The sequence below is a fragment of the Melopsittacus undulatus genome, chromosome 4, assembly GCF_012275295.1.
Source record: "Melopsittacus undulatus isolate bMelUnd1 chromosome 4, bMelUnd1.mat.Z, whole genome shotgun sequence".
Lineage (NCBI taxonomy): Eukaryota > Metazoa > Chordata > Aves > Psittaciformes > Psittaculidae > Melopsittacus > Melopsittacus undulatus.
Genome location: NC_047530.1, coordinates 85878722 through 85950048, shown reverse-complemented (window position 1 = coordinate 85950048; position 71327 = coordinate 85878722). Strand labels below are relative to the sequence as shown.

The following is a 71327-nucleotide window of genomic DNA, read 5'->3' as shown; positions in this document are numbered from 1 at the left end:
TCAGAAAAAAAAAGTACCCAAACAAGAGGCATGAACAAAACCACATTCCAGAAATATAGGTGATACATTACCAGAAGATTGGAAAGGAACCAACTGCATCAAGTAATTCTGCACGGTTTTCATTAGTCTTTCTAATATTAAAATCTTTTGAACCATAAGTTTGTGATTCATGATATAACAGGAAGAACATGGTCATCCTATATGCAAGCTAAAAAAAATTATGGATATTCCTATATAGCCATATCCAATCCTCTTGGTTCATTTCATCTATTCCTTTCTACACTAATTGTCTTCATGAAGTTTTTCTTAGAACCTCTTTTATCTGGCAATTTATTTTCAAGTGATGAGGGGCTAAGGTTTCTGTGCCGATTAGCAATTCAGTCAAATCTATCTTATTTTTTTAATTTTGGTTTTATTTCATCTTCTCAATTTCATCTGCCTTTGATTCCATGAAACAATCCAGTTTACTTTGAAGAATTTTTTTCTTATTACTAATACAATGGCTCATTAGATTAATCTCTGCTTAAAATTCATGTCCCTTTCTCTCACCTTGGAGAGACAATCACTGAATAGCGACTCTCTTTGATGTGTGTTTACTGGCTGCTGAAGGTCACTTTCTGAAAAACCCATTTCCTTCCCCAAAGGCCAAAAGGTCCAGTTCTTCTCGTTTATAGCTTGTCGGTTTAGGTTTGAGGCTTTGGTTTGTTGTTTTGTTTTTTTTTTTTTTTAATCAAAGAACATTTAGAAATGCTTGCTGGAGTTCAGTGTTTGTTATTCAAACTGTGTGTGCCAATGTGTCTTGACAAAGCAGCTGCGCTCTAAAAATGATGGCATTTCTAACCCCCTATGCTGGAAAAGGAAATTTCTGTCCAGGCTCCAAAGATCTCTAGTGACATTAAAAGAGATTCTCATGAAGTGGAAGGAAAACACCATTTAAAGCTGTAATTTTTGTTCTTAAGAAATTATGCATATTTAACCAAATGACTTTGAATTTGTGCCACCTAAGTAGAAAAACAAACAGTTTTTTGAGAACTTGAGGATTATTTTACATGAGAATTTAATTTGTTTAAATTGAAATGAATATGGATAAGGATATTTGAATAGGTTCAGTGTATTTGTCAGTCACAATTGCCAAGCAAGGATTAATCTTGGTGATTAGTAAGGGTAGTGATAAAAATATGCTTGTACCCAATATGCCTCCTTATTGGCAATTTATGGCTCTTAGAGGACCAGATGTGAAAAGCCATATGCTAATATTCAGCGTAGAAAAATCCTCTGGTTTATGCTGTAAAATGCACCATCATAGGCACTGCTCAGCAGTGAGTGAATGGTAGCCCTGAAAGGCGAGATCTCTTTCAGGTGAAAAGAGCAGTGGCTGCAGAGGAGAAATGGGGGCTTCTGGAATCGCTCCAGGCTTTGCTACTGACTCCTGGCATTGTACAACAGAGATTAAGGAAGAGGAGATCCAATATTTTACCCAAACTAGACTTCAGACTTACTCATATTAGGAATTATTTTCTTTCTGTACAGTAACTAGCATAATGTGGTTCTGCCTCATTACTGGAGGTGCAGCAATGGAGTTACTAAATCAGAATTAAAGAGTGTGTTGTGTGAGAAGTGCATTAAAAGAAAGGGGGAAAAAAAAGAAAAAGACCTGCAGAAATCAATGACTTAAAATGTCTTGTGTTTATATAGGATTTGAGCCTGTGGTCTTCCTGTACTGGGAAAGTTTACATTTTACTGGAATTATGAGTTTTGAATACAGAATTAAGAGTGAAAAAGATTCTTTATTAACTGATCCCTTTAGAGGTGGTAGTATAAGCAAAAAAAAGAAAAAAGTGGCGAGGGAAAAATACACCTTAAACTATTTCACTTATACAGAGGCAAAGCAAACTCCTGCCTTCAGTTAAACCTTCCTCCTTCCAAAACCTTCAGCTTGGCTGAGGGCAGAATTAGATTTAGTTGATTCTGGTACCATTTTCTGTGTGCCAAATATCTTAATCATAACCATTGCTGGTACTGCTAGCCATAATGTCAAGTGAATAAGTATCAAAGCCATCAGCACTTGTTTTCCACCTGATCAGACTAAAGAAAGGGGCTGCAATGGACAGGTTTCTCCTCCTATGAACCAGGCAGTAGTGCTCTGGAGAACTAACAAGATTTCCAGTCTCCAGCCACACCAGCAAAAACAAACTCACCAAGCTGTTATTAAAGGCAAAGGTGTTCTGCAATGTGCTGCTGCAGTTTCCTTAGGATTATTCAGAAGTTTCAAATTAGTGTTGGAGCAAGAGGCGTTGATTGCTGCAGCACTGCTTTTGGGGTTGTGATGGTTGAGTTAAAAAAAGGCGGTTTGTAACAGGGTCCACATGAAGCATGCGTAATTCTGCATGAAGATGGGTGCCCCTTTTTATAGTAAGATAAAGAAAAGTTGCAGGTTATGCTATCAGGAACAATATACAGAGCAACACATGGAGGTATTTTATAGGACTTCAAACTAGGGCAGGTTTGGAGCCTGCCAGCTGGGAAATGCAGGCAGAGTTGGTACGCAACCTTCTGCCAGATTACTGATGTGCCCTGTAACACCTTAGCTTTAATGTACTCCTAAAGAGCTTGTTTTATTTTTCACTAAAAGCTTTGGTAAGGTGAAACTTCAGTAAGAATGGAAAGACTTGCCTCCTGTCTTAGGCTGGTGAGCAGAACATGCTCTGAGCTCTGGTGTGTTTGTAAAGAGCTGTTCTTGTGTTGCTTGAATTTTCCATTGTTGTTTGGTCTGGTAGTTAATTATTAACTGCTGTTCTAATACTGTATTATAAATCCATTAACTGATTTGGTTCTGGCTGTGATATTGACCTGATGAATCGTGTTCCACAGTCCCAGTTTTTAAGGATTAAAGAGTTGATTGAAAAGATTAACAAAATCTTTTTTTTTGTGAATTACAACCACATGCTTGTTCTTTCATTTTACAAGCAAGGGGGAAATCAGAGAGGTTAAAATTTCTTAGTGCTTTGTTTGTAGTATAAATCAGAAATTCTGAAGCCGCCTCCTATGTAGTACAACTAGTCCCTAAAAAAATTATTTATGCTTAGGACAAGATCTGTATGGACACAGAAGTTTTTCTCATGTACTTTAGTAATGTGATCAAAATCAGTGTTTTAAAAGGTCCAGAGTATTGCACCTCAGAAAAGCCTTGCCTCTGAAAGCAGTTTGCAAAAAAAATCTTGCTGTGAATCGTAACTCATTAGGCCCTTAAACATAAAAATATTTGTAAGAATCTAGCTGAAAATTATGAGCTGTCAAAATCTAAATGGTTGAGAGACTTCTAAATTGTCCTATTAAGTAGCTTGGACCAAATTTTTAATGTGGTAGGGATACAGGGAACCATAACTGCATACAGAGGTATAGAGATACTAACATCTCTAGGGATGTTAATTTCTGCCTGCTAAAAATCACTTGACTTTGGAGTTAACAAAGATGTAACTTCCCTTTCATTTGTTACAACACCATGTATGTTGCAGCATTGGCACTAATATAACAGATATGTTTTATTTTTTTACCATATACTCTAGAAGGTCATCTAATTTTAAAGCTTCTGATGACTCCAAATGTAATGATTCTGGAGAGAAAAATCTCTCAAGTTTTAAGTCATTGAATCTTACCAAATAATACAGATGCTACAAGTCACAGATGCTACAAGTTACAGCTGTGAAGCCCTTAGTTTGCAAAACTTATGAAGCATGAATGTCTGAGTTGCCTTGCTAGCAAATACGCTTTATCGGGGGAGCATGGTGCTCTTGGGGGCGTTATTCAGGGTACATTTTTTAAGGTGACTTATAATGACCTTGGTATGGCTGAGACTTTCTACATTTATTTGAAACCCCATTCTTTCTCCTGGCTCAACTCCCAGCTAAACCCAGAGCCTACTTCATAACTAGGCTGACTCGTATCACTTTGGGAAGCCCAAGGGAGATCATTTTTTCAATGGGAGCTGGGGAATCTCTGTTAGCTGGAAGAGGCTCTGGCTTGGTTCCATCTCCAGATGCTCCAGAGATGCACTGTGCTGAGCTGCCTGGGCTCCTGACTGTGTGAAATGGCAGTGTGTAAACGGTGAGTAAAGACAAATTACTCTGGGCAGGGGATGTTGACCTCTTTGCACTTTCATAACATGTCTTTTGCAACTGAAAAGAGCATTCTGGTGTCCTGAGGAATGCCTACCCACGGTAGAACTGAAAACATGTCTGGATGTTGCTAGGCTTGCCTTCAGAATGGGTTGTTCTGGGAAATCAACACAGGCTGGACAGGGCATGGCACCCTGGTGTTTTTTTACCTTAAGGCTTTATTTCCTTGCGGGGTCTTTTCAGAAGCAGCTGTCATCTTGGCGTACTTTGTGTCCCTTCCCAGTCACAGAGGAGAAACAGACGGAAGCTTTCAGCTGCTTCACTTTTTACATATAGTATGTTAAGAAAATAACAGCTTCTGCAACCAAGGCCAGAGGCCAAAACATTTGTTTGCACCATATGTGATCCAAGTGCTAAGCTTTAAGAAATGCCCAACAGCTCCAAGTATGGGTACAGAGTTTGTTGTCTGTACAGTGGGCTAGAGTACCTCTCTTATGAAGATGGGCTGAGAGAGCTGTAGTTGTTCAGCCTGGAGAAGAGAAGGCTCTGGGAAAACCTTTGAACAGATTTCCAGTACCTAAAAGGGGCCCACAAGAGAGCTAGAGAGGGCCTTCTGGCAAGGGCATGTAGTGACAGAACAAAGGGTAATTAATGGTTTTAAACTGAAAAAGTGTAGATTTACATTGGATGTTAGGAAGAATTTCTCCACTATGTGGGTGGTGAGGCACTGGCACAGGTTTCTCAGAGAAGCTGTGGATTCGCCATCCCTGGCAATGTTCAAGGCCAGGTTGGACAGGACTTTGAGCAATCTGGTCTAGTGTGAGGTGTTCTTACCTGTGGCAGGGGGGTTGGAAATAAATGATCGTTAAGGCCCCTTCCAGCCCAAACTGTTCTATGATTCTATAATGACTCTGTGAAAAAGGTGTGGTGAGGTGCTCAGCTGCAGGTAGGAGATGTAAGAAGAGGTGGTGGAGAGCTGGCTGCTGTAGGTGTCTCTTAGCTGTTTACCTCTCCCCAGATAGTCTACAGGGAGCCTTAGCAAACCTGAGCAGCACTTCAGTCTTTCTCTTCTATGTATTTAGATCCAAGTGAGTCAGAACTCTAAATCCTTTCTAATCTTATTTTGTTTTGCTGAAGTTATCAGTTATCCTCATACTCCCTGTATCCTAATTGTAATAGCATTTAAAAAAAAATTAGGAAGGAGGATACACTTTATTTATTGGTTCATTCATTTTGATTTCCCCAAAGTATTACTGGAGGCAATATTTTCCCAAACATAGCTCTTTGGAGTCTACAGAAAAATTAGAAACATAAAAATATCACTAGTGCTCAACTCCCATGGTGGAACAGTCCTTTGCCAAGTGGACTCTGAAAATTAGCCCCATGATCCTGCAGGGTGTTGTGAATCAGCACGCTTGAAAATTTAATTTAGAAGTGCAAGCACTTTTTTCATTTTTCAAGGCCTGCAAAACTGTTTCTAAGGCAATAAGGCAATTCTTGCAGCTTTTGGAGAGTTTGAATTGATCACAGACTTGAGCAATCTTGAAATCCTTTACAGGTCCTCTTGCCAGCTGCTGCTCCCAGAACGGCTGGAGCGACCATCTGTCATTTTTAAGCCTACAAATGTCACATATCAAGGATAAAAACAATCGAGAGAAGGCTGCTAACTCTTCCCAGCTGTACCTGTTGGTTGAGAAACTACTTTTCCCTGTATGTCTGAGCTGTGAACTGTCACCATTGGTGTGCTTGGACTTCCTGCTCCCATTGCTCTTCTGCCTCTCGAAGTCCCAGGTGTGCTCACAGCAGAGCTGCCTGCTCCTCTTCCTAAATTCTTCTCCTCTACTAAGGGAAAAGTAAGGAGCAGAGTAGACATTGAATTTTAATGCTTACTGATGCCACAGGCTCTCTCTAGCTCCAGCTAGGCTATTTCCATTCTGCCCATACTGGGAAGTGCTTGAAGTTGAGGCACTCACACATTAGGTGGTGCTAAACTCTAATAAATGCAGGCAAAGTGATCCCTGGAGCTGTTGCCAGTCTTGCTGCACTTGGCAAGGCTCCACATTCATCTTCATGCTGTTAAATACTGCCCTGCAGCACCGATTGCCAGTTCAGAGGCTTGACAGTTCTCAGTTAAACTTGCCATTAAGTAATTCTAGATAAAAAATTTCCTGACTACTACTTTTTTATCTACAGCCAATATTAAACTTAGGAACCTGAAATTAATGTTCTGATATTTTCCTACTTTTAGGGCTGCTCCAAGGGTGGGAATAGTTGGGGTAATAGATGTCATCTCCAACCTGCCATAACGAAGCAATTCTCTCCCCACTTCCCAGAGAACATAGTTCTTCTGGCTGTTTTACTTACTAAAATGTCATTGGTTACAACCAGAATTGACCTTGAACTCAAGCCCCAGTCAGACAGTGTTGTCCTAAACAAGGTACAGGTTTGAGGGGTCCGTCTTAGAGACAGCTCCTACAACTTCAAAATTAATGTGCAGTTAGGACCTGTATGCACCTACTTTAGTCACTACAAGACTGAAAATGTAGATTCAGCTCCTAACTGAAAATTTTGGAATGGATGGGTTTGAAAATTTATTTATTGAATAGGAATATTAAGATATTTGAATTGACATAGGGGATCCTAGTTAAAGAAGCTTCCAATGAGCAGAATTTACAGCTGTCATCCACAAAACTACTCTGTGTTGACAGTTATATTAACTCTACTTAGCTATCAAAGATCTAGGTTTAAAGTGAGAACAGGTACCTCTCAAGAGACGCCTTGCACTTCCAAGTAATTTCTCTACTACTGCTCCCAAAAGCATTTAATGGGATCTGTAGGTAACACTCAGGTCCCTCTTTGGACCAAAACGTTGTCTCTTCTTGCTTTAAACTTCTCCCAGACACTTGTATAAATCATCATTCTATGTGCAACAAAGAGGTAGAAAACTTGACTGAGGGCCACCTCACAAAGGGCTACCTGCTTGAATCCTCCTAGCTACATCTCTTTTGCATTTAAGATGCAAAACCTGTTTTGTGCCCTGTAGAGCTGGAGACCGTTCTGCAGAGCATGAGAAGAGGAAGATTATCATGGTCTTCCCTGGATACTACTGAGCATGATTCTTTCATGCTCTGCACACGCCACCAGGCTGCGTGAAAAGTAGTGGGAATGCAAGCATGGAGTACACCATACTTGCAGCCACCTATCAAAGTTTGCTGTTAAAACATTTAAGAATCACATTCCTTGCAGTTGTACTGTATGGGCAAAGCTCTGAGTCAGGAGATCGGGACCTTGCAGGATAATCATGGGCAGCATTAGGCATGAAGGCATATAAAATAGGTTAAAAGATGCTTCAAAACAAGCTGCCAAATAATGAATAATCACGGAGAACTTAAATGGGACCTATAGTACAGCTTTTTGTTTCTTAAGGCTAGCTGCCTCTCTTGGACTTCTTTCCTCTTTGAGAATGAAAGGCAGAATCAATAAGCTAGTCAATGAGACCACTGGAAACCACTTTGAAGTTTGTGATGAAAGAGAATTTTCTTTCCTGTTTGAATTGCAGATTCCTTAGCACACAACATGGCTGGTTTATTTCCACCTCAGCAAATACAGTTGAGACATCTAAGTTCCCATCCCACCCCACTGCCCTCCTGAGCACAACTCCACTGAGTGACTTCAATCAGCTGTAGTCTGTACTGCAGACATTGCTTTTCAAAGTAGAAGCTGAAGCTATTGTTTCACCATCCCAGCTCTCTGGAAGTTTTGGCATTTTCAAGGCACTGTACATTGTCTAGCAAGGGAGGAAAAAAAAATTCAAGCAGTCCTAAAATCTTTAGCCTTTTGCTATTTTATTTTAGTGTCCATGGGTCAAGACAGCTGCAATAGCACTATAATCATTAGTGGTAAATAAGTGTTCAGCTGCATGTAAATTAGCACTTGATAGTCCCAAACAGTTAATGAGCTATTCGTCAGAAACAAGTTGGGGGAAAATGCCTAATTCTTAAATATGTACAAGTCTGGTTATGAACCATAGCAGTCTTACTTTAAAATATATAATAGGATTAAGTTGGATCTCTTGACTTTCCAGCTCATACCTGGAAGACAATAACACTTTGATTCTGGCAGCCAGGGGATGTTTGCTCACTGCTTGGCTCCTGCTCTACAGATGCACAGTTTCTCTTCAGCAATTTCAGAACTGTTCAGTGGCACGACACCAATGGAAGTATCTGGTGCAGAGCTATCCAGGAGCTATTGCATTTTAATCTTACAATGAGCAGTGCTTCTCATCCTTTGCTGTCATTGTTAGAGAACTTGTCAGAGACATGGGTGGTCTTTATTAGTGTGCAGTCATGTAATACAAGATTGTCCTTGATCAGGGTAGCTCTCGTGAAAAGTATCCCAGAGGTGGATGGCTTCTGTGCTCTGCATGTTTGCAGCACCTAGCAGTTTCCTTTCCATTGAGGCTCTTTAACACAGCCACTAATTAAATATTTTGCCCCATTCAAAGATGAGACCTGAGGCATTAGGATGGCACATTTCAGCTAGGTTTGAAATTGGCAAAGCAGAATTTAGGTAAACTTCCTTGCCTATCAAAATTACGTTGCTGACACTGGATAGTCTATAATCTCTTCTTGCATCTTACTGCACAATCATTCAGCCTTCAGTTGGTGTGAACTAGTCTTTCAACCCACCAGAGCCTGCTTTCTGCCTGCAATGGTTTGTGCTGCTAATTTAGTGGGACATCAAGGAGACCTGATGACAGCTCCCTGTACAGACATAGGGTCCTTCAACTAATCTCACTTTTAGAGGGGAAATGTAGAATGACAAACTTTGGTGCCTCATCTTACGAATGGCACGATGGATCTAGGATGAACAGTGTTTCAGAGAGGTCCAAGAGAAGACCTCTCCATCTTCCTTCAGCCTCTCCCAAATGCACTCTAAAGAATGTAAGTATGCCCCAGGCTTCAGTTGAAGACTTTCAGTGTTCCTGTCACCACTTCATTGGTCACTGAGCTCCCTGCCAGCCCAGCCATTTCCGAACGAAGATCACCCAACGGAAGTGCTCTGCTAATGCAAGTTGCTTTGAACACTTGTGTTCCTTATGAGTTAAACTAAAGCACCAGGGACTCATCTTCAAGTGAAGGGTGGGGAAGAAAAGGTTAACCAGCTAACTGCAAAACCATTCCCTTTAACTGAAGGCCTGGAGCCACACTGCATATTTTATAGCTTGGGACAGAAAAGTGCACAGTATGTGACACTGATGCAGAGTAAAAATTTCATGAGCTGGCCTCCTAACAGACTTCTTCCTGAGAGGAAGAAGCTGCGGTGGTGGTGGCAGCCTGAGTGTCTGCAAAAGCAAGCCATGAAGTCTCCAGTAACTTTCTTAGAACCTGAGGATCTTCCCCCTTGGGCTTGCATAGCTTTTTGTTAAATAAAACTTCGGCCATTTCCTAGCAGAAGGGAGCAGTGCATCCAGCAGGTGCTGTGCTTGTGGGCATGTGAGCTGGACAGTACTGGTGATATCTGGTGGCATCTCTGAAGGCTGCTATCCTGCCTATCCTGTACTTGTGAAAACATGAATAATTGAACATTCTGTCAGGCTGTGCTCTTATTTTTAGTAGCATTGCTGCAAATGCCCTACGTGCTACAGAGATTGCTCTCTGAAAAAAAATATTGTTTGCAACCTGATTTTAACATGGTTAGCAGAGTTTGCAAACATGGTAATAGCCTTGGAAAAACTGCTTCTGTGAGAGAAAGACCTCTGGTTTAGTCTGAGACTGTTATTTTTCTACCTCTTATGCTATCTCAGCTTTACGGCAGCAGGACAGGTTACAGAAAAGTTTTTGTCACAGCTTGCAGTGAAAACAGATGGTGCAGCAAAGGAGCCAAAAAACAAGGCTAGAAAAAGAGACATTATATATTTCTGTAAAATACTTTGGCCAGTTATTTTAAAAATGTCAGACATCAGGGTATTTTTTCAGCTTCTGGTATCTAATACAGATGTCAGATTTATTTTTTTTAAATAGCTAGATAAATTACTCCACATTCTCCCACAAAATCACTTTGCTATAGTTACAAGTGAACAACAAGAAATCTTTTCCAGCAGCTGATGAAAGTCCCAAGCTTTGTTCATAGTTGCATCACTAGAACATGCTGAAAAATATTTTCCCTAATAATAGCATACTGGTCCTCACCACTCATAAATGAGATGTAAAAGTCAATGCTATGTCTCAGAATGTCACACTGAATAAACTCAGATATTAAGCTGGCCAGAGCACTGAGCTAGCAAGAAGAAATAAGGCTTGGAGCATGGAAAAATAAGGGTTATAATGCTTATACTGCCTGCACAGAGATAAATTTTGTCATTTATTCTGTACAGAATTTGAGTGGGATCTTAATGTGCTCATCTAGAGGTCAACGGTGCTACTGCTGCATGTGTGCATATTTCTGTGACCATTTTGCTATTTGGTCTGGCCCCAGGCAACTCCAATTTCCACTAAAGTTGAGATACTGCTTCATGGCATCCTGGTAAATAGGGGATCTGCCTTCCACGGAGAGCCCCCTGCAAGCTGCCTCAGGCAGGAGGATGTTATTATATGAATCTCCACTTAGTGTCCTCACTTGCTTGCGTTTTGGATTAGCTAGAAAAAGGAAGGGCTCTTGTTTTGGGAAGGAGAGAGGCCAAAAGGCAAGATCAGTGTATACGCATTTTTTACATAAAGAATTAATCTGCAAAATTAAGTCCGAGCTCTGCCCAAGCACCTTGGGGTTGGCAGCATCTCTCCTGATGCCTGTTGGGTTTGAATGGCTTCAGGATGCAACCCACAGTTTTTAAGCATTGTAATCCACATTCAGGAGTTTGGCTGAGGTCCTCTGAAGCCTGTGGAGCATGGCAAACTCTAATATGCAGGGCCTGATACAGAGCTGAAAATCCCTGGGAATCCCTCCTGATCTGAAGAGCTTGGCACTCCCACTGTGGATAAGCAAGTGCAAATACTTTCACACCGTATCTGCTAATGAGTTACTGGACAGACTGTACTAGTCTCATTTTGGGTCCTGATTATGTAAAACACCAATGTGTGCTTCATGTTGAAGGCAGTTCCTCCCTTGTGTGTTTACTGATAACTAACTGGTCAATGGGAAAACTCAAGTAGATCTCTATTTCAGACTGAAGTAGCTGTCTGGGTTTGTTTGGTTTTTTTTTCAGCAGTCCCTGCTAAACTAGTAATAGTGTATCTACCTTTAAACTTCACCTAATTCATTAATAAAATCTTACTTCCTATAAATGCTCAAAGCTGGAAAGAGTAGGGTCTAGGCCAACCAGCTCATTTTTTTACAATCACCTACACATAGAATCATAGAATAGTTAGGGTTGGAAAGGACGTTGAGATCACCTAGTTCCAACCTCCCTGCACATTACAGGCCATTTAATACCATGTGGAATTGCAGAGGAATCTCTTCAAACTTCCCCTTTGCCCTATATTCATATCTGAAATGGTCTCTGTAATGGAATTATTTTAATAAATGTAATTAATTTGTTACTAATTTGATCATTTCAGTATGGTAGCTATAGCTCACTTTAAAGAAATGTCTTTGCAGCATTTATATGATGCAAACAAGGAATGCACAGAACAATGTACTTGCTTCAAAAGTTTTCACTGGCTTAAACAGAGAAAGGGTTAAACCATGTTGCAGATCAGCCCTGGATTTTGGCATCCTAATTGTTTGGGGAATCATTCTTTATTGTCATTGGGACTGTGGAGCCCTGAAAACTTTACTTCTGTAGCTGCTGGAATACAAAAACCTATTTCAAAACTGAATTTATTTGTAAAGGAACAACATTGGATTTCACATGATCTTAATTTTACCAAATTCCCATATTTTAAGGTCAAAAACTGTTTTGGTTTGGTTTGGTTTTTTTCAGATCTTATACAAAGGCATCTTGTCTCTTCACAAAAGCACAAAAGGGACAAAATCCATTCCTTCCACCAGGGATTTGTTCCAGTGATAAACACTGACTTTGTTTTAGGTTACTTTGCCTTATTTCTTTTGTGAAGCTTTTCTAGCTTGAGTTCATAGCAAGCTGACCAAGTACTGCCATTCTGTACGGGAGTAAACTCCAGAGGAAAAAATCTCCTGCTAACGGGGAATATTTGAACACATCAGTTGATGAACTGGTCTTTCACCCAGTAATTCCACTAAAAATTTAGTAGCATAATTAGATTATTACCTCCTTCAGTTCTTATTCCTGTTCCCCAAACTTAATACTCACCAGTCCCAAGTCTTCTAATTATTTTCTAGGTCTTCTAACCTTTGTCCAATTGAGCATTAACTTGTACAATTGTATCTGACATTTAAGTCTATTTAGATCCAGCTTAATTTGATCTTTCTCCTTTGCTACATAATTCTTTATTCATTTTCTTTGTCCAGACAAATCTCAGGACATGGGCCTCTAACCTGATCCTTTTTCTTATGAATTGTTAGGATCCAGCTTGCAGCTATTGGGAGCCAGTTTGCAGAGGTGTTTTTGTGTGCAAAATCAGGACCAAGGCTGAAAAAAAAAGAGCATTTATTTCTCCCGGTGTATGAGAGCAGTTGTAATGCTTGGGCTGTCAGTAGCATATTATGTGTGAAATACCCACTACCTTTAACTGGGTGAATCTCTGACTGCAGAGCCTGTTATTCATGGTATTGGCAATAGGACTGCATCAATAGGCCAATTTTCTGTGTAGCTGTAATTCACAGCTTGTTGCACAAGAGAAAAGCCACTGAGAGAACTTATTCTATTTGGGTGAGTTGTACTGAAGGAATACCACTATTTTAGAAATAATCATTATTGGTTTTGATTTGATGTGGAATACAGTAGAGCCTAAGCTGTATTTTGCAGGGTTACTATAATTACTTTGAAAGCTCAGCATGGAAAAATTTGTAACAGCTCATGTGCTCACTTCAGGAATCATTTCAGTTTTACCCTCACGAACAGTTGTTCATTCATTGCTGATTGCAACAATCTTTTAATCAAGAAAACAGTGTGGATATTTTACTCCAGCTGGTAATAAGGGTTGGGGAAAATGGTGAGATTAATTCTACAAACTGAATTTGAGAACTGAATTTCTTCAAAGTAATGATACTTGCTAAATAGAAAGAAGTGGCTTTAAAGCTTCTTTAAAACAAAAGACAGTGTCAAATTCAGCATTTAAGCAGTGTATTGCAAATGGACTCTGATCCTAGAAGGAGCAATGGGAAGGTTTGTATCACAGGCAGCCTACAGAGGCAGCTTTTTCCCATTGCTCTTTATGTGGCAGCAATAGGCAGGAGCTCTGGTTTGCTTCACCAACAACAAACTATAAATCACAAAGTGAATGAGCCAGCACACAACAAAACAGCTGGAAGCAAGGATCTCTCTTTCGATTCTCTTTGCTGCTCAAATTACGTCATGCAGTGCTTGCTTACTCTTTGGTGTCCAAACCCAGCATCTTACTAACTACCTTAAAGGTTGGTGTTATTTGACAACAAAAAAGCAATCAGACACTGCAGATCACTTCCCGGACAGGTAGAGCTAGGGAGGGTATAAGATAATACGGGGATAAGATAATAAGTCTTTTCTGTGTTCTCAAAGTTCAATATCCCTTGTAGGTTACTATCCCAGCTGTCTGGAAAGCACTTTTCATTATTTCCACACTGTTAATGTGGAAGAAGAAAGAAAAACGGCCAGAAGGGTTGCTTAAGATGTTGTTTTTGACTTCTGTGGGTTATTCCCCTGGAAAATGTTGTGGTTAAAGTATTAGAGTTATCTAGGGAAGGCATGAGAATTCTGGATGAAATCTGCTTTAAAGGTTCCCCCTGAAACCACAGACACTTTTTTAAACAGAAAATGGTACTTCTGAATGGAAGAAACCCAACTTTTTTGACCACTGTTTGACTATGAGAAATCCTTCAGGTTCTGATTATAGCCTGGTGGTGTCTTTCATAGTTATTTTTGAGTAGGGTCCATCCAGATATGAATGGAACAAGCAATAGCATTTGCATTGCAGATTTGACTTGAAGAAAAACCCATCTGGGCATCACCAGTGCCAAGTGAGTGTTCAGCTTCGGGCTGCTGCATGACTCAGTTGCCTGCTCTTACTGTGCTGGCTGTGTCTGCTCTGGCTCTGCTATTGGCCAGTTTGGATCCATGCTTCTTGATGGGGACACTGTTCTAGAGAGCAGCATGCTAGTTAGACATCTCAGATGGCCCATGTGAGGAGACAAGGGCAAAGGAGAGTTTACTCTTCAGACCTCGCAACTGGTTTCAGTGACCAGTTGGGAACATGCAAAAGAGATGACCAAGCTTTGAGAATTTTGTCTCAATTGTGACTTGTGCAAACAGGGTACAGAGCAGGACCAAAGCCCTGCCAAGTGCCAAACCACACACTATCTATTGTGCAATCAGGAGATATTAATAAGTAGTCCATACTGAAATGGGACACTCTTTTTATAAGTGGTTTTGTAATCTAGTAAGCAGAGGGAAAACTGCATCAAAGATGTATATTTTAACAGTAAGTGATGCTGCTAAGTTATGTACAACTTAGGGGCTTTTCCACCAGTATAAATGGATATGGCAAAGATGCTTTAGCCATTCCAGGCACAGGTGGAGTGACTCCAGATATCAAAGGTGCAGCTGAGAGCCTTCCCTCTTGGCGGCTTCATTGGGAATCTTGCATAGCTGCAGAACTCAGGTTGGGGCCAGTTATCATTATTGAAATAAAAAGCAGATGCAAAAATCCTGGTTAGGTATGTCATTATAATCAGTTTTCACAGCTTACTCTCCAGACACATTGAGTTTAAGGAGTTGTTTTCGCTACTGACTCTTCTGGTATGCTAAGAGGGACTGGGAGACTAAAACCTATTCAAACTGATCTCTTGATATTTCTCATCATTTGTATATTGAGAATATTCCATAATGAGAAAATGTTTGGGTTTGTCATACAGAATCAAGCAACTTTGATATGCATACTTCATCTTAACTAGTATCTTCTATGTGGAGGGAGTATAAAGTGACCTCTGTTACGGTGATATTTTTGTTATCTTTCTAGTGGCATGAAAACTGCAAGTAAATCTTCTATAGAAGCTCCCAGCACAAAAATTAAACTGAAATATTTAATCCAAATGGAAACAGCTTATCATGAATGGAGGATTTCCCCCCCCCCCCCCCCCCCCCAAATCAGATTGTGAGCTTCCAGGAATGCATACTGGAAATGGTGATTTCGCATAAAGGCTGAAAAGCTGAAAAGCTGAGTGGGAAGAGAAGACAGGAGATTTTGGGGAACCCAACTGCTGATGTTCAGCCTCTAAGACCTAACTCCTGTGGATTTAGTGTACGTGTGAGCACTTCCACTGATTTTCAGCACTCTAGGCAGAAGTGCCATTGTTAGGTATTTAATTGGAAAGCTAAGAGGATCATCTTTCTTCCTTTCAAATCTAAATCCCTTGTTAGCTTAATTTCTTGAGAGGAACACAATCAGACAATTTTTCCCTGAATACAATTGAGAGTCAGTCTTTTTTTTTTTTCCTTCACTCACAAAGAAAAGTACAAGTTACAAAGGAATGCTTACTTTTGTTTGTAGCTTTTCTTTTGACCACTGAAGTGCATGTGATGTGTCAGCTCCTCAGATCCCTTTATTCTGTGTCTGAGTTTGTACTCTTCCAAGTATTTTGGTTTTGGTCTGCTGTGTCACTTTCTGCTTTCCCCAGAAGTTTTTATTTTAATTGCAACACTTTAAAACTTGACACCCCCATTCTGTCACATGTCAAGAGCATCTTATGTCTTAGATTTCCTGCTCCTGTTAGTGGAGTTCTACTTCCAGGCACTAATGCAGTGCACTCAATTGTTTATGCATTTCTCCAGTGGCAGAAGAGAGGAAAATCTCTCATGAATGGCTCAGATGCCTTTCTACTGTCCATGGGTGAACTACATCCCCTGCCTCTGTGACCCAGAATTTATCTTCTTTCTGCAAGTGACTGAATTTTCTGTGTATTCTGTTATGGTATTTCCTCAAATATCTTGAGTCATGACACTTGGACTTCTCTTTTCTCTGGCTTCTCCACTTGAGAAATGCTGCCCAGGCTCTCAAACCATGTAACTGCTCATGATCTTTGCACAGCTGAAGTGGAATGGATAGATAACAGCTAGTAGCTCACTTTAGAGCCTTTTATTTCTAGTCTTAGTGATTTGGGTCTTGGCTGGGATCTGAGTAAAAACTGACATTATTTGACAGCTGGTTTTTACATGAGCTGGAAGCTTCTATATTCTAAAGGGGCATGCTGATATGGAATGCTGGAAATTTTGGTGAAACACCTCAACAGAAAAGAGGCCAGGGGGTTAAATTAGCATGCAATCTGAATTACTGGAGCATGCTGAAGCGTCTCTTTAGATCAAATTAACTTCTTGTCAGTGCAAACAACCAACCCCCACATGCTCAAACTCTTCAGATTATTCCTTGCAAACTTGACTGATACAAAATGAAAAAGATTATGCCCTTGGATATCAAGGCCTGTGCAGGCAACATCCTTTATCTAACTAGATTTCAGAGTGACAGTATGCTGAGGATGAGGTGGAGCCTCAACACTGCAAACAGCTTTGCACTCATCCATGCAACTATATTCAAGCAGAGGTTCTTACAGCAATTAGCAGCCTTCATCAGCAGACTTCCACTGACGGACTGTGACCCTCAGTTTTACTTCTTGCAAAAAAGTATTTGTAAAAATGTATGGCTTTCCATAAACACCACTCAGTGCTGGCGAGCGAGGGAATAGGAGAGAAGGGCTTTGTCTTTCCTCAATCAGAGAACATATCTTTGGTTTCCTTCTGTAACAAAATAGTTCACTTTTATTAGAACTCATCAGCAAACAGGAATTACAAGGAGTAGCACAATCCAAGCAGAATCCCCATAAGGTCTCCACGTGGTGTTTGGATACTGGGTAAGCAGTGACTCTTCAGGCTCAAATTATTAAGTATTCTGACTCTAAAACTCCCCAAAACTTAACTTCCCTTCAAGAAGCACTCAAAAAGGAGCAAACTTGTGCCAACCATGATAGCAATTTTCGTGACTGCATTTCAAGACAGTCCTTTTTTGAGTAAGAAGAGTAAGTTAGTTTGAGACCTGATGTAATGCCTGGCAGGTTCACTGAGCCGTGAGTAGGTTGTCTCCTAAAATCAGCTGTGCTTGAAGGTTTTCCATCAACTAGCTGTAAAACAGTGGGGCGAAGGGCCTTTGTTGTCCCATTTCTCATATGTGAAATGAAGCAACAGCTCCTCTGAAGCTTGATTTACTGATGTTTGTAAAGCTCATGGTAGTTTCTGCTTGTGGATTTCAAAGGGCTGCACTTCTGCCTAGTGTAAGTACCCTGACTTCAGCAAAGCTATGAACTAGATTAATATCTTCATCTTGTGCTAGTAACTCCTAACTAATCCTGTTAAATCCTTTCCAGCCCCAGATCAATATCTGAAATGCACTCTGTCCTGTAATTAATGTGGTAAGCCATGCTATCCATGTGTACAAGTCCCTTCAAATTTTTCTTTAGAGTTTTTTATCTTAAAATTAAACTGCTTTAGCAGAAGCAGGGTCATGATCTCTGTTTCTCGGTAGCTTTTTCATGCCCTTATTAAATATCCTGTACTGAGTGCACTCAGTAATTCAATGATCCTGCTCTACTGATTAGAGTTGGATACCAGGGTCTTAAAGACCCTGCACAGGAGCAGGTCTGACAGTCTGATAGCTCATGTGTGAAAGGCATCAGTCAGACCAGCCTGACAGATGTGTGGATTTGTTCCTCCGAGACGTAAACGCATGATGAAGCATGTAGATCTACATGAGTTAGAACAGTGACATGTCAGCACTCCTGGCTCCTACCTCATGTAGTCATGTGTCCTCAGCAGCACTTGGTCTGTTTCAGCTCTTGAGGGTAGAGTCTACCTCTTGGTGAGGACAGTTTTCTGACACTTTTGGAGTGAAGGGCTATTCAACAGTTGATGAACTACAGTGCTAATAATTGGTGAGAGCATGAAAACACCAACCTTTAGCTTTATATGCCCTCCAGAAAAATGGGCATGTGATCTTAGCTTGTACAGGTGACTTCATTAACAGTATAGATGACAGCAAGACTTACAAGTAAGCTGTAGGAACAGAAGGAATTAATGGAATAATATCATGACTCAGTGTTGTTGCCATTGACCAACAGTCACATTACTCACATATGTGAGAGTGCAGCAAACTGTAACTAATGCACTACAGTTGTGTCTGAGCTCAAAACCATGGCTGGCTGGTCTAATGTTGGCAATAACTTCCAGTTTACAGTTAAACTTCCAGTTTAACTTTCAGGACTACAGACCTCCACTGGTCCCTTCCAACTTACCTTACCAGGAGTCTGTCATGTTGCACAATGCACAAATGTTGACACCCTAGTGTCACAGAAAGGGGTCTAAGGATGGGGAGCAGATATTACATATACGCACAGGTAAATATGTCAGAGCTAGAAACAACATCACAATTTTGCTTTCCTTTTCATCATCAGCCTTTGGTGTGCTTCTCTTGAAGGGACTCACATAATTGAAGGCATCAAGGAGGCATTGGAAAGGTTTATGGCAACAGGAAGTGCAAGGCTGAGCCAAAACACTGAGCTACTGGGTGAAGAACAAAGCAGTCTAGGCCAACCAAAGATTATCTAGTCTCTATAGAGTCTTCCATGGAAATCTGAAGGGTTTATTTCCCATTTAAAGAGTGTAAATCACAAACATTCTTGGTTTTAGGCTTAGGGTTTCTCTACAAGACACAAATAATATTGCACAGGTGAAAACTTAGAATCAGCAAGAAAGATTTGCTCACCTCTCGGCCAGTGCAGGAGCTGCTGAAGGTGCTCAAAGGTCCTGTGAGATTCATCCCAGCCCTTTTTATTATTTGAAGCTTATATGGTCGTGGAGAGGTAAGGAGAGAAATGGGCCCTTGTGTCCTTTCTGTAAAGACTGAAAGTGCTTATCAGTATTTTATCTAATGACTTGGGTTTGGCACAGGCCTAGGCTGCTTTTGTGCCCAGTTCAGTCTTATTAGTACAGTGCTAATACAGTACTAGTTAGTACATGTGCTAGTTGTACTCGCTAGTACGGTACCAGTCTAGCTAGTACATGCGCTAGTTTAGACCCAGAGACTGTTTAAGGACATCTTCCTTATCTCTGAGGATGTTTGCATGCCCCACTGTTCTCCTTGCATAAAGGCAAAAGCCTGACAGTCCATCTTATGAAAATCACAGCTCAGGCACTTTTGTGTTACAATTTTAGCCTGGGTCTGGTCACCCTGCCTTGGCCTGGAGAGCTAACTTGACTAGCCAGAACAGTGCCAGCCTGCCAGGAAAATGGCAAGCTCTGTTCTGCAAAGAGCTGCTCAGGTGGGCTGCTACTGTGTGAGATGTGAGGATCAGAAACCTTTCTCAGTTGAGATCTGGGGCTTAGCTTGGCCACATGTGTGGGATCCACTGCCAGGGAGCTCACAAAAGCACCTCTGTTCCAGCAACTGAATTTTAGGAAAATGTTCTGCATAGTTTGACTATCCCAGTGTGGGGTGGGGAAAGGAATCAGCTCCTGGTCTCCTCTCTCCCTTCCTCCTCATGGGAATTAAACATGAGAGCTAAGTGCTTGCTTTTCTGAACCTATTATTGGTAACCAATGCAAAATGTCCCTTTACATGACAAGTAAAAGACCTACTAAGTACAAGCTATAAAAATTCAGGTCATGTTTTCTGTTTCATTAATATGCTGCCTGACAAAGCCTTTGTCTGCTGGGGCTCTCTGCTGGGGCACAGGACTTAGAAAACCCTTAAGGATTTCTCACTGTCATTATGAGATATAAAGGCAAGAAGGCTTCTAAAGGAAAGAAGGCTCCCAAAAGACAAGCTGCTTTTGTGTCCTGATCTCATGAGCAACCACAGGAGGAGGGAAGTAATGCCATTTACACATACAGTCCCAGCAGTGTGGGGTTCGAATGCTTTTATGTTTCACTAATAGCTGGGCCTGACTGTTCCAGAAGTCAGTAGAAAGGTTTTCCTTGATTACAACAGGCAGTGGATCAAAAATGTTATTCGGCCACAGAAATGTTCATAAAGTTGGGAAAGAAGGGAGAAGAACACTAAGAATCAGAAAGAGAATCCAAGGGAGAGTCTCTCTGAAATGCTTTTCTATAAAAATCATAGAATCATTTAGGTTGGAAAAGACCTTTAAGACCATCGAGTCCAACCATTAGCCTAGTAATGCCAAGTCCGCCATTAAACCATGTCCCTAAGGGTCACATCTTTTAAATACCTCCAGGGATGAGGACTCTACCACTTTCCTGGGCACCTTGTTCCAGTGCTTGACAATCTTTCAAAGAAGAAATGTTTCCTAATATCCAACCTAAACCTTCTCTGGTGCAGCTTGAGGTCATTTCCTCTTGTCCTACCTCTTGTTACTCGGGAGAAAAGGGCAACCTCCACCTTGCTACAACCTCTTTTTAGGTAACTGTAGAGAGCAACAAGGTCTCCTGAGTCTCATTTTCCCCAGGCTAAACAACCCCAATTCCTTCAGCTGCTCCTCATAAGACTTGTGCTCTAGACTCTTCACCAGGTTTGTTGACTACTGTAGTCTTTGAGATAGTAGCATGAAAAATTTCCTGGAGATGGATTGTTCTTTCCACATAAAGCTGTCTTTCAGAAACCATAGAAGTGTCTCCCTGCAGGGAACATGCAAATGCATTCAGAGTGCATCACTTCTAGGTGTAACTACAGGGTTTTCCCATAAAGGATGTAGGGAGGATGGACCTTCCTTCACATGCTTGGCTAAGATTGTAAAAATCTAAAGCTGGATTTGGGATCTAAAGCTGGATCCTGGATCCAAAGCTTTTTCTCTCTGTAGGGACCTTGGGCTTGAAGGAATGTGAAAAGCATTAGCTTTTCCTCTTGCCATTATTGAGTAGGATAAATCCTTCCTTCCTGACTGCGTTCTCTGGATTTACAGGGTGGTAATTGATGTGCTGCCTGTGAGATCGTGCTGCCCTGCCTAAGGCTGAGGTTTGGCTTTCCAGCTCCAGGTCAGCTCCCATTCCTCTCACCTGCCCTGCTTCTTCAGCTACAAGCTGATAAATTGAGTTACATATGGAGAGCATGGAGGTTGATGCAGCAGAGTGATCTGAAATGTAACCTGACAGGTTAGTGCTGTTCAGAGGGTTATAAATATTTTGAGCCAACAGGTATTTGCAGGTTTGACATCTAGGTATCCTGCTGAATCACTTCTTGACAGATACGGGTTTTAGGGACCAGGCTGCTTTGTGTCCTCTGCGTTGGTCACTGTCATGTACCTTGTTCTGTACAGCACTCCTGTCCAGAATGTCAGCGTTTTGGAGCAGCACCATTAGCCTCATTCCAAGGATACTCAGTACTAAGTGTGCAATGCTGCAATGAATGCATTGATTCATAGCTTATTTTTAAAGCCAGAAGGAATTGCTATGCTGATCTGCTCTGACCTCAAGCATGCAGTGGGCACAGGAGTATTTATAGCTCTGTTTACAACATTCTGCTCTGTATACAAGCCAATAAGGCTAAGTAAAGAGTAGGGTCCCTGCCCCAGTGTAGGTCTGACATCCACTACAAGCTCAACTGCTTTATTATTGCCCTCAGTAAACAGCAGGGCAGACTGGCCATGCTGATTCCAGAGCACGTGGGCAGAGTCGCTTGTGTGAAGGACTTGCTGTGTATACATCTGTGGCCTGTCTGCAGCAGAAGCAGAAATAAGCTCTAGATGCAAGGACAGAGACCTGATAAATCCTGGTTCTGTGCTTTAGTGTTTCTTAGTCTCCATGCTAAGCTTGTCTTGCATCTTCTCTTGGGGAATCATCTCTCCTATGTTCTAACCATATTGAAGCAGCCCAAAAGGTGCATAAGGTCACTGGGTAAGATAGTTGAAATGAACCTAGGGAGGTGCTGGAAAAAAGCAGGACAGAGCCACAACCAATGGCAGCTGCCACAGCTTTCCCAGTATAATATTTCCCAGTGTGTGTTCCCTGCTTTGTATTTGGAGTGGTAGGCTAAGACACAGTGTGCTCCAGAGCACCATGGTGCTGCATCTCAGATGTGGTGATGAACTGACCTGCCCAAAGCTCAAGCACTCCAAGAAGATAAGCTCCTTGTATGTGTGGAACTGAAATCATTAAAATTGAAACAATGCTAAAAGTTACTTCGCTTTCTACTTGCCATGTTCTGTCTTCAGTCAGTATCCAGGCCGTCTTTCTCCTCTGCTTAATTCTGTTGTCTTAGCTCTTGACACATGGTGAGTGTCCAACCAGAAACCTGAGCAATAACTAAATACATAACAAGACATATTAGCTAGTTTTTCTTCCTGTTCAATATCAGATTTTTGCAGGTTAGTGCCCCACAACTGCTGCTGGACTGCCAGCACTATATGAGAAGCCCTTGTCATTCTCTTTACAGCCAAATGGTTTTTACAATATTTCTTAGAATAAGATTTTCATAGCTGAATTCTGTTAGTGTTCTGATGACATGTGTCCTCAGGTTCAAATTCCCCTGAGAGCTTGCTGTCTTCACCAGACTGTATTTGTGAGTGAACATGTAACTAACTGTAACATTGTGCATCCCTCAGATGAAATCCCTAAGAGGGAAAGTAATTGCCTTTTTGCATGCAGAAATGGTAAAATCGGCAGGAGCTAATGCTTTGATAGTTTAGAGAAAAGTTATTAATATTTCTGCATGGAGGCAGCACAGCCACCAAGGCCCTTGCAACTGTGAATCTCACAATCTTGCTCTTGGGCAAAGTATATGTAGTCATCTCTAATCTGTTCCATCTCTCTACAAGCAGCTCACCCAGCAGTGTGAACAAATTGCCTGGAAATGTCGTCATCAAGCTTCATCTGGCACTATCTCCCTCTCTGTCTGGGTCATTGATTTCCTCATCTCTTCTGCCTTAAAACTCACATTGTACATTAATTTGTAGCTCTCCAGTGTTGAAGCAGCTGCACTGTGTCTTCCCTGCTCAACACCAGCAGCTTTCAGCCTCTGAAGTGTCCTTTATGGCTGCTCATATGAAAACCTCCTGAATATGTCTCAAGTTGCCTCCCTGCCTGCTACATAACAGCATGTGCTCTGCCAGCTTCTGTTTCATCATAAGAGAGCTTAGAGCTGTTCTGCTTTCGGAAATTGAGTAAGATTCGGTCCCCTTCCTACAATGACTCAGTGTGCTGGAGAAATGACTCCTGCCTTGTACCAGCAGCTACTGAAAAGCTCTCACAGCTGTGCCAGCCTCTGCTAGCCACCAGCTGCCCTCCCGAGAGTGCCCTGACCAGTAAAGAGCTGTGGCTGATCCACACTCTGGTCTTATGATTGCTAAATATAGAGTCCTTTGATAAATAACATACATGCATGAAGGGCACAAGAACCGATAGTTGTTGCAGTCATCTAATACAGCCTTTTCCTCTGTTTTGTTTTCTTTTTTGTCCATGTCCCTGCGGCCTTTCACTACTATCCTTTGAGTTTTGAAACCAGGGCAAGTAGGTATCTGTGCACCAAATTCATACTCAGTTCTCATTGCAACAGTGTCCAACATCAGGCCTTCAATGTGTAATTCAGCCCAGGTAATTCATTCTGTAAGAGATTAAAGTCTTCTCTGGCTACCTGCTGATGCTACAGTTGCTCTTCTTGCCCTAGTCAGAGTTTATTCCCAGTCCTGGTCTGCTGCCATCATTTAATAGCCAGTTACCACTCAGATCCTGTATCAGACCTGTTTGCTGAGCTGAAGCCAGTTCAGGCAGCTAAGCCACAAGCTTTCTCCTGCTGTAGGTTTGCACAGCTATTCCCAGGGATCTAATTTGACTAGTAGAAGCTTACTTTATTTGTGTTTTATTAGGAGTAATAAAGTTCCACCTCTCCTCAACATTTATAAACTGAGCGCAACTGACATGGAAATTAATGCAAGATGGTGAGGCCTCAAATTTTAAAGCCCTTACTTCTAAATTAAGGATGATCTTAATGAGAATAATTCCATTCAAAGAAGTGTCAGATAAAATAAGTCTATTTCCTTAGGGAAGTGTGTTCTTTCATAAATCTCTGCAGACCTTTTTCTTTGAAGAAACCAAATTGTCAGTCTCTGTTTTGCAGCCAAATCCCTCATCCTCAGCCTGGAGTATGTCTGGAAAAAAAGTCATAGAGAATTCCCTGTCATAAATAGCATGGCAGGGGGAAGTATTCTATATATCCTTCTTAAAAGAAAGAGCGGTAGGCTGAAAAAGGTTATGGAGAAAGGGCTGATCCCTTGTACTAGGGGAGAAAAAAATCTTCAGTGTGTGCTCAGGGTGTCACATGAAAGGCAAACTGAGATAGGAAGAGAGACTCCTGATTTTAATCTCTGTATTCCTGCTTAGAGGGTCTTTGCTGTAGAAGTAAAAGTGCTAACTAGACGTGTAACATCTCCATGTTAAAAGGTGCATCACCACAGCTCCCCAGAGCTTTCTGTCTATGCTCTCGCTCTTTGTTTTCTATGTATAAAGCCTTTCGGAAGATTTTTTCTTTGTGACCTGTTTATAGAGGGTGCTGTGTGCTGAGCCTCTCCCAGCCCTCTTGCAGCTGCTACAGCAACACCATGTCCTGTCTTTAGCCACACTGGCTTTTAAGCAGTCACACGTAAACTTTTATCAGGTTTATGCAGTTGCATGTGAATATCACTAGATGTCCTCTACTGCTAAGTAGCTTTATCGTAGTCTGTGCCAAGTACACAAATTCAGTGAAAAGCATTTCAGCTGCTTAAAATGTCTCTTTTTTTTATAGCTTCATTGTTCCTAGCCCATAGACGCACAGCAATATCGCTCATCCATAGCCTAAAGGAATGATATACTACCTCTGACTGACTGGACTTTCACTGACAGCAAAGCTATTGTATTGGTTTCATGCAGATTTGGAACCATCTGGCATGTCACAGAATCATAGAATCACAGAACAGTTAGGGTTGGAAAGGACCTTAAGATCATATAGTTCCAAACCCCCCTGCCATGGGCAGGGACACCTCACACTAAACCATATCACCCAAGGCTTCATCCAACCTGGCCTTGAACACCGCCAGGGATGGAGCACTCACAGCTTCGTTGGGCAACCCATTCCAGTGCCCCACCACCCTCACAGTAAAGAATTTCTTCCTTATATCCAATCTAAACTTCTCCTGTTTAAGTTTTAACCCATTACCCCTTGTCCTGTCACTACAGTCCCTGATGAAGAGTCCATCCTCAGCATCCCTGTAGGCCCCCTTCAGATACTGGAAGGCTGCTAGGAGGTCTCCATGCAGCCTTCTCTTCTCCAGGCTCAATAGCCCCAACTTTCTCAGCCTGTCTTCATACGGGAGGAGCTCCAGTCCCCTGATCATCCTCGTGGCCCTCCTCTGGACTTGTTCCAACAGTTCCATGTCCTTTTTATGTTGAGGGCACCAGAACTGCATGCAATGATCCAAGTGTGGTCTCACGAGAGCAGAGTAGAAAGGCAGGATCACATCCTTAGAACTGCTGGTCACGCTTCTTTTGATGCAGCCCAGAATACGGTTGGCTTTCTGGGCTGCAAGGGCACACTGAAGCCGGCTCATATTCAGTTTCTCATCAACCAACACCCCCAAGTCCTTCTCCACAGGGCTGCTCTGAATCTCTGAAGAATCTCTTGAGAAGCCCCTCAAGTTTTTCATTTGCAGTTCATTTGAGACTGAGCCATCAGGCAGGGCTTAGACTTTGGTCTCCCTGTGCTCTTCTCTCAGTTCAACACCAAAGGTCTAGCCTGTGAGGCCCCACTCTAGCAAGATCTGACCCAGTGCAGGATGGCGCATGCATCTCTGCACGGTGCAGTCAGGTACAGCTCCTTGCTCCAGCACAACCCAGCGGCCCTCAAGGCGACACCAGCAGTGCCTTGGTTTAGCACCTGGGAGGGCCACTACATGCCCTGGGATCCCATCTTCATCCACTGCCTCCTCCGCAGTGAACTCTTATCCCCAGCTACATGGCACAGGCAAGAGCTTCTGCAGACAAAAATCTCACCCATTTCACTGTTCCTGCAGAGAAAACATAGCTTTTTTTGTGCAAACAGTCCCTGCCTTGCTGCCATGCTGCCCAAGCCCCTGTGCTTCCAGCCACCTACTGCAGACCTCAGCTTGCATGCAGCATGCCAAGGGAGGGCAACGGAAGCTCCCCAGCCAGCCCAAAAGGCAGCTGCCAGCAAAGCAAGCAAAGAGGTTCATGCTGTGTTAACCCACTCAGCTTTAATACAGGATAATAAACAGCTACATTAATCTAGCCCTAATAGTGAAATATTATGCTATATAAATAATGTGACCTCTTATTTAGAGACAGTTGGCCTGAAGTATAGTCTGACCTGAGCAGTTCAGAGACTGTACGATCACTTTAATCTATTAAATGAAGCTGAAACAGACTGGAAATGCTGTGTGCTTAAAGCTGTACGGGGGGAAATGGCTGAAATTTTGAGGTACTTTTTCCTTTTAGCTTTGCACTCAGTTCCATAGTTTGAAGTGCTGCCCATCCTGCACTCACATCCCCCTAGGGAGGGCTGTTAAAGGAGGGGCTCCGCATGCCACCACCTCTGCTGTCAAACTGAAAGTGAAGTTCTGTTTGAGGGCTCCTTAAAGTGACTCAGCAGGATACAAAAACGCACTTGAATAGGAGTTGAATTGTATAAGCACCCAATCACAGCAGCAATTATCCTTTAGCAATGCTGTTAACTAATATGCACAAGAAGTTTAATGGTGCTCCAGATACTGGCTGGAATTGAAAGAGGTTTTGGCTTTCCTCCTTACATAATTTTCGTATGTCTTATGGGCAGGAAGGCTACTGAGAACTGAGGAATACCCCACAGACCTGATGTATAGGAGCCAGGCCACAGGCTCTTCCTCTCAAATCTTACTGACTCTGGTATGAAATGCACCACAGATTTTCTCATTTGGGTGTCTGAATATCAGGCTTGGTTTGGAAATAGAACTTTCTGCACAGAAACAGACATGTAGTTGCTCTGAAGGGTGATCTCCTTAAGATGCCCAAGTACAAAGCTGGATGCTCAGACTTAAAGATCTAAACCTGGAACCTTTGGCCTACTGGTTCCAAGGACTGCTGTGTCCCCAACATTTACTGGATACTGCTTACCTGCAGCTTTGCAAGTGCTGCCCTCACTAGCAGCAAGATGCTCCATCTCTGGTGGTGTTCAAGACCAGGTTGGATGAAGCCTTGGGTGATATGGTTTAGTGTGAGGCATCCCTGCCCATGGCAGGGGGTTTGGAACTTGATGATCTTAAGGTCCTTTCCAACCCTAACTATTCTATGATTCTATATACTCATAGCAAAAGACATGGATTCTTCATAGCCAGCCACCTCCATTGCTGTGCTGCACAAAGCCTGCCCTTGGAAAACCGAGGAGACCATTTTGTCCTGGAAGGAAAATTTGCAGGCAACAGAGGAGCCAAGATTTGCACCAAATTCACATGCAAGCCTGTGATTCCTGTTGAGAAATGGGTGTTGTACAAAACCCATCTGTTGATTCACGTGAAGAAAACACCTCTGTCCAGTGGTTCAGTCAGGAAAGCCAGTAGGGGTTCTCCTGGACACATTCCCTTGTGTCTCCAGTTGGGATGAGATTAGTGCAGACTGCAGGCTGAGCTGGTACAGGCACTGTGGCCAAGCGTGCTGTGGCCACTTGCTGTGGGGTCTGCTCTTTCTCACCCCCTCCATGCAGCTGGACTGATGCAGATTTTGAAGCAGAGACTCATGTATCTTGTCTGTAAAATGACACTGTGCTTCCTGCCTCTTACTTAGGTAAGAAAGTCAGCATAGAGGAACTCTCTTGTTTTTTGCAGGCCACAATGTGGTGCCAGACTGTCTTAGGTAGACATTTTCAGGGAGTACTGGGGTGTGCGTAATGCTGATTTTGCACAGGAGGGGAACTGGGTCATTCACTTGTCTGTACGAACCAATTCAAGTCATACATCTATTTTGTAAACCAGTATAGAGGTGGGCCCTGACCCAACAAGGTGAATTAGCAGGTGCCTAAATGCAGCCCCAAGATGTCTCGGGCACTTGGAATGTGCCTTAGCACACTGCAGGATTGTGCCAAAGATGCTCCCATGGCAGGACATGGGACACAGCCAGACCCACCAGTCCTTACTGACATGGATATACTCTCATAGGTATTGCCTGCTTCCTGTGAAGGCAGAGTATGTAAATAAATGAGTGCATGCACAGAAGCGGGTGAAGGTGGGAGGTGGCAAAGCAGTCTGCAGGAGAGATGTGAAGCACTGCTTTGGTTTTGTCCCCAGTGCCAAGGGCACAAAAAAGAGGTAGGAAAAGTTTATCACTGCCTACGTGCTCCTTTAAGTTCCAACTGGGATGAGGCCTGGTACAATAAACACAAATTCTGTTATTGTGCTGTAAGTTGATAAAGCTTCCTCCTATTTAGTATGAATATATATGTGTGTGTGAACGCATATAGTCGCTGGTTCTTAACGGCATCGTGCGCGCCGTGTTCACGTGGCATGAGCTGCATTTGTACAATCCCGTGCCCTCCGGTTGGTGCCCCGTCCATCAAGCAGCACCCGCAGAGGCGCGGTTGTTCTCCCTCTTCCTCGTTCGCCGGCGGCGGCACAGACCCCGCGGTCCGGAGGCTCTGGCTGCTCCCTTTCAGTCCCGAACCCCCAGGGGCCGGGATGCCGGGCAGGGAGAGGCGAGGCACCGGTCGCCCGTCCGCCGGAGCAACTTAAGGTGCCGCCGCCCGCTCCCGCCGCCGCGGTCCACCTTAACTCGGCGGCGGCGGCGGACGGGCCCATTTGCCGCACCGGGGGTCGGCGGGCCCCGTCCCCTCGGGAGCAGCGCCCCCGCCCCGCGCCCGCCGGAGAGCGGGGTGAAAATGAGTCCAAAGTGAGAAACACGGCGCTCGTCACCGAGCCGCAGGTGATGGCGGGTCCCCGCCGCTGAGAAACCCCCTCCTGCGGCACCCGGGCCGGCCCCCGGCGGCGGGGCCGGGCTATTTATAGCAGCCGCCGCGGCGATATAAGGGATGGTCGGGTGCAGGCTCCCCGGCCGCGGCCGCCGGGGCGGGCGGGAGCGGGAGGTGGCTGGCGGCGCTGCCCAGCCGCGGGCGCCTCTGGGCGGGCGCTGAGAGCGCAGCCCCGGGTGAGCGGGGCTTCAGAGCCAGGGGGTGGAGGGTCGGCGTTGGGTGGCGCTTTTAGTAGCGGGGGGAAAGGCCGACCCAGTAAATCGCAGTTTGTTTTGTTTCTGTCCGCGGCAAGCGAGGGGGTGCGGGATGGCGCCGCGAGGAGTTCCGGCGCTCCACGCGTGAAAAGCCTGCGGGCAGGGTGCTCTCGCCGTGACACCCTGGGATAACTGCGGCGGGGCTCTCTCCGCTCTCCCTTCCTCTTCCCCCAGCGACTCCGGCAGCAGCGCGGTGCCTCGCTCTGGCATGAGCCCCCCCGCCCCGGGAGGAGCGCTCCCCGGGCACCGCCGCCTCCCCTGGCCGGGGATCCGGGTCGGGAAGAAGGGGCTGTCGCCGACTGACGCCGCGGAGCCACCGCGCTCAGCAACGCCAGACGCAGAAGGGTTTGGGACGGTACGGTGGCTGCGTGCGCGGCGGCGGCGGATTTGGTGTCCTTGGGGGTCTCTTCTCTTCCTTGCTGAACGCTTGAAAAAGGTCCAAAACCACTTTATAAAGCCGTGGTTGGACCGCTGTGGGTTTCATGTCGTGTTCTGGGTGGGTGGTGGCGAGAGGGGTTACTCTGTGCAGTGAGACCCCCCCCCAGCAGAGTCAGGGCCATGCTAATCTTTCACTTTCCTACCCCTTGTGTGCTCTGATCTGTGTGTTGCAAGTTTTCTTCCATTAAAACCGCTCTTGGACCCCCTAAGTACTTTGTGAAAGCTTCCAGATCTATGTGTTTATTTGCTAGACTTCTAGAAGAAAGATACAGATGCTGTCTTTAACTACAAAGAAACAAGGAGAGGAGGACGTACTTTTTTTTTCTGTTTCTGATTTTTCTCTGCCTTGAGAAAATTAAAGTTGAAGGACAAGGACTTTTCAGCTGTTGTGCTTGGGAATGCTGAGGATTAGCAAGAAAACTTGTAACTTTTGTTCTGTTTTGTTTTTTAAACAGCTCAGAACCAGTGTTTAGAAAATCCCCATTTCCAGACAGAGAAACTAAGATAAAGCCATGCTGGCTGCAAGTTGAGGAGCAAGTCACTAATTAGACCTTGGGTGGACCAGTCTTAGCATCCTGTGCTTGGTTGCTCTAGAAACCCTCCCCGATGAGCTGATCACTTCATCCAAGAAACATCCATGGCAGTTGAGAGTAGAAAAGTGCCTGGCAGAGTCCTGACCCTTGTGTGAGGCTCTCCCCTAGCACAATTAGCTGCAGCTCTACTGCATCCATCAGCTGGCAGTTTCTACGTCAGTTGCCTAACCATAGGAAAGTGTGAAAACCAGAGCCACCAACTCCTTGGGTACCTTAATTCATCTAAGTTTGGATTTAGGTGGCAGGCTTAAAGGGATATTACTGACTGGAAACATCCTATTTATGTCTTATCTGGAAACTGTTTATACTGTAGTTGGTACTAAGAACAAGCACATGAACTTTATAGTCATACCTAGATGTAGAGGTGCTTTCTGAATTTTCACTATGAAATTATTCAATTAGCTCAGGCCCTTTCTGCACAAGAGAGATGCATTTCAAAGGCCTAAAACTGTGTGGGTCATCTCTTGATGCCTTTGTTTATGAAAGGTGCCCATCTGTTACTCTAAAACCGTTACGGTTATGGGCATTACAAAAATTAGGTCCATTAATTTAAGAGAAACTAGCAGAACAAGGGTGTGGCAAGGCAATTACAAAGTAATAGTATTAAAAAAACCCACTTCTCATTAGCATTGCTTTGGACTGCTTAATTGAGATGGGATTTTCTATGTACTTATGTCTGAAAATATAAAGCTGACAGCATCCTTTTAAAACTACACAAAGTGCATATGGAAAAATAGGTGTTCTTCATGTTATAGTTCTGCATCAATTTGTTTGACTTCCTCTGATTTTGTTCCTCTGTTCCAGGAGATATCTCATAGGATAGAGTTTGTAGTCCAGATTGCAGAGGGCCAAGCACCCCACCAGCATGACTCCTGAACCAGAGCAGCTGCACCAGGGTCAGAGCTGGCCCAGCATCTAATTACAGAAATTATGTGAAAGGCAGTTTTTATTTATGAAGTCTTTGGTGGGTGTTTTCACAAGCTTGAAATTTTTTCACATTGGAACTAAAAATTACAGAAACAAAGCTTGACCTCTTCATGGGGGGAGGGTTTGGTATGGGTTGCGTTGGGTGTTGTGTTGTTTTTTTCTTAAATGGACTGAAGCTAACAAAAGGGAGGAATAAAACTGTATCATCTGGTGATTAGAAAGGACATCTTTCTTTATCCCCAGACACTTTTTGGCACTAGAGAAGACATGGCATCTGGGGACTGAAAGGAGGAGGATGAGTCCTGTATGTGAGCTGGTGTTGTCATTGGCAAAGTATGACATGAGTGCAATGTAAGGACAAGTGAATGAATGTGATGAATCATTATAATTGACATCATGCTGTGGTTCCTTAGATCTCTGTAACTGTGGACAGAAGCAGTGTCCTGTACCCAAGACCTGCATGGCCCTTTAGCTTGAACCATGTGCTGCTGGTGGTGTTTCACTCTTGAGACCATCAGGGCAGAAACTCTGCTCTCTTCTGATCTTAATTCTGGATGGCTCCTTGGGGAGAGCTGTTTGGCTTCATTTCTGCCCTTTTTATCTGCGCTCTTCGGTGTGAAATATTTTCTGTGGCTCAATTCAAGCCAAAAGCCTCTACATACCTCCTGCAGTTGTCAAGCTGGGCATCTGTGGTGACCTGCTAGCTACCTGCAAGTCAATTCATCAGGATGGATCAGTCTGCCCAATGTTAGCATAAATCCCCAGGAATGAAGAGGAGAGTGGTTTTGCATGGTGGCAACGTTTGCATAAGCTTTTACTGTCATAAATAAGTAGATGAGGGTTAGATTTAATAGAAAAAACATGGAATTAATTTTCATGGCTTCCAAGACAATATTATAGACAGGGCTGAGGAAGAGAACTGGTGTTAAAAGATATGGAAATGTGCCTTGAAAGTGACCTTTCCAAGATCAACAGTATTATTCATGGTGTTTGAGGCACCCCAGCTTAATGAAGTATAAAGCAAAAGGGGTTGGGAAGATTTGGTCCAAGTGAAAACAGAGTGAGTGTGGGACTAGCAGATGGGAGGAATGGTTAGCCCACTCTTTGGTGGAGTTATGGCTGCTTTCTTCTGTTGTTATTGTATACAGAGGGACTTGATACTTATGGGGAGGGGAGTACAGCCTTCCTGTTCTACTTGAATGTCACTGGCTGTATTTTTATCCATAGGGAAACAAAGGTCCCGTGCTCCAGTGGGTCACATCCGGAGTGTTTGTATCCAATATAAATCTAGAGCAAGTCCATCAGTTTCAATAACATCTGCAATAAGCCACAAATGGCTCTTTCTGAACAGAGAGGCAAAATGAACAGCTGTAACTTCAGATGCTGGATTTTTTGGCAAACTCTTTTTTGAGATTTACAACTCTCTTATTCTCCATTTGAGAGTGTAATGGAGCAATTGCTGATCCATACATGGATGTATATGTGAACAAATGTTGGTGGAAGGGTAATACAGACTGGTGGCAAACTGGCCACCTGTTCTTAGCTGATGAAACGTACAAAAATGTCTCCTGAAATAATGATTGAGGGAAGAGGTGGGGGCAGCTTAATGGTACTTTAAAGTAGTCTTCTGTACTTACAGTTCTTATTACTGGCTTTCCTGCTATTTTATACTGCTTCAGAAGCTAGTTCTTCAGTAAGTGCTGCAAAGACCTATAGGTTTCATCAGAGCAACCACTCCAGTGGTTGGAGCTAGCTGAAGAGATGGGAAAGCTGTCTCCAGGTACCTTCTCTGACATACGCTGCCTAAAGGCAGGCCGGCAGGCCAAGATCAGCAACTCTTACAGATACCCATAACTGTGACTCTGCATCTCATTAAGCCTCCTTTTCTTCTTTCTAAAATAGGGTAGTGGAAGCTTCTTCTTTGTGGAGTGTGTTGAGAGCATAAATACAGCAAATGCGGAGATACTTCAAAGGGATCTAAGTATCTTAGGTACTCGGAGCCTGCTGCTTCTCTTCTGGCCAGAATTTGTTTGCCATTGATGGGTTTGAGCTTGAACTACTTTCTTGTACTTTCTTCTACTGCTGCTAAAGAGCTGCTTGAAAAGAGTGCTGACACCCCTTTACCTTTTCCAGGCAGCATAATGCCTGTAATTCTTTCTCTTTCAGGAGATCTGCTTCTAGAGAGAGTGTTATACCAAATATAAGTTTGTGTGCTAGAATCATTTTATTCTTCATCCCTCTCAGCTTTCTGCTATTTAAGCCTTCTTTGTTGCTGCAAGTTTCATAGTTTCATACAAAGCCTCTTCTTTTGATTGTTCGTGGTATTGTGTTAACTTGCTAAACCTACCTGAAGTGGGTGCTTGATTTCATGGAGGGAAAAAGTCTATGTATTTTCCCAGAGGTGGGAAAAATGCCCCCAAATGGTTTGCTGATCTATGATGGTTTGCTCTCTCTGGTTATTGCCAAGTCTTGACTGCATCTGCCTAGTTCTTGGCCTAGAGATGAGTGTCACTGAGGACTTCCTGGGGACTATTTTGCATCTGAATGGTGACTTGTAATGGTGAAACATGGAGAGCCAGACTCTTGGTTTATGTAGCTGAAGATCAAGCAGCTGCTCAAAGTTGCCATCATCTCCAGTGAGATCAATTAAAACTGCATCAGCTTGCAGCCGGTTTACAATAAGCCTGTTCCCTGCGCTCTAGGTTAACTTCACTAACTATCTCCTGAGGTCAGGTCTGCTACTCTTGTATGTGCAAATAAGTGTTGGTGTTCTTTCTGATCTGCGGGAGTGTAAATAAAGCAAGAAGGTCTTTCACTTACAGGTTCACTCATCAGCATATATTAGTAACGCTCATCAACTTCTGACTGGAACTTTGATGGCATAATTACTCTAAAAGGCTAACATATTCAAAACTACCTGTGTGACTTTGGGAGTTAGATTCCTAAGAGTCTTAGTCATCATTTTAAACAGGAATCAGCTTTTTAAGCCACACGTACTCCTGGAAGCTTTAAGAACAGGCTTCTGTTATCATGTCTTTAAAATGACAGTTTCTGGGATGGGGATGGCAGCTCTGCCACTCCACTCATATCAGATATTAAATAAGGAGGTTGAAGAAACAATTTGAAAAATACTGTGGAAAATAGATTCTTGTAGGTAATCCAACTAGAGAGGTGCAAAATGTAAAAATGTCTACACCTCAGTCACCTGACAGCAGGATGGATGGGAGCATGTATTTTCAGCTATGTCTTTTAGGACAGCTGGGAGGATGGCTGATGGTTTGGGCATTACTGTAGACAGACACAATTTGGTGTACTGAATTTGAACAACTTGTGACAGGGAGAGTTTGAGTCACCAGGGCAAACACAGTTGTCAAAAGAAACTGATAAACTAAGAAAAGAGCTTTGCATGCCCTAGTATTTATGTTTGCGTAGGTAAGACTTTAATTTGTTGTTAGTCTTCAGTTTCTTTTTGAGCAGTGATGGATTAGTCTTGGTACTTCTGCAATTTTTAAAGCATTCCTGTAACACTTGTAATGCAAAATCTGTTTATTATGCAACATATCTGTGAGATAGGGGCCAACTGTCTCACTTGTGCAGCTGAGGAACTGAAGTATTCAGTAAAACTAAACACAGCACGCAGGATAATACAGGAAAGTCTGCAGCAGGACAGGCAGGAGAGTGCTGAAACTGGGTTTCAATTTCCATGAAAACCACCAAGCTATGATCTGTGCTCATCCCATCACATTCTTCCTCAGTGCCTCTGAGACAGCCTGGGGCATTTCTTTGCCTAGAAAAGGTGGGGACTAGCAGATATTTTCTCCTTTTTCTGAGGAGAAAAACTCAAGCCTGGTGATGAAGGGAAGAAGGTAATAGATATCTGGGGGAAGATGGGGAATGGGGAGCATCACCCAGCTAGAGATTCCACTACCACTTCCTCAACAAGCCCAACTTCCCCGGTGCTGGCACGGACTGCTTCACAGCTATTGAAACTGTTCCTCTGGGCAAATCCCTGCTCTTCCTGTGCCCAGAGCCAGCTCTGCTGCATTTAATAAAGTTGGTAAGAGTGGCTGGGTTGACATGAAGCCTTCTGCTCATCTGCTGCCACTGGTGAAGGAGAGCTACCTTCACTCTGTCATGGCCTTAAGAGGGGCACCAGTGCTTTGCTTTTGGGAGAGGAAGCTGTCACAAAGCTTTGGTTGCATGGTGAGCGGTAACAATATGAGTTTTATTGTTCAGAATGTATCCACATTTATGGGATGCTATATTTGAAAGGAGAAAATGAGTCATGGGGAGCTATGCTAATGCTAAGTATTTATGTCTACCTCTTGTGAGGCTGAAGGCAGCGGGAGTTGAGCAACACTCTTGTGAAGTGTCTAGAGGATTTACAGATCAAACTAAAGCCCACTGAAGTCGGCTGTAAGTCACGCTGTGCCTTACTTGGGGCCTGTATTGTGTACCTTGTGCTAACTACAGTGAAATAACTGTTCTTAAAAAGCCTGAGAGCACTCAGTGGTGTCTGTACAGGAGCTCTCTGAGCTGCAGGCTGCAGCAGAGATCTTACCCTTCCGGCAGTCACTGCTCCTCTGCTGGAAGTCACACCTTGGTCACATCCAGGGGATGAGTGTCCCTGTGCCTCTCGTGCCTACAGCACCACAGGAGCATGTACCTGCGTGCTCAATGAGAGCAGGCAGAGCCTGGGCACATCTCGACTTCTCTCTGCTCCTCTACAAGAGCTGTAGCCCCAAAGAGGTATAAGGTGGGGGGGGGGGTCTGCTGCAGTACAAACTGCAGGAGCTCTCTGTTCAGAAACTGCTAGGGATGTAGGGGTGCTGGTGTTCATGTACTTTAGCTTATGGTATGTTTTGACACTAAATCAGTGGGCTTGAACTTCATAATTATGTACAAGCCTTGTTTTTTGTTTGTTTCTTTCTTTCTTTTTAAAGTTTCTTAATGAAATGGTGTTCTATTTGCAAGTACCTGTTAGTTCAGCTTTCCAGCTATCTGCTTGCCAGTGTGGCTTGGCTCCAGTCGCAGGTAGAAGAAGGGTTGGGACTGGGATGTCACTGCTGGGTGGGCCAAGAACTGAGGATGAAGAAGGACTCACTGTGAACAAGTCAGACAGCACCAGGTGCTTGGAAAATACAGATCTGGTAACAGCAAGGGGCTCTGCAGATCCTTTGTTTTGCCCACTTTTGAGAGGGAGTTTTCAAAATGAGTATTAAATAATTCTGAAAGTGAAGTCTTCAGGTTTATCGGGCATTTTGTTTCCTTTTTTTGTTTGTTTGGTTTTTTTTTAAGAATTGGTCATGTCAGTATGAAAATTAGCATGTTTGAGCTTTCTTCAACATATTTTTGAGGGGTACACTGAAAATGGAAAAAGACGTAATAATGTAAGGTTGGTTCTGGTTTATGGAAACAAATACTTGCTCATCTTGCAAATGTGAGAGCTTTTGAATAGAGATCTGTTATTTGCATTGCTGGGAGCACACAGCCTTATCGTGAGTCTGATACATAATAGCTAAAACAAAGACCCACCCAACCCAAGTTAAAAGGATGTTAATGGACATCGATGTAGTGGGAAGTTCATGCTTCTTTTTTCTTGAACTGTTCTTTTTACTTAAAAGGCAGCTAAAACATCCACTGTAGCATGTATCCAGGCACCTGGTCACTCCAAAAAAGCGTTTAGAAGATTTTCTTGTGTAAAGTTGTGAGCCTGTGATACAAGTTGCCTACCAGTTGGTTGTTGTGACATAGAAAGACTCCAAAAAGGCATAAAATGACAAAAAGTAACAGGATGCAGATGGAATTTAATCTTTCAGGCACATCCAGACACTGTTATCAGGTCTGTCATCTGTACTTAACATACCCAGATAGCTCTGGAGTGGTCTGCATAGACAGCCGGCAATTTAGTAGAGATTGTGATCTTCAGAAAATATGTGTCTGATGTCTTCTGTAATACTTGGTTTGGAAGTATTAGTGCCACCAGTCTTAAGTGAAAGACTTGGTGGGTGGGGAACATCTATCTATAGAGTAGGAAGAAGTTATTTGGTATCCAGCATTCAGTCCCAAAAGAATCATGAAGGGATTGACAGAGCAGGCTGTGGCATGATGAACTGGGAAGGGGGAGATCACTGAACAAATCCCTTTGGCTTAGTGCTTGGTGCTGAACTGCACTTGTGGACTGAGGGTTGGTTTGATGGCTGCTGACATTTGGTGGGGTCCCCTGATAACCCTGGAGGAGGAGGAGGCATGCTCCAGTACTCTGTGAAAGCTAAGCTATTGTGAATAGGTATTGTGAAATGGCAACACAATGTCAAGTGTTACCATCCTAGTTCTCATAGTGTGTGATGTCACTGGTAAGGTACCTGCTAGCCACACATCTACATCAGACATAACCTTCCTTGGAGAGCAAAGCGGGTATCTCCTGAGCCTGTCCTGTGCACACCCTGCTTTGCTTCCACCTGAATAGACCTTGGTGGTAGCTGGTGAAGCATCATAACTCTGGATTAAAAGTCTGAAGATTATGATGAGCTGTAGCAACAAGGTGGACTTCAATGAGTACTTGTAGCTCTTCCCTCAGAAAATACTTTGTAGCTCAAGGACAGAATATTTGGAGAGAGACTTCTGTTTCCTCCACATGCTGTGGATGCTTTCAGATTTAATCTGCAAACAGGCAAAATAGCAGGCATAAGGAGCTGAGCAGAGCATTTGTTTTCTTGAGGTTTGGTCTGGTCTGAGTAGATACTGAATGTTCTGTTAAAATGCTCTGCTGAACATCGTTTCCTCTGTGTATTCTGTGAAATGGTTCCATGCAGCACAGAGATGCTGACAAGATGCTGCATCACCTCTTTCATGTAAGCAGCAAGTGTTTTGTTACATGATATTTACCTTTGGAGTATTAAGTCCATCTTCAAAAGTTTGACTTGAACTGAACACCTACACAGCATGAAAAGTCTTCCCTGTTAATCAGCAAAATTAGCTAAGGGGATATATAATTCCTTATTCTTTTTGCAGCGTAGCAAGTCTGTTTAATTAGGCATCTGGGATTTGAATTATTAAACAACAGAACAGTTTCAATCTACTTTTCTGTTGGTAAAGATCTCCAGCAACCCATTTTATTTCTTGGGTTTCTAAATTATGAGCTTCAGAAACTCTTTGAATCTCAGGAGGATGACTTCCTGGATCCGGGAGGGCTGAGAAATACAACTCTTATTCTAAGGTCCCCTGAGCACAGCAAGTCACTCCCCGTTGTTTACATACCAGCCTCACAAGAATATGGAAATAAATGTTAGGTTGTCGAAGCAAAGCAGAAAAATTATGGGTTTGGTCATATCCCGCATTGAAGCATCTGTTTGGTTTCGTGCAGTGTAAGAATAAATCTTTTTGCTGCACGAAATACTGGGAGCAGTTCTCTGGTTTGGAGGTGAGATTGCGTGATCTGTTTTGAGGTTAAAAAAAGATAGAAAATAACAGTAGTTGCAGTTTGCATGGGCTTGGGAAGGCCCACAGAGGCATGCACCAATCTAGCCAAGAGGCAGGAAGGGATGAAGAGGGGTGGTCTAAGCAAAGTGGTAAACAGTTGCAGAACTCAAGTGGTTGATGGAGGTCTGCCACCTTCAAGGCAGTGAACAGGGATCTGGGGAAGGCAGTAACATGGTCAGGCAGAGGTGCAGGCAGCCCTGGTCAGGGTGTCATTGCAGGATGTGAGGGGCTTGCTGACAAAGCCAGCTGAACCCAGCAAACTCCCAAAACACCTCTCAGCCTCAGGAGCAGTCCAGCTTTTTAAGCCCTCCTGACCCCAGGGTAGTGCACTCTTGCTCCTTTTTGAGGTTGGTACACTTCAAAAGCCTTGCCAAATGGAGGGGTGGGTGGACACGATGGGTGGATTTGATGACCCAAAATATTTCACCTTCCTAGGGCTGGGCTTATTCCAAACTTGTGTCTCTGTGTAGTAAAAGAATATGAACCGAAAGTGCTGAGAGGTGCAGTGGTTAAATTGAAGCATGCTGTGGCAGGATTAAAGTAATCTTGTCCCTTACCAGACCTTAATGCTTTGGGGCTTTATTTATTTTATTTATTATTTTTTTTCCAAGTGGCTGCAATCCATGCTCTCTCTATCTGTGCTTTAATAGATTTTTATATGCAGAAACATGTCAAGACACTATCAGGGTAAACCATCCCATGTTGTGTTACAGCTCCCAAGGTCAAGATAAAATGTCAAGATATCTACAGTTGTCTTCCAGCTCAGACTTTGTTTTTGTGGTGTCCTTGAATGTACTGAAAAAGACGTGGAGTAAACGTCCCTTAGGGAGAGCCCAGCAGTTCAAAGGGCCAGATCAAAACTTCTTACCCTTTCTGTGAGTCTTGTATGTAAAATGTGATGCAAATGAGAGAGTGACTTGAGTTGCCAAGACTAAGGCTAACATCTCTTTGGTTGGTGTTTAAAAATAATGGCACTGTATAGGCATAGGAATAGCATATGAGGTCTGCCAGGTCAGAGCAACACAACACTGCATCCCACTATTTTTGACAAAACACCATGATGTCTTGACTCCATTGTGACTTTGCAGGGAATAGGTGTACTTCACAGCTATGTGGTGGGGCATTTAAAACTAGATCTTGCTGGCTCCGATGGCAGAGCCTAAACATTTCTATGAAGCTTCTCAGCCAAGGTCTGTAGGGGATTGAAACTCAGGAGAACTTGAGCAAAGAAGCATGTTCAGACAGATCAGAGTAATGGAACCAAAGCAATGCTCTTGAAGAGCTAATCAAGGACCAGAGATGATTCTTTGAAAGTAGCCCTTAATCTGACTTAGAAACTTCATCCAGTTACTTTGCTTTTTTCAGTTTGTTCATGGTCTTACCTTTGAAACAAGCCTTCCTATTGTCCAGGTAAAGCACCAGTCCTTTATGCTTGCGGGAGCAAGTGCTCTCTGTCACTCCATGTACAACAGCACATAGTACCACTCACATTTAAGGTAAGGTGAATGTGTCTAGCCTCAGTAAATAACAAGCAATGTGGTGATAGTATTGTCTTATCAATGCTTTATTCTTTTGTCCCATCAAAGGTCCTTATCCACCCCTTCACCAGTACTGAGTGGCATGTTTGCTGCCTGCATTGCTGTGGGGAAGGAGGATCTTGGTAGCTCAGCTGTAGCCCAGGACATCTCATCTCTCTGGCACAGCATCTCCTCAGGGAACCTGACCACATTTTTTGGAAATCTGTTAGTGTCAGTCTGATAAGACAGACAGCATCATCTTTTGTATGGGGCACTGGGAGGCTGAGTACTTCTGAAATGAGTATATGCACGTGTGGTGTGTTTTTCCTGTGTGAATGTGAGAACCAGTTTATATGGAAAAGCAGAAGACATTATTGTTTAGTGTGTGTGAGAGATGCTTTGTGGCAATGGCAGTGGAGGGTGTGCCTCTCCCTTTTCCCTTAACTGGGAAAAAAAAACCTCTGCTGTTGCTTTTTCTTTTCTCCTTTTTTTTCCCAAATGGCAATTGAATTTCAAGGAGGTTTATCTTTTCCTAAAGTTGAGTGGATTTCTGATGTGATTGCACAGAGGTGGTGGTGGTTGGAGCCCTGCTGTTGCCTTGCTCATAGGAGGTGCTTCATGAGAGTGCAAAACACTTTTGAGGTATGATTCCCATAGCATGCTAATCCAGTGAAGTGCTGTAGACTTGCTTGCTGGCTCTGTTCAAATCCATAATGCAGCACCATCTGCCAAACCATGGGGCATAATGAAAGTGTTAATGAATGTACATATATACCCTCCCACGCAGCTGCAAGTTGAATGACTTAAAAGTTGAGGCAGAGGGTTTAGACAGAGCATAGAAGGAACCAGGCTTAGGGTATCCTGATGCAGGTCTGTACTGAAACTAGTGGGTGGGTGAGGAGTGGACAGGGGTCTAAAGCTGGGTCATCTGACCCATAGGGTGCTTTCAAAGTTATGTTGATTTTTAGCTGCTGCTCACCAGTATATGGAATAATCCACTTGTGACACCCAAGAAGAAACTTGAGTGTTCAGCAGAAAAGCACAGGTACCAAGCAGCACTGGCTGGGACCCCAGTACATCTTTTCCAGAGAGGTATCCTCATAGGATGCTTCTCTCTTGTACTGGCAGGGTGAATGAACTCAGTAGGAGGGAGGATTTGAGTCATGCATAGGTAAACTCTGTTCCTCGAGGGTGGCTTGGCCAGTTGCCTGCTGGTCTGAGTGTCAGGGTGTGCATTTGCCACCAGGAGGGTTTGCCCAGGCTGGCAGGGAGCAGGAGGAGGCCAGCAGGAAGAGAGCTGATAGCCAAGGAGGTAGACAAAGAGCAGGGCTGAGAAGAGGCACTGGGGCTGGCCTGGCACGTTGCTGGAATGCTGGCAGTCTTGCAATGCAGCCTGTCTTCAGGTGGGTTCATGGGGACATTATGACTGTGCATCACCGTATGCAGGACAGAGGAGGTCGCCATGCACCCCTTCCATCCTGCTCCTCACCCTGGTACCCAGCCCCAAGCTCTGCCCACTCTCCTCTGTCAGATAAGCCTGTTGGATTTGCCAAGTATGGAGTCTCCTCCCTAGCATGTTGTGTGTAAATAAGAGGCTCGTGGTCTTGGTGGACACTGTGATGAGCCTGGAAGAAATTACTGTTATGGGTCCTCGGCCAGTGATGAGATCTTGGAGTCTTCCAGGTGACAGAGTAATGATACGGACCCGGAAAATGGCTAGAAAATAGCCTTCAATGCAGTTCTTGGATTTAGAATCATGAAATTCTACCTAAAATCTGCCAAGTTCCTATTTGAGTAAACCTAAGAGATTGTGTCTGTAAGAGCATGGGAGATGGCTGTTCCTTCATCTTCTGAAGACCGTGCTGGCGAAGCTTTACTAAAGCTCCAGTGTCACAGACTAGCATGCTTTGTGCTCTACTGTATTTGTAAATTAGTATGAAATGGGCTGTGGGGAGCCAGGAGGACTGCCCTCAGCCCAGGAGCCTGGGAAAATTGACAGCCCTACAAGCCTGCCCTACGCCCTGGGGTGTAGAAGTGTTGTAGAAACATCTGTGCTGCCCCATAGCTCACAGGTTATTCCAGGGAACACTGTGATGTGGAAAGGGAATGGGTGATCTGTCTGTTTTTCCATACATTATGGACAACAATAGTCTTTTTTTCCTAGAAAGAACATAGTCATGAGTTAAGTTTTGGAGAACGTGTGCAGTAGAGGACAGGTTTTGGAAATAACCTTGTGGAGATCCTCACTCTTCTCACTTTCCTATGTCTGCCACAAGAGAGGGAACATCCACCTGGGACTTGATAGCATTTACCCGTCCTCTCATGGAAATGCTATTACCAGGGACCATCACAGCCTTCAGCTCTCTACAGCTGTCTGAAGAGATGCAAAATGTGTTTGCCAGGAGGGAAGGGAGCCTTTAAAAATCCATTTACATCCCAAAAGACATCCGGTAGCAACACTGGAGATGTAAAAAGCATTAAATATGGAACTGAGCTGGACTGGAAGACAAACTTGGAGCCAAATGCATTGACTGATTTTCAGGAGGGTGACTGGAATGAGATGGCCCTGTACCCTTTCTATTCATAAACTATCCCCGAAGCAGCCGTAGGTGCCATGAAGTCTGTGCATTGACTCAACCAGGTGCATGGCATGATGTGCATAAGACCACAGTGCAACAAGCCATCAAAACGCTGGGTGGATGGATGGGTGCCCCCTCTATTTTGGCAGGGGGATGCTGGGCCATGGTGGGGTAGGTGGGGCAGAGCTGTGAGGATAGTCCGTGCTTGGCAGTTCTTGGTGCTGCTCAGGATCCCGCCACAGCCCCATGCTATAGTACATGAACTTGTTCCATGGACCACTTCTGACTGCCCAAGATGATACTGGCCAAGGCCCGGAGGGCTGTGCCATGCACATCTGGCTGCATCACCAGCAGCAGCGCTGTGTGCAGGCAGGAGAGCATCTGACTGCAGAGCATTGCTGTAGCACTGGGTCATTGCTTTGGAAACCTTACTGAGCAGTATAAGAGCAGCAAAGCCACCCAGGGCAGTAGATTTGGGGTCTTTTTATTGGTGTGTCAGCAGGCTGGGATGTGTAGGAGGGAAGCTGCCCATTTCCAGGGATTGTGTGAGCAGGAAGGGCAGCTATTGGAATTCGAAGCCACTTCCTCCACTGTAAATTTGTTCTTGTGTTATCTCTGGCTGGGCAGGGCAGGGGAACATCTTGGCTATCTGATTTTTTGCTACAGTATGTTTAGGTCAGCTTCATCAGTTCCATGATAACATAGGAGAGGCATTCCTGGCCTCACCAGCAAAGAATTTTCAAGAGTAATACCAGGAATCTGTCATCCCCTAATGTTTCCTGAGAGAACTGGAAAGAAATGAGTATAGAAAAGGATGATGGATTTAAATACACAAGATGTGATGGAAGTAAAAGTAGCTGAGCCATCTGCTTCTTCAGGCCCCAGTTATTGTGTAGGGATGCTCTTATTTCATGTGTTGGCAAAAGACATGGATAAACCTGCAGTGAGCACTCCTAAACTGGCAACCATGCAGTTTTAATCAAGGTCTGAGTGATGCAGGCATGAATCTTGTGTAACTACTTTCTGGTCACGTATCGGGATTCTCTTACAAAACTGTAACTCTGCAGATGACCCAGATCTGACTTGAGTGTTGTTTTTAATTAAGAAAATAAAAAATAAAAATTCTGGCTTCGGTATTCAACTGTTGGCTTGTCAGCGTGACAGGAATCTTCTTATGTATTTTGAAAAGGGCACTACATCACCAAGAGAAATGTGCTGAAGATTAATGGAGTTGTGGGAGGTGGAGGAGGAGTTGGGGAAGGGAAGCAGAGTTTGTTCCAGATGACATTTGTCAGTATGATCAATGCATGCTGTGCTTCATTTGCATACAGATCAGGACATGGACAAGCACGTGCTTTCATGTAAATAGGACTGAACCTGCAGCCTAACCTGGCCACTGGAAAGCTGCTGCTCAGTGCTACAGCAAGGGATCCTTATTAGTGCTTAAGGATTCACAACGCAGAGAGATGGGGGCTGCCTACCACTTAAGTAATTTTCAGTGACGTGGCTTTTTATTAGTATTATTTCTTCAGACTATAATTCCATGTTTCCTGAAATAACAACCAAGTATTCATCAGGCAGCTACTGCCTTTAGCTGCCTTTTGTGTGAATCTGAAGTGCTTCAGTACTCCCCCGGTGCATTTTCTTTCTCTTACAGTAAATCTGAGCATCATCTGTGTGTGGGGGAAGTGATACGATCTTAGGTTGAAAAGGAGAAAAGGTCTGGCTGGCACTGGAAGCCAACAAGGAGCTCAGAGAGCACAGCCTTCAGGGTTCAGCATCTTTTTGCACTGGAGGAGAATTCACAGGCCACTTCCAGGATTCACAGCTACATCCCCCAAATTCAAAACCCAACCAGTTGCAGCTCTTCATTGCTGGGTTGAGGATTTTCTTTTTATACAATAGTTAGATTTTGCCCTTAATTTTTTCTCCTCTTTAGGAGCACTCTGATAGTGCATTGATTATTGCTCTAAAAGGAAATGCCTGTAATTTCCTGTGCAGGTCTTGCCAGGTGTTGGGCTCCATCAGATCTCCTGGAAGCTGATGGGAGTTGAGAGCACCCTCACCTGATAGGATCCATCTTATTAGAAAACCTCAGAGAGTTGAAATTTCACTTGTGTTTTTAACGACTTAATGCCATAACTACAGAGGGCATTAGGCTTGGCTTCCCGCATGACAGATCTCTTCCATGCTGACTTCCCTCTGAAGACCAGCTTTTGCTTGGTGTGTCCTTTTTGAGGCATTGACCAGGCAGGAAATCTGCTAGACTGGAGGAAACCTGGCTAAGAATTAATCATCTTTCTTTAATAATTGATGGTGGTTGTTCATACACCTATGGGTCCTTTGGCTCCCAAAAGTTTGGGACACAGTCATGCCTACTTGAGGGAGAAATTCCTGGAGTTCATTCAGTCCTGATCAGTATGACTGGGGGGAAGCAGCTGCCTCCTAAAAGGGCATGTCCTGTGTTTCAAGGGTTTTCAGTAGCTCCCAGCCCAAGGGATTGCCTACAACACATAAGGCTGAACTATTTTTGTACCTGGCGAGCGTCTCTGGGTGTGTTGTGGTGCTTGTGTGGCTGCAGCCAGCAGTATGCAAGAGAAACAGAGAGGGAAGTGTTCAGATCTTGTAGTGTTTCAGCCCTTGAGGCATTGCGTGTTGCTGCTAATGCTTGCAAAGTCGCCAGGTAAAAAGGCATAATTGAGTGAGCTGTGGCTAAAGGAAGAGTTATTAATTGCAACCGTAGGAGTAGTTGGCAGCCTTGGTGGCCAATAGTCTTCCTCGGCCTCAAGTGAGGTTGGTGTCCTCAGGAACACAGAGCTCTGGTAGGGTGTATGTGAAGAGCTATCCATGGGCCAAACCAAGCCAATGATAGAAAAATTCCTTTGGCCACGGGCTGGTGGAATTGGTCAGTGTACATGCATACGCTGAAGTATATGCTGAATCTAAACCTCAGCCCATTACTATAGTGGATGCAGGCTCCCTAAAGTTGTCAGTGTTGGAGAGCTGCAGCAGAGGAGGAGGGATCTGGTGGTTCCCACGCAGATCCTGCTGCAGCTTTTTCTCGAGGTTTCATAACATATTTAAGCAATTTGTGTTGTGTGTTGCCATGGAGACTGTAAATCACTGCCATGTGGGCTTCTCTGTCAGGGAGCCTGTGTTTTAATTGCACTAACCTCCCCTGCAAATTCAGGGCTCGGCTCTGCGCTCGTTTACCTGCTGTAATGATTTTACCCTGGGAGCTCTGCCTCCAGGAGAACAAAGCTGGAACTGGGTTTAGGGGTACTTATACATCAGATATCTGGAGTTGATTTTATTATTGTCATGTGTGGCCATACCTCTGCCCAGATGAACAGAAACTACAATGATTTACACAATCTGAGATCTGTCCTACTTACATTCAGGACAAGTGTTACAGTGAGGATAGGGATTAGTTACACAGCTTACATGTTTTGGTGACTTGTTGGGGCTTGGTGATCCAGTCACACAAACCAAGCTGAATTTCTCCATCTTTGGTGTCTTTATGTTACTTAGCTGCTCCAAGGGGATAGCTCAGCCCTTCCACTCCATTCCCATGCCCAGAGAGGTAAATGGGGTTTTATGCAGTTTATTCTGCCTCTATAAGAAAATACCAGTTTTGCAGAAGAAGCTCAGCCCCGATGATACTCTTGGGTCAGCATTTCTCTTTTTTCTTTGACATCTGGCCCAGGACCAGACACATTTCTGACTGCCTCAGCATTACTGGCTTGTGCTGTCAGGACACAGATCTTGCCAGCGCATATGAAGACAGTTGTATAAATCAGTCTTCTTCCAGTGACTTAACCAGAGCCCCAACAGCATTCATCAGTGTAGGGTATGAATCCTTCTTTTGGCTCCTTCAAAATAAACAGCTATATAAGTTGTAAGATGATTATCATCAGAGCTTATTAGTGTATTACCACATGCTGCTTTGTATTGAGACAATAGATAAAAACATCTGCGCTTCATTTTTCTCACTCAGATCTACAGCAAACACGCTTATTCTTGCTCCCATCTGAGGAGGACTCTGTCAGTACTCTGGCCAAAAACACGTGAAAATTAGCCCAAGTCTTGTGCACTTGCCTCTAGCAACATAGCCAGCCAGCATGGAAGCTCCGCACACCTTTGCGAGTGTTTAATGTTTTCCAGGAGGTGACATATGTTGATTTTAAGGTTTGATTTATTGGCTGGTTTAGATGATAATCTTGTCAAGGCATGAGCTGTCTTCTTGCTATGGTTATCAGGGCAGGTGGAGGTGTAGAGGGATTAAAGTGCTTGGTTTTCAGAGGGTTTGCATTACATACCTGCATGTTGAGAGCACAGGGCCTGCCATCTCAGTAAAAGGAGGAGTGTTTCCATGAGCAGTAGAAACAGCCTTGCAGAAACATCTAATCTTGCTGCCTTTTAACACTCAATAGAAGTTTTCGTCTGTTCATGATAGCATCACCTAAAATACAGGGGGTTGTGCTCAACAAACCAGCCTACAGTTCTTTAATTTCACTTTTTTTTTCTTCCTAGTTCTTGCTGTTGTCCCCAAGCTACATAATATTCAGTCTGGTGGCTTAGAAGTTTACTATGACAGTACGACCCAATTCAACTCATAAGCATGTTGGACAGAGTCACTGTACAATGGGCTAAATATTATCCTAGTACTTTGGAAAGCATTTCATACAAGATAAGCTCAAGGCTTCTTAGGAGTGATTCGAAGGGGCTGGTACAAAATGTCAGTGAAAATGTAACACTTGTCTGCCAAGCAGTAGCTTGTGGTTTTGTGATGAGGTCAAAAATCGTGTACAAACGGAGTCTGGTTTTCACATCCGCAGCCTGTCCCCCTCCATGTCAATAACAATCAGTCTTTCATGCCGCCTGGCCAGAGCTGCTCTGCCATCTACAGAAGGATGGGATGAAATCTTGGCCACAGGCAAAGCAAAACATTGTCATCAAAATATGTTGGGGGGGAGAGGGTTAGGATTCTAGCCAGGGTCTCTATCCTAACAAGCCTGTGAGGACTGTGACCTGAGCAGGATTACACAGAAAAAAAAATGGTCTCTCAAGAAAAAATGAGAAAGTTAATTGAAATTTGTATGTTTCTATGCAGCCAAGCATGCTGCTTGTTGATGTATGATCTTGTAAATATGAGAAAATTGCTTACTCTGCCAAAATTCAGGGTGAGAAACCTTTCCTTGGGGTTATGATGAGGAACTGCAATAAGACTGGTTGAGACCTCAGCTGGTGCTTAGTCTCATTCTCTCCGTCCAGCAGCTCTTGCTTATGGTGGAAATTCTTTTTGTTGTCAAGAATTCCCTCCAAAGATAGTGTAGAAACAAGCAGACTTAATCATGTTTCTTCTTGCTCTGAAGATTTTGGCTTGCCTGAACTAGGAGAAGAAGCCTTTGCAGTTCTTACTAGCCTCAGTGATCTCATGTTTGTGATCACATTCTTTCTCTGTGTATAGGATTTTCTTTCTAGAGAAGAAACTAAGACAGCTCCTATACATGTGATTCAAGGAGAGTCGGGATGCCGACAGTTTATGGAGGGTCCCTCAGTGCAGCCAGCCCAGGACAGTCTTCATCCCCCCTTAGCACTGATCCAGCCAGTGTCTGCAGCCCGAAGAGCATGAGAAAAACCAAAATGGATGCAAGCAGCTGCCTGCAGAAAGTGTCACCACAGCTGCTCTCGTGCTGGAAGGCTTGCGTCAGGAAAACCAGCACCAAGGAAATCAGCTGCCCTCTTTTAAGCCTTATCAGTAGTGCTGCCTGCGAGCGGGTGGAGGGCACTGCCTGCCTTAGCATATGTACAAGACTGCTTGCCTGGCTTCTTAAACAAGCGGTCAGGACTGCTGGGTGATGAAACAGACTGTTCAGTAATGGCTGCCTCTTCTTTCCCCACACACGTGTTCCATTGCCCAGTTGCAGGCAGTGAATTTTTTTCTGCTTTCTTGTAAGAGTCAGTTCTTCCGTGGCTCACCCGGGATGGGGGAGCAGTGTGTCTGTGCTGCAGGGGAAGCTGCTCTCCTGGCTCTCTGGGCTGTGTCATAGCTGCAGAAACCAGCCTTCCTGCCACAGCAGGGTTGGGGCTATTGAAAAAAGGCAAAAAATGGCAAAACAAAAGACACCTGTTGTTCCTGGCCTGCTGACGCCTAGTTTTTATTACTTGAAGATGAGACAGAAGAGAGCAGCTTAGTGCATTTTTGTGTGCCACAAAGCCAGGATTGGACCTTTAACTCCAGTTTCATCCGTCACTGCTGGTTCTGCCTGTGGGTCTGGCCCCAGGATGCTTGCTGTACCCTGTGAATGAAGCACCATTTAATGCCTGCTGTACCCTCAGCTAAGTGGTGAACAATAGCACGGCTGTGGCTTATCAATGGGATTTGGTCACTGACAACTGGAAGTTATCTGAAGCTTGACAACTGAGCTGAGCCAGGCTGATTTTTGGCATGGCTGTGTGGGCACAGCCAGTATGGGAAAGGTATTTAGATGATAAAAGTTCTGCACTTGCATTGAGTGGCAATTAGGGATGCTTGTAGATGAGGCAGGAGTAGACTGAACCACAGTGGTGGTGTTGTCTGCACTTCTAAGTGATGGGTCTGAGTTATGGTAGAGCTGTTGGGGAGCATAGGTGCTGCTGATCCTGGATGTCAGTGCCGTCTTCATCCTTGCTTCTTAGGCAGCAGGTAAAAGCAGCCTTGTGCATGTTGTCCTCTTTTTGTTGCTTATGGGTGATCAGAGATTATCTCTTTCTTCAGCAGGTCTAGCACGCAGGAAGCATGGCTACAAGTGCCGTTCCCAGCGAAAACCTCCCCACATACAAGCTGGTGGTGGTTGGAGATGGTGGCGTGGGAAAGAGTGCTCTCACCATTCAGTTCTTCCAGAAGATTTTTGTGCCGGATTATGACCCAACTATTGAAGACTCCTACCTGAAGCACACGGAAATAGATGGGCAGTGGGCAATTCTTGATGGTAAGCAAACTACACTCATAGTCCCTCTTCCCTTACAGTTGAACATAAGTACAAGTAGACCTCAATGCCTTCCACAGCATGCTGTGCCCTTGTACTCTTTCTACTCTTCCGTGGGCTGCCAGGAATTTCAGTGCAAACTGGCCTGTGAGCTGCAGTGTGTGATCTGCAGCTGATCTCCAGCAAAACTTCTGCTTCTAGTTGCATTGGTTCCAGTTCTGCACAGAAATATTTCTAACAGAAGTGCAAAAACCTATAGATCATCATAGACATTTGGAGTAGGTTTCTACAAAAGATGAATTATAGCACTGTGAGGTAGCTCTTGCTAATGGTACTTCATTGTGGTTAGGCTCATCCCTTGGGAAATAACACTGAGTGGGTAACTGAATGGGAAAGATAACCAGAAAGAACATTTAATCAAAGCTGTCATCCACTGACAGTGAAGAATTGTAACACCTCTTAACTCCCATCATTCAGGCATGATGTTTTCATATCTAGTTGCCTTTTTCATTTAACTATGGGTAGGGTAACAGCCTGGAGAATTGCTGCAACCAAGATCTTTCGGTTCTTTGGAGAAAAACTGCCTTTTTTCTCTCTCTTTTTTTTTTTAAGGCACTCAAAACCCAACAAAACCCAAACCAGCCAACACCCCCCCCAAAGAAAAATAAAATATATCTTAATTCTGCAGATGAGGAAAATTCCTTTTATTACCTAAAGCTATAACTTACTAGTTTGTGCTGCAAGACTGACCATAGCCATAAGGGGAATGTTGCTGTTAGATGTTACAAGTTTTATTTGGTTTCATGCAACAGTTAGGTAGTTCATAAAAGCAAGCAAGTATTTTATGTCTTAATTACCTAGGTGCATATATGTGGCCACTAACACAACTGAACTAAATTGAACTTTATTTGGGTTCCTGCCTCCACCCTTTTGTCATCAAGGTTCTGAAGATCTTTGGTGTCTCTGCATATGTACCATTGGTGTGTGGGGACAGAAAACTGGGGGAATGACATGAGTGGTGGAACATGGAGGCTGGTCGGGTTTCCTGTATAGACCACAGGCTTGGTCTGGATACTTGACATCTTGGTTGTGCTCTTACGTACAAAGCCCAAATGTGTCTCTGGTTTTAAACTGCGTGAGAAAGACCTGCTCTCAATTAACCATCACATAATGTACCTGTGCACCTCTTTTTTAAATGCAAGTACTGTATAAAAGAAAAATACAGTCCTGCTGTAAATGAAAACCGTATTTTTCTTTTAGTCCAGAATCCAGCCCTCTGAAAAGAGCAACCTCTATCTTTCCTGGTATGCTCCATGATCTGATATAACAGTGCCAGGTGCTATACACATTGGTGCTGGCACAGCCTGGGTTTGGTAAAACTAAAAAAAAAAAACAAACAAAAAACCCAACAGCAATAAACAACCCTGACCTGGGTGGGAGTGGGAAAAGAGGTTGTTTTCCAACAAGCACTAACTTAACCCTTTGTTTTAATGAAAAAACCTTTCTTTTGCTCAGAAGGGGTTTAGTGGCTCATTTGGGCTGAACTGAATTCAGCTGTGGCCTTGAATGGCATGTTGGGAATCCCTGACGTTCAGAGTTCATATGCCCACAGAAGCCTTGTAGCCACAGAAGTGAAACTGCAGCTTCTCCTTTTCTTTCTTACTACTTGAGATTTTTGACAATAAGAATTTTGGAAGAAAGATAGTAAAGGCTCACATGCTTTTCTAAGCAAGAATAATATCTGTCTAGTAGAAACAGGGCATAGAGACTATCATGTGTGTCTTCTGCCACTGCTTATTGGCTTTGGATCTAGGCCATCCTCAGAGGTGACTGTATACTTGGACAGCTGCTCTTGTTGTGGTTACATGTGGTTGCATGAATCCCTTATGGTATAAAATTAGGGACAAACATGATAGGAAGGGTAAAGATGTATCATAATAAATTCTAGACTTCCCAGTTGTCCTTTACAACCAAATCCTTTCATACAGTCCTTGGTAGGAAGCAGAAGCTGCCCACCGCCAAAATAAGAGCAGTTTTAGATGAGGAGACTCCCAAGTGAGGATATAGCGTGAAGGGCTCCATAAGTTTCTGAGTTTTCAGAAACAGTTATTAAAAAATAAACAACAAATACATTGGCATCCAACAACTTAAAAACAAACAAACAAAAAAAAGCCCCCAAACCCACGGCCCACCCTTTTACAGGCTGTTGCCTGAGCAGTTCCATAAAAAGCATTTCTGGCATTTGGTATCTGCACCAGCATTATGTTGTAAAAAATCCCTTGTGCTAGCCAGCTTGCATAAAACATTTGGCTTCTCTCCATGAAGACCTCCACCCACTAACATTCAATAGCACTAACTGGCAGTGTGGTGAAATGTTTTACTTGCATTTTTTTCCTTTGCTGAAATCTCTCACTGACAGTCGAATGGAATAGGCTTTTATTTCAGATTTGAGACCTTGGAGCCAAACATATGTTCAAACTTTCACGTATTTGCTCACTGACTTGGGCATGTCTCTGTGTCTTATTTTCTCACCAAAGAAGAGTCTTTGATACTTCCCTGCCTCCCAGAAGACTGTGGGACCTGCGCCTGCTGTGTTCAAGGCCAACACTCCACAAAAATACTTTACTGTTGGCCTTACATCAGCTTTATAAGACCATTGATGCAGTGTTTGGAGAACAAGTATTGTAGAGTGGAACTTAACCCGAATGAGGGCACAGGCAATTTGTGGCAAGCCCATTTTTTCAGCTGCTACCACCCCAATAAGGCTTTAAGATCAGCCACCAATTTTCTCAGCCTATGTTATCTTCATTTATTCCCTGCTATTCATGCTGAAATCAACATGGTGATGTGCTTGGTTAAATGCATTCACACACAGGTGCTATATAGACACATCAGGTCAGAATCAAGTGGGGGCCAGAGTTAATCTACCTTGAGCCAATTGAGTTGCCGTCATTAATTTTGTACACTCTTCTCTGTGTGCAGGCTAACTTAGCAATTAGCAAATGATGGCGTGGCTTCAAAATGCCAGTCTGGAATTAATCATCTGGGCATGAAGACAAAAGTGGAATACCTTAGTAAGGCAAAAAAATCCTAATGGTTCAAAATCTTTATGGCTCATAAACTGCACAGAGATAAAAAGGTGTCAAGGAAGAGGAGAGGAAGAGATGGTCAGAAGCACATGGCTTGGGCTCATTGATGAATTGGGCTAAATTCTTTGCTGTCAGTAGGGCTGTGCCAATTGGTACCAGCAAAGCAAGAAATTGTGACTGTGCATTGGTGGAAGGAGGCTGTAGTCTTTGTCCTCTTCCCTTTACTTCCCCTCATTTGATTTAGATTAAATTCATTGCCTATAAGTTGTCTTTCTACTCCTGAGCTTCAGTTTTTCATTGTGTTTCTTTTCTTCCCAAGTTCGCCTCTCAATCCCTGGGGGTTCTTGCACTGGGCTAGATCTGCACAGCTCTGGTGGGCAGCTCTGTGGAGTAACACCAAGCACCATTCCTTCTGCCAGGCTCCCTTGTGTTTCCCATGCATCTCTTTTTGCTGCTAGTCATCCCAGGACAGGCTGTCTGCTTTTCTCCTCAGGAAGCTTGGGAATAATTCAGCCAGGAGGCCAGAGGGAGATCAAAGGTCACTTCAGACTTGCAGGCAGAAGGGTTGGTTTGCAGCTTTATTTCTTTCTTTCTTTCTTTTTTTTTTTTTTAATTCAAACTCTGGGTAGCATCATTGAAAGAATTAAAATTCAAATTAAGTTTGTACTTTAATTCTTTTATTTGTGTGTACAGTATTTTTCCTCCCTTAATTGCTGGGATTTTGCAACCTTGAAAGAGGGTTTTTTGTCTTGGGTTGTGGGGATTTTTTTCCTGCCAGGAAAATTTTGATGTTGCAACATGGAAAACACAAGGCTTTGAATACTTGCCCTTTGTTAGAGAAAGAGCTCCTTTAAGGGCTTGCATCTTTATTCTGTTTATTGATGTGTAAGTCTTTCTTCTGAAGGCCCCTCTTCTTTTTCCTTAAAGAAAGGGCAAGAATTCAAGTACTTGGGTTTTCCATGTTATAACATCAGTGTATTTAGTTAGGGCACAGAAGAAGGGCTCATAAAAGCCCCAGTGTTTCCCCATCACATGTTTTTGCCTGAGGAAAGCTCTCATTCCTGCACCAGTGTGGGCAGTGTGGCTGTATCTGGCAAGAAGCAGAAGTATCAGAGTGACCAGGTGAAGCACCTACCTTACCTTCAGCAAAGCATGGCAACCTCATACCTCTTCAGGTTGACTTGGGGTGGGGGAATATGGAATAGAAGCCGTGGCCCCTGCACTCTAACTGCTCATCACCCAGAATACTAATTCCGCAGCTGAAGCAAGTGGCTGATGGGGATGTCCTCTCCCACTGCACTGCTGATGAAGGAAGATGAAGACTGTGGAGATGACTTTCCTTAGCCTGAGACTCATTGGTTAGACTTGTCAATTCAAGTTAAGATTTCCCTTGAGCTTCACTATCAAGGTGCAGAGCAACTGGAGATGGAGTTTCTCTCTGTCCTCACCTTTAGAAGAAGAGCTGCCGTGCCAAGAGGAAAGCAAGGCTAGGAGAAAGAAGCACTATGAATCCAGCTCTCTAAACTGTGGTCCACTGACAGTGCTGCATTCCCACGTCTGCTCTTTGCTCCAGGGACTTTTCCTGTATTTCATAGTAAGAAGTCAAAGAAGCAGAAGATGCCTGGAGTTGCTCCTTTGTGCAGTTTCTCTCCCTGGCACTGTGAACTCAGGTTCCTATCTGTCTACTGACCTATCCAGCCCCTTAATGGCTTACACATGTGCTGGATTTATGTAGCCAGAGGGATTTCATTGGAGCCTGCTTGCAAAAACCGAGTTGTACACATTGTGCTTGCCTTTCCGAGCATGAGATTGAGGTAGGTACTAACAATTGTGTCCTAGACACTGGAAGGCAAGGCACTCCGGGAACCATACTGAGCTGCTCTCAGGTCTGGCTGCAGCATTGTGCAGTTGCTGCTTGGAACGGGCTGCTGATGTCTGATTTGGGCAGTGAAACACAAGGGCTGAAGGATAGAAAATAGGTTTAACCTGCCTGTCTCATTACCTTTGGCCCCTTCGATGCTGTGGATAGTGAAGAAACTCCCATGAGTTGATCTATGCATCTAGCTGCCCAGCAATAAGAAGATAAAGACATAAGAAGAAATGCCTAGGTATGAAAAGAGAGGAGGAACTCATCTGTACAACTAGATCTGAGCTCCCTGAAGGTTCTGAAGGCTGTGTTTGAATCTGTACTGAATCTAGCCTAGGCTCTAGAAAAAACAATGCTGTGACTTAGGTTTCATAGTATGCCTCTGCCCTTGGCTTAGATTTACATGCCTGTGTTTCTGGATGGGCACGCAGCACTCTCACTTGCAGAGATATTTTGCCACATGAAATACCTGTAAACACCCAAGTGCCTCTATTTTGGGCTACAAATTCCTGTGTATTCCTGGGCTTCTGTCTCTGCTCAGAAGTGCTCTCTAAACAGCCACACTCTTGCATAACCCATCGGGATTCACAGGGAAGAAGTGTGGAGAACTGTAAGGGGGCAGGATTCAATTAGCAAGGAATTCATCACAACAGTTGGGGTTACATCCACTGAAAAGCAGAAAAGGCCATCTCTTCGCTCAGCAGCCTCTTACCTGCAAAGCATGAGGCCTCCCTGCTGGGCTTTCACAGCTTAATTGCTCTTAGTTTAGTCTCCAGCTGATTATGTGATAGCTCTGTAAAATGGCTTTGCCCTCTCTGGATGATGTCTGTTCCTACACCAGACATAATCCTTGGCTTCTCTCTCCTCAGTCTTTATCCAAATGCGTTCGTTAACGCTGTTCCTTCGTTCTTTCTCGGTCAAGTTTGTGGGAACTTCACCAAGTTTGCTGCTGGAAGTCCCTGATCATGAGCTGTGCAGCCTATGAATCTGATTTCAGTTCTTGGAAGAATGAGGTAGGGGAAACCTGCTGTGCTCTGGTCCAGTCTTATTTCCACACTGGCTTTTATGTGCAGCCAGTGGGGCAACTGCCAGTAAGAGCCAACTGCTGTTTTAAAGTGTACCAGGGGAAAAGAGAGCTCATAGTACTTCTCTGTTCATTATTATTTATGTGTTTTCTGGCATCCTGTCTGCAGAAACGGGTATTTTAAAACAAGGGAAATGCTGGCTAACATTGTAAATATCCTCACCCCTTTGAGAACCCAGTCAAATCACCCTCCCAAGGTTTCTCCTCGCTACTTTCCCATTTTTGTAAGAGTCTTCTTGAAGCTTTTATGCCACAGGATTATTCCAGAAGCAAAGCCACTTGCATCCTGCCTTTTTTTGCTGCTGATGCTTTCCAGAATGTGGTCCCATCCTGCCTACAAAGGATCCAGATCGCACTGTCTTCTCTGTTTCCAATTCATGTAGCACAGAAGTGTTAGGATATGGGATTGTCTTTATGAAGAGCACATTTAAAGTTAAAAAAAAAAGATTTTCTCTCACCAACTATGTGATGTTTGTGTGAATAGCCCATCTGAGATTAACCTTAACATTCACTGCTGCATGTCTTTCACTTGCATTTTCAACATGCCATTTTAAATGCTGCCTGGACTTGCTTGCCTTTCTACAAATGCTGCAAGTGAATTCCCTTTAAATAGCAGCTGCTGACACTGCAGCTCTGCCTGAGTTTAGCATGATGCCATGGCCAAGATCCAGGCAAGATAGGAGTGGTAGGAGCGCAGCCCCATTCTGTCTCTTGGGTATCCCCACCGCTTTCCCCCAGGACTAGTCCCCTGCCCTCTCACAGGGGATGCAAAGCTTTGGAGGGGCATCAGCTTTGGGATAGGTTGATAGGTGCAAAAGCAGAGCTGGATGCTCCACATGTGTTTCCTTTGAGGTTTGAAAATGTGCCAGAGCAAGGGGAAGTCTCTAAGCAAATTATCATGCAGGATGTGGCACATCCATCTCCACCTTCCTGCCCACAGCTTGTGCTTGGGTACCTATAGTGTCTCAGGGGGAGGGAGGGCAGCAGAGCCCAGCCCCTGCGAGAAGCTGTCCTACTCCACCGCAAGTAGGGTGTGTGTGTTGGAGGGGAAGCCTGCATGTTTGTGTGTGTGTTGGTTGTCAGCTCTCAGCCCTGCCCTGACATCACATCCAGCTGGTGCAGGAGTCAGATGAGGGCAGCCCAGCCTCTCCTTAAAGGTTGGGTGAGTAGGAAGGATTTCCTCTTCCATCCTAGCCACACTGTCCTGGCCTTATTCCATGGTAGCAGTTCTGCCCAGGGCATAGAAATTCACCAGTGCATGGAGTGTCTTTGGGTTATTTTTCTGTTTTCTTTTTTGTATAGTCCTTAAGAATAGCCTGGATGCCTTTGAGCTGAGGGCCTTGTTTCCTAGATTTAGAGGGGAGAAGCACGATGAAACGATAAAAAGCTATGAAAAGACACCCATGACTTTCCAGCAAGCTCTAGTTATTTGTCAAACAAGCCTAAATCTCGGTGTCTCTGGAAGACTCTAGAAGCAATTTTCACTTTAAGGGCTCATGGAAACAGACATTCAAGACCAGCTAAGGCAGGCAAATGAAGCTAAAGGCTTTAAGGGCCTGCTATCACCAAATAAGGTCTCTAGGTCCTACAGCATAGCTGCCTTTCCTGCAGACATATGGTGAAAGTGTGTGGGCTGGCTTGTGGGGTGCACTGTGACATGCAGCATGTCCATCTGTGGTCACCCATGATGGTTCAGCAAGTAACACCATCAGTAAAGTGGGCTTTATCCTGGCCCCATCTGGAAATTGGCGCAGGCTGAGTACTTACCCCTACAGGAGCATCTTGCTGGGACTGTGGGCCTGCTCAGACTAGAAAAACCTGTATCAAGCTTTGCTGCTCTGTCAGCAGTATGCTCCTGCCACAGTCTCCATCCACCAGTGCCCTGGGCTTTCCCCATCACTTGTGGGCAGCAGGTGCTTACGATACGGCTCCACAGTGGAGGTGGAAGCAGTTTTCCCACCCAGCCCAGTTGACTGGAATGTGAAAATGTTCCCAGTTGTTATGAAAGTCCTGTGTTTGTCTCTAGGATACAGCAATGCATTAGGAATATTATTTCTGAGCAGCTGATGCACTTTGAGCTCACACCATGTTTGTACTGGCATAGCATAAACTGATGAACTCCCCGTGTTCATCCTCTTGTTCAGCCCTCCTCAAGTCTTGCTCTTAAAGCATGTGATAATGTAGAAGTAATATCCAGGTACCAAGAAAAGGAAAATGCTTGTAGCTATTATTCTGGGTTTTCTCCCAGCTCTGTTTCACCATGCAGCTTGTAGATTGTCCCTGACATTTCAATTGGCATTTACTTACTCTTCTAGTCTTGGGTTTTTCCATGAGGGGAACAGCGAAAGCTGGGAGAGGGAATAATGGAGGGCTGTGAATAACTTTGAGCCATATCTTGCCAGAGAAGTAACTCCCCAGGTTCAGTGGTCAGTATTTTGTACTGGAAAAGGAAAGTAAAATCCAGGTAGCCTTCTTCCCATCCATCCGCTCCCACTATAGGCACACAGTGATGGGTGGGATCTGGGAGTGCTTTTTGTTTTGTAACAAGAAACCACCTTGTCCATCCAATTTCTTATCACCAAATCTTGCAGCCTTTGAGAGGACCAAGCCCAGTGGAGTCAGAAAAGCCATGTAGGACACAGCAGTGACAGCAGCTGCAGGACCTCACAGTACCTGAAACCCTTTGTTTCTTCCATCCTAGTTCTGGATACTGCAGGCCAAGAGGAGTTCAGCGCAATGCGAGAGCAGTACATGAGGACCGGAGATGGTTTTCTTATAGTCTACTCAGTGACGGACAAGGCCAGCTTCGAGCATGTGGACCGGTTCCACCAGCTGATCCTCAGAGTCAAGGACAGGTGGGTGCTGTGAAGACAGGTGCTGCCTGAGCCCGTTTCTGCTGCTGGAGACTGTACCACTGGGGACGTTGCAGGTCTCATCCTGCCTTTTGTCTTCTGGGTGTCCCGCGGCAAATCCTTGTGTATGGGTTTGTGCACCTACATATGAGCAATAAGAAGTGGTTTACCTCTTCCAATAAGCATATAGTGCTTTCAGCATGGAAAAGTTCAGTAGTGTTAGGATAGAGTCTTAATGCTAGGTCTGGAAGGGGGGAATTCCTACCAGAGTGGTGTGACAGAGCAGTGTGAGAAAGGCAGATCAGACAGCTTTGAAGGTAACCAGTTTGGCTCTGAAGAGGGGAGAAAGGATGCTTTGTGCAGAGTGCAGGCACTTTGGGAACACCAGCAGGGGGTCAGTAAGCATTTAGGCCTAATCATGTTGTGTGTTCTGGCAGCATCCTCCTTTCACTGGTTTCAGTTTGTGCCAAACGTACCTTATAAGGTCCTGCATGATTTGAGGCTGCGAACAAGTGTCTTGAAAGGGAAAATGCCCCATGTGGGAAAGAACTTAGAAGGGGTGTAATGCAGTTAAAGCATTGTGCTCTGCAGCAACCATTTTTAGTGAATAAAGCGTCTCTGTGTGACTGAGGAGTAAGTAAAAAAGGTTGCCTGCTCCCCTCCTTTTGCGTGCATGGGAGAGGGTAGCAATGAGAGTTTAATCATGGTAAGCAAATGCATCCTGATAGAGAGAGGGTAAGCTGCCAGTTTATCTCAGAGATAACTCCCTCTTCCCACCCTGGTTCAAGAGGTGATGAACCCATCCTCACTGGGTGGGGTGCAAATTAAGCCCTTATACATCTGCAGCTTTGAAACACTTAGTTTTTCCATTCATAATGGCTTTTAATTATGTAAGTCATCAAGAAAAGCCACCAGAGGGTTCAGGCCTCATTGCTGGCTTCCTTTCACAGCTCTGAATAACTTCCCCACAGGAAGGGTGTACTCCTATCATGTGAGGGTCACAGCTGACAGCTCTTCCAGTAAAGCATCCAGAGTGGAGCCCACAAGAGTGAAAAGAAAACACATCCCTTTGATTTCATCTAAATGAAGAAAAATGTCAGTCAGTCAGTCAGCCTCCCAGATCATGACAGTCTTTTCTTCGCTGCCGGCTCAGCTTGAGGCAAATTAAATCTGTTTCTAAAACCTAAAGAAGATAGGACAGCGTTTCCTGTAACCTGCCCCAAACTGATGTCAGTTTTATCTAATTTAACTTTGTGAAAATAAGATGCGGTATGCATTGTTTTGCTCTGAACTGAAACTTTTACCCCTGCATATGCTGTGCAAACACCACAGCCAGTGTGTGAGAAGCAGGAAGTGAAACAGGCTGGTGAGGTTGTTTGTGTTTCCCTGCTCAGCGCCACAGAAGTGCAGAGCATGAGGAGCTTAACATTTCATACAAAACCTGAGCTCACTCAGCAAATCACAGCAGCAGGAGCAGTGTGAGTAAAAGAACCTTCTTGCCAGACCTGTGGGTAGCTGGGAGCAGAGCATCGCTCTGGTTTTCAAGCTAACAGTCAGTTTTGGCACATTAAAATCTGAAGGAATTGCAGGCTGCTGTGTTAGCAGAGCTGTACAAAGCCTTCCTCGTGTTTATTTCCAAAACCTTCATTACAGCAAAACTTTCTAATAGTTTTGTCCAACTAGCAATTGTACATCTTGCAACAGGGAACAAAATCCCCATAGAGTTTTATGCCTGATGTAAACAAGGCAAATCAGATACTGTCCAAATGTAATCCATTTCTTATCAATGTGCTGCAAGCCAAAAGGGAATCAAATAATCCAGACAAGCAAGTGCTTTGCTCCAGCATGATCAGAGTCAAGATATATCAATGCTTAGGCATTAAAATTAAATCAAAGCCACATTAGCAGAACGAAAAACTTGTAAGACTCATTTAAAATGCAGAATGCAGTACAGTGTTTTTCTAGCCAGAGCAATGAGGCGATGTGCCAGGGAGAAGATGAAGCCCTTATCATCTCGATGAAAAATGACACAGAAACGCTGTTTGAAAATCCAGTTATTCAGAGAAGTGTTTTATGCAGAAATGAGTACAGCCAGCTGCTCCCTACCCCACTAAAATCAGCTCTGTTACAGCAGAGAACACTGGAATCATTTGGGGAGGGTGTTAAAGTTAAATATAAGAAACTAATACTGCAGTAACTGTCAATTATCAGAAGGAACCTCCTCCCTCCTAGCAGTGGGTAAAGGCTCTGAAGCACAACTTTGCTCTCTGTGGCATGCAGCCAAAGGAATCACGGAATCATAGAACAGTTTGGGTTGGAAGGAACTTTAGCAGTCATCTAGTTCCAGCAGCCCTGCCATGGGCAGGGACACCTTCCACTAGATCAGGTTGCTCAAAGCCCTGTCCAACCTGGCCTTGAATCCTTGAGCCAGGAGAGGCTCCAGTGTGAGTGGTGGGGTGGGCAATGCTGCACTGCCAGGACCTCCCATGGCATGAGATGCCTTGGTTCTGTTTAATCACTGGAGCTATGGGGGTTTCTGCCAGGTGAGAGCCTGACCCACCCTCATTAAGGGAGCCTCACACTGGACAAGCTGTGGTTAGATGGGTCTCTTCTCAGGTGGTAGCTGAATACAGCCACTTATATGGCTAGTAAAATTAGTACTGAGCATTATTACAGAGGTAGATGGTTATGGTAGAAAAGGATGTTGTTCGTCGTGGTTTTGCTCTGGGATTAGAAGAAGATGGTAGGTAATAGCATCTGGAAGCTTAGTGAGACTAAGCTGGTTCCCTCCAGCCTCCTTCCAGCTACCACTACCAGTCTTTCAATTTTTCTTGGGGTAACAGCTGATGGGGGGGGCATCCCTTCTACCCCATTTGATGCCTCCCTAAACTCCAGCTATCAGTGTACGTCTTTTCTCCCCCAATGGTGGCTTTCAGTGGGTGACCAGGACATGAACTGACATCAGTTCCACCACATACCTTGTTACCTTGTAATGTGGAGCAGCTTCCAAGATACGTAGTTACTGAGATGCCTGTACTAAGAATCCTGATCTCCTGTTCAAGAGGTGCCTTTATGTCTCGGTTCATTTCCTGACTAATTCTGTAGTTCTTTCTTCATCAAATTGGATCTTCAGGCTTAGTTATTATCAGGCATTGCAAAAACAATGACACAAAGTCCCTGAAGTGCTTGCAAATAACGATGAATGTGTACATGCATGGAACTTGAGAAGTGAATTTTTACAATATGAACATATGTGTAGCACAGTCTGGGGGCTGAACTGTGTTCATTTGGTCTGTTACATGTGTCGTATGGCTATAGCTGAGAATGTTAGATGATGTCAACATCAGAAAGTGAAACTTACGCTCAGCACTTTTTATTGTAGTCTGCTAATAATTGGGTGGTGGTTTTGATTTTTTTCCAGAGAGTCCTTTCCAATGATTTTGGTGGCGAACAAAGTTGATCTAATGCATTTGCGGAAAATTACAAGAGAACAGGGAAGAGAAATGGCAACAAAACATAATGTAAGTTTGCAGGATTGTTTAATTGGTTGTTCTAAGTCCCATTACAGGCATTCAGAATTGAATTCTCAGCTCATTTGGAGCAGAATTAAAATATTTCTCTTACAATTTAACATTTGCAATTACATTTTTGACTACTACAGCGTAGTAGCTATGCAGTAGTGTGCAGTTGCCTTTCATCCGGGCCAGTTCATCGCTGAAGCTAGGAGCTCTGCTGAGCACTGGGCTCTAGCAACACTGTGGCCATCACAAATCCATTTGTACAAAGTGTCTGCAAGCCATGAGAAATGTGGAATATTCAAAATGAGGGAAGAAAGTGCTCTCTTCTGGAGTGAAAAGGTGGAGTCAGACATTAGGAAGTATACCCAGGTGTCTGTAGGAAGTGAGCTTGTTAAAGATAATGAAGTTACAAGGTTGTTAAGCCTACATAAATATGGCCCACCATATTAGCTCTGCATTATTCATGCTGTAGTTTAGCCAGAGAAATTGGTCTTAGATGGATGTAGATCACACCCTACTCTACTAATCACCTCTAAATGCCAGCAGTCCTGAACACCCAGAGGGAGACAACTCCCTAGGAGGAAGCGAATGGAAAAGGCAAACAAGACTGAGACCTCTTGGCAGCTTGCTATGCCTAAATGGCAAGCTGTTCAGTGTTTCTAAACAAGCCACAATGGGAGTTTGGCAGGGCAGGTTCACTCTCTCCCCTCCCCAAGGAAGCTCATTTCTGTAGGATCCAGGTCACCTAAACTGTAGCATAACATGTTGCACCCATCTGTATGTGCATGCTTTGGAAAAGGCTGTGTACGAAAATACCTTATCAGAGGCAGCTTTATAAATCAGCCAGCATGCTGGACAGGCGCTCCAGGAGGCCCCATCTGGCTGTCAGACTTTGAAGGAGAAGATCATTTTACACTGAAGGGGAATTGTAGTCATGAAATATTCATGCAGTAGTCCTAATAAAAATGTGGCAAGCAAGAATTTTGGCAAGTGCTCGTCTTTCAACAACCTTCGGCCATTTTCATGTCTGCAAGCACAGATTAGGGGGAGAGAACATCTGACAACATGAAACCTAAGAGTATTATAAACCCAGAGCTCTGATAGCAGCTGGTTTGCCTGGTGCTTATTCTGAACCTTTTGTTGAGCACTCATTGACCTTGCTGTGATCGTGAAGGTGTTGATAGCAGTGCCATGACAACACTGTTTACCTGTATTTCCCTGGTCTCTTAGGCACCCAATTACTCCAGCCTTTAGGGTTTTTCATCTTGAAACTGGTTTGCTACCAACATGCAGGCTGTTACTAATTTCTTCTGTGATATGCTTCTCTCCTCCAGATTCCCTATATAGAAACTAGTGCCAAGGACCCACCTCTAAATGTTGACAAGGCCTTCCACGACCTTGTGAGGGTAATAAGGTAAGCTGCAATCTCTTCACCTGCTTACTGCCTGGGGATGGAACATGCAGAGAGCCAGGAGCCAGCTTCTGGGATCATGTGGTTTGGTTGGGGCTGAGAGACTTCTGGGGTTTATTAAACTTTCTTGTCCTGTATCTGCATAGGCATGTTACTAGCTCTTAGTTACCCTTGCAGGACATCAGTACTAGGCAGGTTGAGAACTAGCTGTGGCCATGATGAAACTATATTATTCAATGAGCAGTGCAAAGCCTACTGTAATGATCAGCTTTAAAAGGCTGGCATTAAAAGCTCTCAACCAGTAATTTGGGTTTTCCTCTTTTTCCTCTCAGGGTCTCATGTTGCCAGAGGTTAAAGGGGACTGGCAAAAAAATTCTACAATAGTCTAATGCTGTAGGTGACTTGTAACATTTTTTGCTCACTAAATGGAAAAAATTAAGCAGCTTTGTGTGAGAAGCAGCATGACCTAATGGCTACGCCACAGGTTTCCTCCTCAGACTGCAGAGACTTGTTCCCAGTTTTGGCATGGGATGCCTTTTCTTGCTTTGGCAAACGCCTGCTCTCTGGGCGAACCCCTGCTCTGGCTGCCGGCAGGGAGGGACTGCTTTCCAGAATGCTGGCTGCCCTGCAGGAAAAGAGCTGTATGCACATCTTGGCGTCTCGGCTGATAGCCTCAAATCTCTCTGAGATTTGTTTTTCTGGCACCAGATTTTTCTGGGCCATCATTTTTCATGTTTTGGGAGGGTGCTGAGCTGAAATCATGCTCTTCCCCACCATGCAGTCAAAGTGCCTCTCTCGGCAATTAAACCATGAGGCATTTATTCACAGTGTATTTGTACTTGTGAATATCTTAGCACAGACTCGAGTCAGCCTCCATCAAAAACAGATGGTACTGCCCACTCTTCCCACATGTCTCAAAAGCAGGGGGCAGAAAGTCTTCGGAGAATACAGAGCTGAGCTGGAAATGTCCCAAACTATTTCCCAACTGTTCTGTAACTCAGCATTGGCTGGCTAGATATTACTTTTGTGTTACAGTGAGCTCTTGCCACCATCTATTCCACTCTGGGGGGAAAAAAACATAGCCAAAATAAGATGGTGAGGCTCTGTTTGCTATCTCTACATAACACATCTCCAGACAGTCTGAAAGAAGTTCTGTAATAACACATCACTAAATTCAAGTCCTGAAATTGCACTTCATAATTTCAAAAATGGGTGATGCACCCTGTTCCCTGAGTAGTCACCATGAAAGTCACTGCCAGCCAGATAAAACTCTCCATAGCTTTAGAGACACCAGAGATGTTCACAACAGCTGGAACTCTGGTTAAGTCAGAGAAGAGGGGTGCCATGTGATTTAGTCAGTCATTTGCCACAAAACAGCTTCACTTAGTCTTTGGACATTGCAGACTGTCCTCAGCCATCAGATGCCATCACCTACCAAGTATTGCTTTTCTGTTTTTAAGTAGTTTTTCCAAATATCATGTAGATTTACAGCTCCCTAATAACTGTGGCATTCCTGGAGTGCTTTGCAAATGTAGAGGCCCCTCAGAGCCCATGTGCATTTGCAAGGTGAGGACACTCACTCAGAGTTGGCACTGTTCATGCTCCTTGCACTTGACTGATTCCCAGTTTATTTAGCTTTGTGCAGGAAACCCTTGTTTAGAGGTAGTCCAGAAAGGAGGAGGGTGATAGAGTTCACCCAATAGATCTTTTAGATGTCCGGATACACCTTTTATGCTGCAGCAGTGCATACAGACGGACTGTCACAGCAAAGATCTTGATCAGGCGTGGGATGTGGTTTTCTGGATCTCTAAAATGGTTCCAGAACATTGTGAACAGCTTGTGGCTGCTTATTTGAGCTTTAAAGTTTTATGATTTTCATGCCTCCAGCCTCCATACTCACTGAAAAAAAAATCTTACTAATCAAAGCTGAATTTTTCAGGTGGTTGCAAACATTTGAGAGCTGAAGCAGTAAGAAAAACGCCAGCTAAAGCCATAATGATTTGTCCCTCAGCTATGTCTCATCCTGGTCTGGATAACTTGTTTTAGACACTCAGTTTAGTGTCCGGCATATAACATAGCAAAGAGGCTGGTTTTGAACTATGTAAACTCTCAGGTTGGTGGTTCAGACACTGTTTGATCTATGGAAGATGCCAGTGCTTTCAGCTGCCTGTTTTGGGTGGTTGTGACTTCAGACAGCCAGGGATATCTTTCAGGGCTCAGCTCCTCCTCCATGCTCTGGTGTTCTTCACAACTTTCACAGGAGGCCAGAGCCCCTTTGGCAGCAGATTCTGTTTGTTCATTATTATTTTTTAGCTGCCCCTCCATAACCAAGACCACAGCAGTGCAGCTGGCTAAGGGCAATGCTGGCTGAAAGCAAATCTTTCCAGGAGGGTTTATTTCTCTGTGCACTCTGTATCTCTTTCATCTTCTTCCCTAATGAGCACTAGCAGCAGTGTGATGGATGATGTTGCTGTTTCCCAGAGCAGCCCCCTGGCAGGGGAGGAGGCAGCAGTTCACCCAGGGCAACCAGAGGCATAGTGTCATGGTAGGACATACATCCCCGCCATTAGCCTTAATGTTTCTTTATGGCTTCTTTTCTCTTTCCTTAAAAATTCAGGCAGTTGTCTTGTTCCCTGTATAGCATGAAAAGCCACATGGTGATGGAAGGGTATATGGAGATATACATGTGCATGCCAAGATGCCATTCTGCTGGCTGCTGAGGGCTCAGGATGCTGATGTCTGAGACAGCCTTGTGTCTCATCTGCTTATTTTCCTGTCTGTCTCCCAAAACAGGCAACAGATCCCTGAGAAAAGCCAGAAGAAGAAGAAAAAGACCAAATGGCGAGGGGACAGAGCCACGGGCTCCCACAGACTCCAGTGCGTGATTTTGTGACGGGACCGCCTGGGAGTGCCTTGGATGCCTCCCTCCTCCCCCCAGGCCCACCACCAACCCAGGCGAGGAGCAGCAGTGTGATGCCCACATGGCCCCCCAAGCTCCCCACAGTGGCTTGGACTTGGAGGAGGTGGCTCGATGGGATCTGCGCCCCCGCAGAGGGGACTACGCATCGGGGCTGGCGTGGGAGCTGTGCAAATGGGAGGCGGAAGGGATCAGCAGGACCTTGACTCTCAAACATCCCCAGCGCCTTCCAGGGGCCTCCATGATGTTTATTTAAAAAAGAAAAAAAGGGAGGGAAAAAAAAAAGGAAGAAGGAAAAAAGAAAAAGAAGTGTTGGTTTTATCTGCAAACATTTCTCCTTGTGACCCATTTCTGAACAGCCATGAATAGCCCCCCTGTTTGGTACAGTCATCTGTGTATGTGTGGGGGAAGGGAAAGGGCTTTTCTTTCTCTAATTTTTTTTTCGTCCTCTTCTCCTTTTTTGCTGTTTGCTCAGTGAGTGTTGGGTTGCAAAGAAACACAGCCGGGGTTAGATTTTTTGCACTGAACTCTCTTTTAGACGGCAGTGCCAAAACACGACTTCATATGAAAGTGCATAGATTTGGAGGAAGAAAATTAATTCCAGCTGCTCTGTGTGCTCCAGACATTGTGTCAGACTCTGGAGGGCAGCCAGCTCACAGACCGTAAACTCCAGCTTAGGAAAGGAGGTTTGGGCTTGGATTATATTTTTTTTCTTACCCTTTGTCAAGAGATTTCGTTTCTGTTTTGTAATTTGGGGCATGTCAAAGTTAAGACATTTTGCTAACCTGGAAGTATTTAAATTAATTTACAAATGGAAGGATATGTCATCTCTAAGGGGAGGGAGAAGAGGAAGCAAAACCTGAACTGAATTTGTTATCTGAGTGTTGAATTTCTCCCTCACAAATGTGTGTAAAGTGGTGCAATCTAAATCCCTCTTTATTATTCCTTAACCTTTCCCTGTAAAGCCACTTTTGGGCAGATGAATTGTTTTGCTTTTCCTAGGCTCATCTTGCACACACAGAGAAATCTGTTTATGGGCTTTGGCTCAATGTTTCTTTATTTCTTCTTTTCCCTCTCACTGAGAGTTAGTGATGTGAAAGGAAGAGGTGTTCTGGAAATTATTCAAGTGGGAGGTGTCTCTTCATAAGTTTGCTATATCTAAAATGTCTCCCTGAAAACAGTGAAGGTTAAGTATCTTTATGGCCTATGAAAAGGCAAGGCAAAAAACCTGCAGCCATTCAGGCTACCATCTGTGGCATCAGAAATACAGTTGTGCACATCCTGGAAGGGCCACATTGTCTTTCACACCTCTCCTGGCACTGAGAATTGTGGTGGCAAATTTTTCTCTAATTTAATGGATTGTCATCTGCTGGACTGAAGCTGTTGGCTCCATTCACAGGGTCATCAAGCTCCTTTAAAAGTAACAACTTGCTTTTCATCAGTTTAAATCTTGTTTAGATATGCTTTATGGGCATGACTTAAAATATCGGTAAAGTATGAATGCCTGAGATTTATGTGTCTGATTGAGAAAACCCTGGTGTTGGAAACTGAAGATCCGTTCAAGATGGTGGATCATCACAGACTAAGTTATTTATTGTTTGTCTTTGCAACCTGTTCACCACTTGTTTCTTGACTCTTTGCCAGGCCACCTTTTGAAATGGGAGTTGGCTGCTGATTATTTTTCAGGTGAGTGAGGCTAATGAAAACATTTTCCAAATTGTCCAGTCTTCATCGTGGCCAGAAGATGGCAAATGTTTGCAGCTGGCTCAGCAAGCTGCTTACTGTAATGCTGACTTCACTGCCTCCATCTCCTTTTGTGTGATGACAGATGCTGGGAATGGATTAAGGAGGGGGACAGTGGAAAGAAGCATCTTCCATGGACTCTTACATTGGATGTGGGCCAAATGCTTCAGTAAAGTTGCAACACCCTGTGTCAACTGAGATCTGACTGCAGACCATTACAGCATTTCTCCCAGTCGGCTGAACTGTGATGACCAAAACCATTAGGGTCAAATCTTGGCTCTTGGTACTTGCTACAATCTTCTGGGGGTAAATAGCTCCCTGTAGGCATCTTATTTGTTCTGCCTTGAAACCATCTAGTAAATCAGAAGGTGTCTGATATTTGCAACCAACCCAATTTGCTGTAACCCCCGTTACCACTTTCCTACCTGAATCCCTGTCTAGCCAGATTACTGGCTTAATTTCTTTAATTACACACAAAAATTCTATGGGATCCGCCACACAAGATGATGGCATGTTAATACCCCCCATAGAGACCTTCCACTTAAAAATAACCTGATTTCTACTGAAGCCCCTCATTATTTTAATCTAAACCCTTGGGAATACTTGCCCAAAAACAGAATGTGTGTATCTTGAGTCACATCTGCTGGGTACTCAGCATGGCATGTGAGAAATTATCTGCTGTTTCTGAAATATCTTAATTGTTTCTTCAGTTTTGTCAGCAACTAACAGCTATTACAGAATAATGGGGAGGAGAGGAAAGGAGCAGACCAGCAACCGAAAGGATAGATAGTAAAGGCAAATGGGGAAGGTTTGACCATTTTCTTCTATGTTCACCAATGTGTTTATAGCAAAGAGTGTTTTCCAACAGGGATCACACCTCTAACAAGTCTAGGGTGCTCAAAATAGTGAGGCGTACAAAGCCGACTGCCATCTAACTCACCCGTTCGTATTCAGAGCTGTTAGGAAACCGAGAGCACCTTCCCTGCTGTATACAGCACCTAGACCTGGGTTGTGAGACACCCACCCACCAGCTGGTGATTCTTACACTAAGGAAAGCACCAACCATGCTGGTGGATGGCTTATTCTGTGGAGCATCCAGTGGACAGGGACTTCCTTGTTGTGGTAAGAGACAGTTTGGTGAAGCATCCTGTAAGGCAGCAGCTGGCACTCACTTTCCAAAGAGCTGATGGTCCAAGTGACCTAATATCTTCAGCCCCTGGGTAACTCTGCATTTGCTCGTCTCAGAGCAATCTTGTTCCTCTTCTACTAAACAAGAGTTTAGGAGGTAGAGCTGGCCATACCCTTAGCTTGGTTTCAATATACACTTTCAAACAAAATGAAAAGAGGGGTAAAACCTGACAGATTTTCTTGTATTTGATAACTAAATGGCCTACTTTTTTAATTTTAAACTATGAGTAATATTTGTAAAACAGAAAAAAAAATTAAGCTACACAAGTTTTTGTTTTGTAAAGGTGTAACCACTTTCCCAACCTGGGATCTCCTCCCATCTGTACCATGGCCTTCAGGTAAATCATGTTGCTGTTTCCTCCCTCAGGTACTTCTGCCTATAACACAGACACTGCCTTGTTTTCTTACCAGCTTTTGAGATGTATGGTGTATATTGTGCAAGTAAATTAATTTGTCTGTCTACCTTTGTCTCACATTTAGGGAAAAGGGGGTGGGAAGGAAGAGAAGGAAAAGTACCTGGCTAAAATAAGTAAGTTTTCCTCTATCATAAGCAGAGGCTTTAATTGTCCCTCTCTGCCTGCAATTCTAAATGGAACAAAAGGCTGATAATAATAAAACCAAAGGAACAAACCTCACCTGTGCAGGCCTGCAGGAGGTGGGCTCCCTACAAACCTGCTTTCTTGGCTGTCTCAGGCCACTGGCAAAGCTGCTCAATGAGAGCTTGGGTACATCTGAGTAAACCATGTCCGGAGGATGCTGATCAGCAGAAAAATGCCAGAGATGGTGAACAAGACAAGCAAGAGCTTAGGGAGGGGCTGAAATTGCTTTTTTCGGATCAGATGTTTCAGTTTAACAAGAGGCCATTGCAGTATGTTGCTTTGTTCCTTAATCTGTCATAATTAATTTTGGCTGGCTCTTTATATCTACAGCTGTACTAGAATTTGTAAATTGGGATAGGCTGAGGGTTTTAGACATACATGATGTGTCTCGTCTTGAGAGGAAATGGGTGTTATTCAGCCCAGTGAGGACAGACTGTAAAACTGGCTCAGGCCTTTCCGTTTTATTTTTTCTGTGCTTGTTGCCATCCTAAAGCCAAAGCAGACTGCCCAGAGCCTTGTTCAGCTCCAGTGGTTTCAAGGGATGGTCACTAAATGCTGCTGAAATGCTTGGGAAGGAGGCGGTACCCCCAGAGCTCTGCCAGGAATACAGTATAATGAGGAATACAGAATATAAGTGTTTTAGGAGATGCAACTTTAGGTGTCAGGGTTCAGGTATGTATTTATTAATAATAAGAGGGAGGGTCCAAGAGATGTTTGGCATTAGAAAAATAGACAAATGTCTGTGACAACCACCACATCAGTCTGTGTACTTGGGACTGGACAAAAAAGCTCTGTGTCTGGAAATCAGAGTTCTATGAGTTCAGTAACTAATCTACTCCACCTGCTGTGGGTTGGGCAGAAAGGAGGACTGTTAGTACATGTATGAAGTACTGCATTATAGCTACACAGCAGGCTACACAGTAATAAGGAGACACAGGATGCTGCAGCACAGGGAGTGTTGTAGTTCTTGGTCACTGCTTCCTGTGCCAGGAGGTCTGCTAGGGCCAGTGGTCACATAGGTTCAATTCAGTGTCTTGCATATATGTATTTAATGCCATCTGAGATGTCTTGGGGTATCCAGGGTATTTGTCTGGGAGTTTCAGATGTAACACAAGACCTACAGGAGATCTGTGCCCTTCTGGAACAACA

At 44.0% G+C, this 71327-nt stretch overlaps 1 protein-coding gene across 5 annotated transcripts; it reads left to right on the top strand.

Moving 5' to 3' along the window:
* Positions 1-29249: 29249 nt before the first annotated feature.
* Positions 29250-70039, top strand: MRAS (muscle RAS oncogene homolog). 5 transcript variants are annotated; one of them, XM_031053270.2, is made up of 7 exons: positions 29252-29325; positions 29578-29758; positions 49703-49913; positions 58652-58805; positions 62224-62323; positions 63655-63734; positions 66525-70039. In XM_031053270.2, the coding sequence occupies exons 3-7, from the start codon at positions 49721-49723 to the stop codon at positions 66622-66624; spliced, it is 627 nt and encodes a 208-aa protein (XP_030909130.1). In that variant the 5' UTR covers positions 29252-29325; positions 29578-29758; positions 49703-49720; the 3' UTR covers positions 66625-70039. The 5 variants fall into 5 exon arrangements, 4 of the variants coding, with proteins under 4 accessions (XP_005153873.1, XP_030909130.1, XP_030909131.1 ...); XM_031053271.2 differs by having other exon boundaries at positions 29262-29325; positions 29590-29758; XR_004549570.1 differs by lacking the exon at positions 29252-29325 and having other exon boundaries at positions 29396-29758; positions 66525-68334; positions 68477-70039.
* The last annotated feature ends 1288 nt before the right edge of the window (positions 70040-71327 follow it).

Coding starts and splice junctions, on each gene's coding strand:
- MRAS (XM_005153816.3), top strand. CDS start 49,721: ATGGCTACAAGTGCCGTTCCCAGCGAAAACCTCCCCACATACAAGCTG. Junction 58,806..62,223: donor ATCCTCAGAGTCAAGGACAG/GTGGGTGCTGTG, acceptor ATTTTTTTCCAG/AGAGTCCTTTCCAATGATTT. Junction 63,735..66,524: donor GACCTTGTGAGGGTAATAAG/GTAAGCTGCAAT, acceptor CTCCCAAAACAG/GCAACAGATCCCTGAGAAAA.